The sequence below is a fragment of the Lagenorhynchus albirostris genome, chromosome 7, assembly GCF_949774975.1.
Source record: "Lagenorhynchus albirostris chromosome 7, mLagAlb1.1, whole genome shotgun sequence".
Lineage (NCBI taxonomy): Eukaryota > Metazoa > Chordata > Mammalia > Artiodactyla > Delphinidae > Lagenorhynchus > Lagenorhynchus albirostris.
The window spans coordinates 19,324,361-19,396,449 of record NC_083101.1 but is presented as its reverse complement, the minus strand read 5'-3'; the positions used below and the strand labels follow the sequence as shown (position 1 = coordinate 19,396,449).

General features: G+C 42.7%; 1 protein-coding gene and 1 long non-coding RNA gene across 2 annotated transcripts; both read right to left on the bottom strand.

The window, feature by feature from the left end:
* Nucleotides 1-2,194: 2,194 nt before the first annotated feature.
* LOC132522771 (uncharacterized) lies at nucleotides 2,195-6,015 on the bottom strand. The gene is made up of 3 exons (XR_009541326.1): nucleotides 5,538-6,015; nucleotides 2,586-2,759; nucleotides 2,195-2,339 (listed from the first exon to the last, which is right to left on the bottom strand). It is a non-coding gene; the product is annotated as an uncharacterized LOC132522771 (long non-coding RNA).
* Nucleotides 6,016-30,304: 24,289 nt separating this feature from the next.
* TNFSF8 (TNF superfamily member 8) lies at nucleotides 30,305-52,848 on the bottom strand. Its single transcript, XM_060153317.1, has 4 exons — nucleotides 52,654-52,848; nucleotides 42,887-42,929; nucleotides 32,169-32,240; nucleotides 30,305-30,699 (listed from the first exon to the last, which is right to left on the bottom strand). The coding sequence occupies exons 1-4, from the start codon at nucleotides 52,846-52,848 to the stop codon at nucleotides 30,305-30,307; spliced, it is 705 nt and encodes a 234-aa protein (XP_060009300.1).
* Between the last annotated feature and the right edge of the window lie 19,241 nt (nucleotides 52,849-72,089).

Below are 72,089 nucleotides of genomic sequence, written 5' to 3'. Positions count from 1 at the left end.
ATCTGGACAGGGGCCTAGCGTTCTGAATTTTTATTAGGTATACAAGGTGATTTTCTTTTTTTTTAATTAGATGCAAGTTTGGGAAATGTAACTCATCTCATTACCAATGGTTCCAACCCTGATGGTGCACACTGGGAAACTTAAAAAAAATACTACTGCTGAGGCCCTACCCACAGTGACCTAGTTAATAACAACAAAATGATAAAAATAAAGATAGACTAATAATAATTGGAATTAAATTAGGAGAGTTTTGGGGTCCATAATTATTCTTTCAGTGGCACCATATTTCCCATAATCCCAGAATCAGCTAGGAAAATCACATCTGGCTCCATTAACAGTGTTTTTCTAGTTTCAACAGGCCAAGAACACAGCACTGTGAACTAGGGGTGTGTTTATCGGTGGGGTGGAGGCAGGGGAGTTACATCACTTGCTTTGAAGAAAAATAAAAGAACATTTATGGTTGCTTTGGGCTGTCAGTGTCTGTTCAGGTCACAGCAGAAGTTAAAAGCATCCCACTGAGGCCACGTGGGAAATTATCCTCCCGGTTCCACTTAACTGGAACCTTTGGGAGGAAGCAGAGAAACAAATCACACCAGGGCTCTCATTGTTCCTGAGAACTTTCTGAGTAAATGCAAAGTGCGTGCCATCTGATCCCACAGGAAATCAATTTAGTTTTACTGAGAAAGTGTGTGTATATTTCCATTTATGAAATCATGGACTCCAAGTTCTGGGAGGTCACAGAGCCACAAAATATGCGAGAGGCCACTTGGCTCTACTGCTTACTCTCTCTCTCTCTGCTCTTCCTCATGCAGCTGGATTGGGTACCAGGAGACAGTGAACTTTGAGCTGCCTCTGGCACTGGCTTGCTCTGTGACCTTGAGCAAACCTCTTGCACCCTCTGGGCCTCAGCTTCCATATCTATTTGAAGAAAGGTGTGCTTTAATCTGTTGAGCCCTTCTAGCTGCATCTTTGGAAAAATATAAGCCTCAATTATGACATTTTTCTGGCTCCTTCCTAGAAAAAGGACACCCAGTTTATAGAGCCAAAGGGTTGAACTGCATCTAGAAAGAACTATGCTTGTAATGTGTCCCAGTGGAACAGGATCTGTGCAGGGACTTAGAAAAGAGTCTGAGTATTCAGGAAAGCATATCTGAAATTCTGAAGAAAGTAAGGTTCTGAAACTTGACCTTCTTGATTCATCTCCCTGGTGGGTTGTATGGTCTTGAGCTTGTGAATTATTCTCTATGGGATCCGTTTTCTTCATTTATAAAATAGGAATGATAACAATAATAACTTGTGTCATGAAGTTGTTCTGACAAGTAGATAAGATGTATCTACTTAGTATCTCAATAAAAACTAGCTGTCATTATTTTCCCTTTATAATTTGGTTGCAGTGGATGTTTTCTCCTTTCCTTGGTGTATCCCTTGGTACTGTTCTAGATTAGTTTTGTTAATGCATCTTTATTCTCTTTCTACTCTATAATTATTTTGGCCTGGTTCACCTAAGGAAAGAAGAAAGGAAATGTTTTTTATGAAGTCAAGTTTTAAAGAACAAAGAGTATACCTGGATGGTAAGATCAAAGAAGGTGAAAAATTACCTGTATTTAATGCTATGAAATGGAGACGGAAGTAGAGTCCAGAATTTTGGCAGGGGAACAGGTCTCTGGGTGAAGGATTGCCTCCTAGCACTGTGCTTTTATGACCTTCGTTTCCTGAGCAGGAACTTTCTGTGCAAACAACTGACATGAATCAAAGAACATCTGGGTTCTTGCAAAGGGCAGCTTCCAGAGCAGGGCAGCAGTCAGGACCTTCCTGCCGTCTTTCTCCACCTCTCACCTTCCCAGCCCCAGTCCCTTGGAATGGAGCAATGACAGCAGGGAGTCCACAGCTGCAGCACAGCTGCCACGTGCTGGGCCTTGATGTCCAGATTTGGGATTTAGTGCTGATTCTTCAGCTTCATCTTTTCTGTGGGTCCTTGAGTGAGTTGCTTGCCCCATCAGCCTCACTCAGAACCCGCACCTGTGAATGGGCAGGTTGGAATGGATGTGAGCTTCCATACATCAGGACTACCGAAGAATATTTTATTAAAACTACACAGTTTCAGACCTCACTCTCAGTGATCCTGGTTCAGAAAAGTCAGAGATGAGTTGAGAGCCACTGCTCCTGACCCCGTAAAATCCTAGATGTCCTCCATTCATGGTATGTGGCATGACTCACCCTCCTGATGGAAGTGAGAGAACTCAAGCAAGTTTCCTCTTGCACAGTGTCGCCATCCAGGCCGTGGTTCTGGAAGTGTGGTCTCCAGGTCTCCAGTGAGCCATGAGGGTTTATCTGAAGGTCTTAGAATCACATGTGAGTCTTATTTTACTTTTAGGAGGTTAGTGACATAAATTTCCATAGGTTGGGATCTTTTATGTAATTAAAGACTACCTGTTAATCTAATATCTGAGTTTGGGTTCCCCTGAAAGCAAACCTAAGGCAAAGTTTTTAGGTGAGAAGTTTATTTGGAAGGTGACCCCATGAAGTATTATAGAAAGGAGGGATGGGAGAAAAGCCAATAAAGACTATGTCACTGAATTACTCACTGTTGTGGGCAGCTGGGCTTAATGCCTTGGGGACCCTCTGTCAATCCGCGTAGTTCGTGATTCTCAACTGCGTGGTTTTTCTCGCAATGGAATTTGGCGGTGTATGGAGATAACTGGGAAGGGCTACTGGCGTCCAGGATGCTGCTAAACATGCTGCAATACCCAGGACAGACCCTGCAACAGAAAGAATTATTCAGCCCAAAATGTCAGTAGGGCTCATGTTGAGAAACCTGTCTCAGAATTCTCCCTCTTATGGAGATGTGCCTGGCATCTGTCCATTAACTCTCACTGCCCCACCCCCACCCCCACCCCCCACCGGATAAAGGTTGCCTCTGGGAGTGTAAATGTCCTCAGACCAGTAGGCTGCACTTGAATTAAGGCTGAGCAGCCTTCTGTGGTTTTGGAGAAATCCCTGAGGCAAAAAAGCAGAGAGATTACATGACACGTAGGTGGGACCCTGCCCGTGTGCATGCCATAGCCTGTTGTGTACTGAAATCAGGCCAAGGTCAAAGGGATGTGACTAAATGTGATTCTCCTAGCTGAGTAATGATTCAGGGTTGTGGAGAGTATGGTACAACTGAAAAAAAATTATAGACCCTGAAACTGCCTTAATTTAATTTGACCGTGAGAATGGCTGAAGTCTGGAAATCCAATATAGTACAGAGGTCCTGTATGGTGAAATGGTTAAAAATGTGGTGTCTGGGCCGAGACTAGCTGCCTTCAAATTCTGCCTCTAATAGTTTTTAGCTTTGTGACTGTGGATGAATTAATTAACTTCTCTGTCCCTTAGTTTTCTCACCTAGAAAATGGGGGTTAATAATGTTTCCCATCTCATAAAGTTATTGTGAGGATTAAACTTTATTTGTGTATGTGCATTTGTGTTTGTATGTATGTATATATATTGATGTAACATATATATTTAATGTAACGTGTATTTAATATTTAATGTAACATTTTAACAGTACCTGGCATTCGGTGAGCTGGAGTGACTGACTGGCTCTTATCATCATCCCAGGGCTTGGGTTCTGGGCTTGGGAAGTTGCAGCATTAATTTAGCTTGGCCTTTTTCCATTGGTAGTAGGCACAAGACCTTCACTTCAATTGAAAAACATTTATTGAGCTCTTATTATAGCCAGATACTGTGGTGTCTGTGGCTCTTGGCCAGGCTCTTGGTAATAAGAATAGGAATCTCTCTCTTTCCTCCTCAGCTCTTTGTTTATGTACCACCATTCCTTTCTTTGGTTTCATAAGGTGTGATGGAGAGTAAAGAGTATAGGACTTGGAGAAATGAATTTCTGTTCCAGGCTCAACTTCATCATTCACTGGCTGTGGATTTGGGAAATGACTTTGCTTTACAATTTTATAAGTGAATATAACCCACTTATGCCTCTCTGTGAGACTTAAATGACTTGCTATAAGGAAAAATACTGTAAGAATTTCTAAGTGAACCAACCGGTAGTTTATTGTTTCACTTGCATGTCCAGTGTTCTCAATTCTGTCTGGGACTGTGGAGCTTTAAAACAGATTTCTGGGTTCTAGCCCTATGGTTGTTGAGAGTGTCTTGAGGGGCACCAAGGGAGCCCATAATCAAAAATATTTTTTCTAGTCAATTCTGACAATCAGCCAGATTTGAGAACCACTAAACTACTGTGAGTGCCATGGAGCAGGGACGATGTCTTATTCAACTTTTGTGTTCCCACTGCCTAACAAAGTTCTAAATATACAGCGTGCTCAATACATGTTTTCTGAATGAATAAAAGGCTAAACCTCTCTATACTTAAGAAAATAGAGGAAAGGTACAACACTCTAGGAGTCACCCTATTCCCCGATCTGCATGTTTGTCTGACCCACCTTCCTTCCACTGAAGTAGTTTGTTGCTGAAGCACCTGAGCTAATTTACACCTGGGACTATAACACTTGAACAGCTTGCACTGTATGTTCAGATTCACCATGAGTGACAATATCTGTTCTTTCTGCTTTAAAGGTGGTTGGGAAGATTAAGGGGATAATAGGTAAGAAAGTGATTTTTCAGGCCGCAGTGTGCTATAAATATATAGGGAATTAATGTTATTAAGAAGACAAGGCTCAGTAGATACAGTGTAGAAGAGAGAAGATTCTTTAATCAGAGCCTGTAGGCCCACAGATTCACTACTGAGCTTACTAAAGTGATAACAGAGAACAGATTTAAAATAAAGTGACATGGAGAGGTGAAAGTATAAGACTGAGCAGAGGTATACAGGCCAAGGAAACCCCAAAGAATCCAGAGGGATCTCTATTAATGTCAGGAAATTGGAATACAAGGTGTTAAACAGGTCAAAAAGGAACCTTTTATAGCGATGGAGTGTGTGATCCATAATGGAATATACTGGCATGAATAGTTATGCACCAATGAACATGGCACTAAAATATAGAAAACAAAATCATCAGAAAATACAAACAACAAGAGCAAAACCCCTGACAGAATCAAATTTGTAGTGGGAACATTTGTTATACACCTTTGGAACTTCGGCAGATCCAGTAGATACAGAAGTAAAGATAAAGAGGCATAGGGAGTTGAGGAAGATGGTGGAAGAGTAAGACGCGGAGATCACCTTCCTCCCCACAGATACACCAGAAATACATCTACACGTGGAACAACTCCTACAGAATACCCACTGAACGCTGGCAGAAGACCTCATACCTCCCAAAAGGCAAGAAACTCCACACGTACCTGGGTGGGGCAAAAGAAAAAAGAAACAACAGAGACAAAAGAATAGGGACGGGACCTGCACCACTGGGAGGGAGCTGTGAAGGAGGAAAGGTTTACACACACTAGGAAGCCCCTTCGCGGGCGGAGACTGCGGTGCCGGAGGCGGGGAGCTTCGGGGCCGAGGAGGAGAGCACAGCAACAGGGGTGCGGAGGGCAAAGCGGAGAGATTCCCGCACAGAGGATCAGGGCCGACCAGAACTCACCAGTCTGAGAGGCTTGTCTGCTCACCCGCCGGGGCGGGCGGGACCTGGAGTTGAGGCTCGGGCTTCGGTGGGATCCCAGGGAGAGGACTGGGGTTGGCTGCGTGAACACAGCCTAAAGGGGTTAGGGCACCACGGCTAGCTGGGAGGGAGTCCGGGAAAATGTCTGGACCTGCCGAAGAGACAAAAGACTTTTTCTTGCCTCTTTGTCTCCTGGTGTGTGAGGAGAGGGATTAAGAGCGCTGCTTAAAGGAGCTCCAGAGACGGGCGTGAGCCGCGGCTAAAAGCGCGAACCCCAGAGACGGCCATGAGACGCTAAGGCTGCTGCTGCCACCACCAAGTGACCTGCAAGCACAGGTCACTATCCACACTGCCCCTCCCAGGAGCCTGTGAAGCACGCCACTGCCAGGGTCCCGTGATCCAGGGACAACTTTCCCGGGAGAACGCACAGCGGCACAGCGCGCCTCAGGCTGGTGCAACGTCCCGCTGGTCTCTGCCGCCGCTGGCTCGCCCGCTTCTGTACCCCTCCCTCCATCCGGCCTGAGTGAGCCAGAGCCCCCGAATCAGCAGCTCCTGTAACCACGTCCTGTCTGAGCCAAGAACAGGCGCCCTCCGGTGACCTACACGCAGAGGCAGGGCCAAATCCAAAGCTGAGCCCTGGGAGCTATATGAACAAAGAAGAGAAAGGGAAATCTCTACCAGCAGCTTCAGGAGCAGTGGATTAAATCTCCACAGTCAACTTGATGTACCCTGCATCTGTGGAATACCTGAATAGACAACGAATCATCCCAAATTGAGGAGGTGGACTTTGGGAGCAAGATATATTATTTTTTCCCCCTTTTCCTCTTTTTGTGAGTGTGTATGTGTATGCTTCTGTGTGAGATTTTGTCTGTATAGCTTTGCTTTCATAATTTGTCCTAGGGTTCTGTCCATCCATTTTTTTGTTTCTTTTTCTTTTTACTTTAAAAAAATTTTTTTCTTAATAATTATTTTTTATTTTAATAACTTTATTTTGTGTTATCTTTATTTTATCCTCTTTCTTTCTTTCTTTCTGTCTGTCTTTCTTTCTGTTTTTTCTCCCTTTTATTCTGAGGCGTGTGGATGAAAGGCGCTTGGTGCTCCAAACAGGAGTCAGTGCTGTGCCTCTGAGGTGGGAGAGTCAACTTCAAGACACTGGTCCATAAGAGACCTCCCAGCTCCACGTAATATCAAATGGCAAAAATCTCCCAGAGATGTCCATCTCAACACCAAGACCCAGCTTCACTCAATGACCAGCAAGCTACAGTGCTGGACACCCTATGTCAAACAACTAGCAAGACAGGACCACAACTCCACCCATTAGCAGAGAGGCTGCCTAAAATCATAGTAAGTCCACAGACACCCCAAAACACACCACCAGACGTGGACCTGCCCACCAGAAAGACAAGATCCAGCCTCATCCACCAGAACACAGGCACTAATCCCCTCCACCAGGAAGCCTATACAACCCACTGAACCAACTTTAGCCACTGGGCACAGACACCAAAAACAACGGGAACTACGAACCTGCAGCCTGCAAAAAGGAGACCCCAAACACAGTAAGATAAGCAAAATGAGAAGACAGAAAAACACACAGCAGATGAAGGAGAAAGGTAAAAACCCACTAGACCTAACAAATGAAGAGGAAATAGGCAGTCTACCTGAAAAAGAATTCAGAATAATGATAGTAAAGGTGATCCAAAATCTTGAAAATAGAATAGAGAAAATGCAAGAAACATTTAACAAGGACCTAGAAGAACTAAAGAAACAAGCAATGATGAACAACACAGTTAATGAAATTAAAAATACTCTAGATGGGATCAATAGCAGAATAACTGAGGCAGAAGAATGGATAAGTGACCTGGAAGATAAAATAGTGGAAATAACTACTGCAGAGCAGAATAAAGACAAAACAATGAAAAGAACTGAGGACAGTCTCAGGGACCTCTGAGACAACATTAAATGCACCAGCATTCGAATTATATGGGTCCCAGAAAAAGAGAAAAAGAAAGGGACTGAGAAAATATTTGAAGAGATTATAGTTGAAAACTTCCCTAATATGGGAAAGGAAATAGTTAATCAAGTCCAGGAAGCACAGAGAGTCCCATACAGGATAAATCCAAGGAGAAACACGCCAAGACACATACTAATCAAACTATCAAAAATTAAATACAAAGAAAACATATTAAAAGCAGCAAGGGAAAAACAACAAATAACACACAAGGGAATCCCCATAAGGTTAACAGCTGATCTTTCAGCAGAAACTCTGCAAGCCAGAAGGGACTGGCAGGACATACTTAAAGTGATGAAGGAAAAAAACGTACAACCAAGATTACTGTACCCAGCAAGGATCTCATTCAGATTTGATAGAGAAATTAAAACCTTTACAGACAAGCAAAAGCTGAGAGAGTTCAGCACCATGAAACCAGCTTTACAACAAATGTTAAAGGAACTTCTCTAGGCAAGAAACACAGGAGAAGGAAAAGACCTACAATAACAAACCCAAAACAATTACAAAAATGGGAATCAGAACATACATATCGGTAATTACCTTAAATGTAAATGGAGTAAATGCTCCCACCAAAAGACACAGACTGGCTGAATGGATACAAAAATAAGACCCATATATATGCTGTCTACAACAGACTCACTTCAGACCTAGGGACACATACAGACTGAAAGTGAGAGGATGGAAAAAGATATTCCATGCAAATAGAAACCACAAGAAAGCTGGAGTAGCAATTCTCATATCAGACAAAATAGACTTTAAAATAAAATCTATTACAAGAGACAAAGAAGGACACTACATAATGACCAAGGGATCAATCCAAGAAGAAGATATAACAATTGTAAATATTTATGCACTCAACATAGGAGCACCTCAATACATAAGGCAAATACTAACAGCCATATAAGGGGAAATCAACAGTAACACAATCATAGTAGGGGACTCTAACACCCCACTTTCACCGATGGACAGATCATCCAAAATGAAAATAAATAAGGAAACACAAGCTTCAAATGATACATTAAACAAGATGGACTCAATTGATATTTATAGGACATTCCATCCAAAATCAACAGAATACACATTTTTCTCAAGTGCTCATGGAACATTCTCCAGGATAGATCATATCTTGGGTCAAATATCAAGCCTTGGTAAATTTAAGAAAATTGAAATAGTATCAAGTATCTTTTCTGACCACAACGCTATGAGACTAGATATCAATTACAGGAAAAGGTCTGTAAAAAATACAAACACATGGAGGCTAAACAATACACTACTTAATAACGAAGTGATCACTGAAGAAATCAAAGAGGAAATCAAAAAATACCTAGAAACAAATGACAATGGAGACACGATGACACAAAACCTATGGGATACAGCAAAAGCAGTTCTAAGAGGGAAGTTTTTAGCAATACATACAGTCCTACCTCAAGAAACAAGAAACATCGCAAATAAACAACCTGACCTACACCTAAAGCAATTAGAGAAAGAAGAACAGAAAAAACCCTGAAGTTAGCAGAAGGAAAGAAATCATAAAGATCAGGTCAGAAATAAATGAAGGAAACGATAGTAAAGATCAATAATACCAAAAAGTGGTTCTTTGAGAAGATAAACAAAATTGATAAACTATTAGCCAGGCTCATCAAGGAAAAAAAGGGAGAAGACTCAAATCAATAGAATGCGAAATGAAAAAGGAGAAGTAACAACTGACGCTGCAGAAATACAAAGAATCATGAGAGATTACTACAAGCAACTGTATGCCAATAAAATGGACAACCTGGAAGAAATGGACAAATTTTTAGAAATGCACAACCTGCTGAGACTAAACCAGGAAGAAATAGAAAATATGAACAGACCAATCACAAGCACTGAAATTGAGACTGTGATTAAAAATCTTCCAACAAACAAAATTCCAGGACCAGATGGCTTCACAAGCGAATTCTATCAAACACTGAGAGAAGAGCTAGCACCTGTCCTTCTCAAACTCTTCCAAAATATAGCAGAGGGAGGAACACTCCTAAACTCATTCTACGAGGCCACCATCACCCTGATACCAAAACCAGAAAAAGATGTCACAAAGAAAGAAAACTATACGCCAATATTACTGATGAATATTGATGCAAAAATCCTCAACAAAATACTAGCAAACAGAATCCAACAGCAAAATACTAGCAAACAGGTCAAAAAGGAACCTTTTATAGCGATGGAGTGTGTGATCCATAATGGAATATACTGGCATGAATAGTTATGCACCAATGAACATGGCACTAAAATATAGAAAACAAAATCATCAACAACAAAATACTAGCAAACAGAATCCAACCCCATGATCAAGTGGGGTTTATTCCAGGAATGCAAGGATTCTTCAATATACTTAAATCAATCAACGTGATACACCATATTAACAAATTGAAGGAGAATAACCATATGATCATCTCAATAGATGCAGAGAAAGCTTTCGACAAAATTCAACACCCAGTTATGATAAAAACCATCCAGAAAGTAGGCATAGAGGCAACTTTCCTCAACATAATAAAGGCCATATATGACAAACCCACAGCCAACATCGTCCTCAATGGTGAAAAACTGAAAGCATCTCCACTGAGATCAGGAACAAGACAAGGTTGCCCACTCTCACCACTCTTATTCAACATAGTTTTGGAAGTTTTAGCCACAGCAATCAGAGAAGAAAAAGAAATAAAAGGAGTCCAAATCGGAAAAGAAGAAGTAAAGCTGTCACTATTTGCAGATGACATGATACTCTACATAGAGAATCCTAAAGATGCTACCAGAAAACTACTAGAGCTAATCAATGAATTTGGTAAAGTAGCAGGATACAAAATTAATGCACAGAAATCTCTGGCATTCCTACACACTAATGATGAAAAATCTGAAAGTGAAATTAAGAAAACACTCCCATTTACCATTGCAACAAAAAGAATAAAATATCTAGGAATAAATCTACCTAAGGAGACAAAAGACTTGTATGCAGAAAATTATAAGACGCCGATGAAGGAAATTAAAATCATTCAAATAGATGGAGAGATATACCATGTTCTTGGATTGGAAGAATCAACATTGTGAAAATGACTCTACTACCCAAAGCAATCTACAGATTCAATGCAATCCCTATCAAACTACCACTGACATTTTTCACAGGACTAGAACAAAAAATTTCACAATCTGTATGGAAACCTAAAAGACCCCGAATAGCCAAAGCAATCTTGAGAACAAAAAATGGAGCTGGAGGAGCCAGGCTCCCTGACTTAGGACTATACTACCAAGCTACAGTAATGAAGACAGCATGGTACTGGCACAGAAATATAGATCAATGGAACAGCATAGAAAGCCCAGAGATAAACCCACACACGTATGGTCATCTTATCTTTGATAAAGGAGGTAAGAATATACAGTGGAAAAAAGACAGCCTCTTCAGTAAGTGGTGCTGGGAAAACTGGACAGGTACATATAAAAGTATGAAATTAGAACACTCCCTAACACCGTACACAAAAATAAACTCATAATGGATTAAAGACCTAAGTGTAAGGCCAGATATTGTCAAACTCTTAGAGGAAAACATAGGCAGAACACTCTATGACAGAAATCACAGCAAGGTCCTGTTTGACCCACCTCCTAGAGAAATGGAAATAAAAACAAAAATAAACAAATGGGACCTAATGAAACTTCAAAGCTTTTGCACAGCAAAGGAATCCATAAACAAGATGAAAAGACAGCGCTCAGAATGGGAGAAAATATTTGTAAATGAAGCAACTGACAAAGGATTAATCTCCAAGATTTACAAGCAGCTCATGCAGCTCAATAACAAAAAAACAAACAACCCAATCCAAAAATGGGCAGAAGACCAAAATAGACATTTCTCCAAAGAAGATATACAGATTGCCAACAAACACATGAAAGGATGCTCAACATCATTAATCATTAGAGAAATGGAAATCAAAACTACAATGAGATATCATCTCACACCAGTCAGAATGGCCATTCATCAAAAAATCTAGAAATAGTAAATGCTGGAGACGGTGTGGAGAAAAGGGAACCCTCTTGCACTGTTGGTAGGAATGTAAATTGATACAGCCATTATGGAGAACAGTATGGAGGTTCCTTAAAAAACTAAAAATAGAATTACCATGCGACCCAGCAATCCCACTACTGGGCATATACCCTGAGAAAACCATAATTCAAAGAGTCATGTACCACAGTATTCATTGCAGCTCTATTTACAATAGCCAGGACAAGGAAGCAACCTAAGTGTCCATCATCGGATGAATGGATAAAGAAGATGTGGCACATATACAATGGAATATTACTCATCCATGAAAAGAAATGAAATTGAGATATTTGTAGTGAGGTGGATAGACCTAGAGTCTGTCATGCAGAGTGAAGTAAGGCAGAAAGAGAAAAACAAATAGCGTATGCTAACACATATATATGGAATCTAAGAAAAAAAGGTCATAAAGAACCCAGGGATAAGACGGGAATAAAGAGTCAGAGCTACTAGAGAATGGACTTGAGGATATGGGGAGGGGGAAGGGTAAGCTGGGACAAAGTGAGAGAGTGGCATGGACATATATACACTACCAAACGTAAAATAGATAGCTAGTGGGAAGCAGCGGCATAGCACAGGGATATCAGCTCAGTGCTTTGTGACCACCTCAAGGGGTGGGATAGGGAGGGTGGGAGGGAGGGAGACGCAAGAGGGAAGTGTTATAGGAGCATGTGTATATATATAACTGATTCACTTTGTTATAAAGCAGAAACTAACACACCATTGTAAAGCAATTATACTCTAATAAAGATGTTAAAAAAAAGAGGCATGAACATAATTTATAAGCTGTTTCTAATAGAAATACATTGATCCCTACAAACAAAGAATAAACCTTTTTTAAAGCACCTATGGGACAGAATTTTACCATACTTTTAGCCTAAAACTACTCTAATAATTTCTTTAAAGAACAAAGAGTATTGACCTGAGTTTTCTAATATGATAACCACAGTTCACATCTGGCCATTGAACACTTGAAATGTGGCTAGTTTTAATTGAGGTGGGATGTAAGTATGAAACACACACTAGAATTCATTCCAAATAAAAGGAATGTTAAATAGGTCATTAACATTTTTATAGTGACTAATGTTCAAATGATAATATTTTTTATATATTGGGTTAAATAAAAATATTAAAATTAATTTCACTTTTCTTTGTACCTTTTTTAATGTCACTACTAGAGTATTTAAAATTACATATGTGACTCCTATTTTTGGCTTGCATTATATTTCTATTGGATAACACTTGTATAGGCCATACTTATTTTCCACAGTGTGATAGAGGACAAAATCTAAAGCATAATAATAATTTTTTAAACCCAAACCACTTAGAAATTGAAAAAATAAAATTACAAATTATAAACTCCCATTTAAAAATCTTGTTGCCTTCAATAAAAAATTTTTCAGAAAACTAAAAATCTTTTTGTGTCAAAGAGGAAATCAAACTGACAATGTCAGAACATTTAAGGAAGTAAATTTGGAGGATAAAAATAATTTATTTCAAAAGGTATGTGATTTACCCAAAAGAAAAGGAAGAGCCCTAAATATTTTCAGTACTAAATAAGAAAAGGTGGAAATAAATGAAAAACAGTCAACAGTCAACTCAAGAAATTAGGAAAATGAAACTACATTTTTCCAGGGGTCTTATGGTCCAGAGAAAGAAGTCTGCCAGTGTACAATGGATGTCTGGTTGTTCTCAGTATTGAGTATCTCCTGTGAGTCAAGCAGCAGGGGCTCACCTACATTATCTCTAATCCTTTCAAACACACTACAAGATTGGCATAATTATACCCATTTTGCAGGTGATTAAACAGACTCAGCTAGGTTAAGTGACTTTTTCAAGAACTCAAGACAAAATAGTAGATGTGTGTGATTGGAATTCTGTCTCTAAGGCCCATGCTGTTTCCAGTTCATCACACTGATTTCATAAAATGTTCAGCTGCTTGTTTTAGAGTCCATGGGGTACTGGATAGGAATTCAGAAGTGAGAGAATTAAAAAGTCCAAAGCATTGATTCACCTTGATTTCGTTGGTATCCCTTAGTTTAGTTGTAGGAACTTCAGTCTCCTCCTTTATCAGACAAGGGAACAAAAATAGGTCATTGTTTAAGGCCTCTTTTGGAAGGTAGCAATGAAAGGTGCTTTGGGCAGGTCAGTTTTCATGTGTGTGATGGGTATAACTGGTATCTGCCAGAAAAGGCCCTTCCCCACCATCATGGTATAGCATGCCGTCACACATATGGGACACTCCTGACATGTGTCCTATTAAGAGTTCCCTGGAGTTTGGGTTGTCTGTCCAAGTACTGCTCTAATACTGACTTCACATTTGGACACATTGCAGCTGAAGTTTCATTACCTGAAAAGTAGACTTTCACCAGAATTTATTCTCTGTTTTGTTTTAAAAGAGAGGGAGGAATCACAAAAAATCTAGAACTAATCCATTTCTTGGAACATCCTGATCAGTTGAATTCATCTCAACATAGACTTTCCAGGCTCCTACTATGTGCCAGCACCGGGGACAGAGTTGCAAACGAGACAGAACACTAACTCTAGGACGAGACATATCGACTCTATTAGTGTGTTATTTTTCCAGTTGTAAGAACAGAGACCCTCCTGGGTCAGACCAGAAGACATTTGATATCAGAGAACTACTTGAATAAACAAACCAAATTCCAGGGAACCTAGGAGAGCCCTCAGCCTACTCTAAGGGTACATGTAGGAGTAAGAAGAATAGAATCCCAGTCACACAGCTATATTCCTAAAAGACTGGCTCATCAAGTGGTCACTGGAAGGCTTATGGCTTCCCCAGAACACTACTTGCCTGTTACCACAGTTTCAGCTACCACCAACAAATTTCTCTTTAATAATGATCATGGGCTTCCCTGGTGGTGCAGTGGTTGAAAGTCCATCTGCCGATGCAGGGGACACGGGTTCGTGCCCCGGTCCGGGAAGATCCCACATGCCGCGGAGCGGCTGGGCCCATGAGCCATGGCCGCTGAGCCTGCCCATCCGGAGCCTGTGCTCCCCAACGGGAGAGGCCACAGCAGTGAGAGGCCCGCGTACTGCAAAAAAAAATGAACACTGTTTCTCGATTGAGCCTTTTGTCACAATTCAAATAACCATGTACGTGTGGATCTATTGTTAGACCCTACTGTTTTCATTATCTTAACCTTGTAGTAAATTGAAATCTGATAGTTTGTCTTGCAAAATTCTCATTTTCTTTAAGGCTATCTTGTCCATTTTAGGTTCTTTTGCATTTCCAAAAAAATTTCACAGTCAGTTTGCCAATTTCCACACATAAAATACCTACAGAGATTTTAATGAGGATAAAATTTATTCTTATAGGTCAATTTGGGGAGAATTTACATCATAATATATTGAGTCTTCCAACTCATATACTTGAAATATCTCTCCATTTAAGTCTTTAATTTCTCTTAGCAATATTTTATAATTTTCTGTGTGGAGGTCTTGTACATCTTTCATTAGATTTAGTCCTAGATATTTGATATTTTGGGGTACTACTGTACATGGTATATTTTTCTGAATTTTGTTTTCCAATTGTTTGTTGATAGTATGTAGAAATATAATTGATTTTTATATGTTGACTTTGTAACCAGCAACTTTGCTAAGTTTGTTTATAAACTATTTTTGATTTTATAATTATAGTATTTGTATCATCTATTAATAGACTGTTTCACTTCTTTTCTGATCTTTGCACAGTGTATTTCTTTTTCTTCCCTTATTGCTCTGGCTAGGACTGCTGGTTCAGCATTGCACAAAAGTGGTGGTAATGGACATCTTGTCTTGTTGCCAACCAGTAGACAAATGTTCAGTATTTCACCACTGAGTATGATTTTAATTGTAGGCTTTTGTAAATATAATTCTTTTGTTTCTTAGTATGAAATATTTAAAATAATGATGAGTGTTAGTGAGGAACACTTCTCTTTTCCAGATGTTTCACATGAAGGAAGCTCAGTTAGTATAACATTATGTTTCTTTTTGTTCTTTGGTTCATTCTGCTGCAGGAATGGTGGAGTGGCCTTATCTGCTTGCTAAATCTGAGAAGAATACAGTGGGCATGTTCCTTCAACTGCTCTCTTGATCTTCCTCTTGGTGGTCCCATGTTCTTGTCCAGGATTCAGGAATGTTACAACAGGCAGTTCTCTCTAGATCAGGAATTTAGCTAGAAGGGCTGGCCTGTTTGGCTCTGAAGCCAAGCTACATCATCTGACTTGGCCTTTCACAATGACAAAGTTGATACTTTAATTTCCCATCTGTCTTAATTTTTGTTTTAATTTTCAGTTTCTTCCAGAGCCCTTCCTTTTTATACCTAGGCTCTGGAAGAAACTGAAAATTAAACAGGGGAAGCAAGGGATACTGTTACTTGTTGTATTATTTTTAAATAAAACAAGTTTGCCGCAAAGAATTAAAAAATCTGTAAGGACAGGATGTTTTCAAGGTATGACTTCATGAGCCATTTGAGCATCCTTTCTTATTCTGCTTATCCTGGCCCTCTTGCTGATACCCTTTCCTTCTCCACAATCTTCCTGCTGTGCCTTAGCCAAGTTTTACCCCCAGACAGGAAACTGCCCAGCACCCTTCCCTCCTTGAAGCCCTCGGCTTCTCCCTCAGCGCCACCGCATCTGCACAGCTGATTTGTCCTGTGGATCCCCTTCTTCCCCACTGGTCCTGCAAAGTCTGCAAAGTCAAATCCCACAAGTATCACAGAAGTTCCACCCCTTAGTTAGACATTCCCACCACAGGCCCTGAAGTAAATTTATCTCTCAGGGCCTCATTTCCATACCTTTAAATTGGAGATCATAATAGGACCAACCTCATAGGATACGTGTGAAGATTAAAGAGTTATTTGGATGTAAAGCACTTAGATTCATGTCTGGCTCAGTATGCTCTCATTACATGTTAGATATTATTACTAGCTGATACTATCACATTCACTGGGCTTTTTAATATATCATTTTATACTCTTCCATACTTTTATCTGGATGTTTTGTGTACATATAACTTATTTTCCAAATTAGTTTTTAAGCTCTATAAAAGCACATCTGAGTCTTGTACTTTTCTTGCATTTCCTTTGTGCTAGTCAAATTTGCTACCTGTAATAGAACAGCAAAATGATAATATTGGGATTTCAGTATTTTTTGTAACTGTATTTCTGCAATACCATTAGCCTGATCCTTTCTGAAGTGGCGATATTTCTGGGATATGTATGTGTCTCTATTATGTGGAGATTTTACTTCTTTAAGTATTCAGAGAAAGAGATGTAGAAAGCTTCTCTCAAATAGAATAAAAACTAATTTGGTTCCTGAAAATCTGGGTTAGAGTCCTGGTTTTTCCATTTAGTATTTATTAGCTAGGTGATTTTCATCTCTGATTCTCAGTAAAATAGGGACAATAGGCCTCCTTTTCAATGCAGCATTTAGCTTTCTTCTGTATTTTAATATTCAGATTAAAAATAGCAAAAAATCTTATTTGTTGAACAAAAATACTACTTAAAAATAGCTGGACTACCTGAATGCTATAAATCTGGACCACAGTCACTAGTACATGTACATCTGTGAGTATGAGATATACATGTATATGTATATTCATATATGTATTGGGTTGGCCAAAAAGTTCGTTTGGTTTTTCAGTAAGATGGCTCTAGTAGCGGTTAGTTGTCCTTTACTTCATCTGAAACAATTTTGTTAGATTGTATTGTGACAGCTGTCATATCAGCATGCATGTAAAAAAAAATCAAAATTGGTGAATTTTTGTGTAGCCATTTTAGTATTGAAGATGGAAGAAAAAAAGCAACATTTTCGGCATATTATGCTTTGTTATTTCAAGAAAGGTAAAAATGCAACTGAAACACAAAAAAAGATTTGTGCAGCGTACAAAGAAGGTGCTGTGACTGATCAAATGTATCAAAAGTGGTTTGCGAAGTTTTGCGCTGGAAATTTCTTGCTGGACGATGCTCCGTGGTCAGGTAGACCAGCTTAGGTTGATAGTGATCAAATCAAGACATTAACTGAAAACAATCAACGTTATACCATGCCGAAGATAGCGGACATACTCAAAATACCCAAGTCAATCACTGAAAATCATTTGTACCAGCTTGGTTATGTTAATCACTTTGATGTTCGGTTTCCACATAAGTTAAGCGAAAAAGACCTTCCTGAGCGTATTTCTGCATGCGATTCTCTACTTAAATATAACGAAAACGTTCTGTTTTTAAAAGCAAATTGTGACAGACGATGAAAAATGGATACTGTACAACCATGTGGAACGGAAGAGATTGTGGGGCAAGTGAAATGAGCCACCACCAACCACACTAAAGGCCAGTCTTCATCCAAAAAAGGTGATGTTGTTTATATGGTGGGATTGGAAGGGAGTCCTCTATTATGAGCTCCTTCCAGAAAACCAAACGATTAATTCCAACAAGTACTGCTCCCAGTTAGACGAACTGAAAGCAACACTCGTCGAAAAAAGTCCAGAACTAGTCAACAGAAAATGCATAATCTTACATCAGGATAACGCAAGACCACGTGCTTCTTTGATGACCAGGCAAAAACTGTTAACAGCTTGGCTGGGAAGTTCTGCTTCGTCCACCGTGTTCACCAGACATTGAACCTTCAAATTTCCATTTATTTCGGTCTTTACAAATTCTCTTAATGGAAAAAACGTCAATTCCTGGAAGACTGTAAAAGGCACCTGGAAGAGTTCTTTGCTCAAAAAGTTAAAAAGTTTTGGGAAGTGGAATTATGAAGTTGCCTGAAAAATGGCAGAAGGTAGTAGAACAAAACGGTGAAGAGTTTGTTCAATAAAGATCTTGATGAAAATGAAAAACGTGTCTTTTATTTTCACTTAAAAACCAAAGGAAATTTTTGACCAATTGTTATTGAGTTAACAATTCCAGAAAAAGGTATAGACCAGTGTTTACCAAAGAGAATTCTCTTGAGGTGCTAATAGACCTGACTCTCCCTGGGTCAGGCAGAGGGTTACAGTAGATGAAAAACTTGCAGAACTGTTCAGTATCCACAGAAAGATAATCAGTCGCATTGCATGGGGGCATAATTTGCATTTTTATGGACAAGAATTATTTGTATTACTATCATTTTTCTGCAGCTTTAAGGGTTGTAAAAATATCAGAGATAACAAAAGCTTGAAATAATTAGAATTTATGAGCTAGTCAGTAATTCCACTAAATTTCAGTCTTTCACAGTTTTTCCCTATACCACATGTTTTCTGAAATAGAATGCTACTCTTGGCAGTCCTTTAGTTAAAAGGAGCCTTGAGTTACTTATTTTAAAAATATAACAATATAGAGCTCATTTAATGAGTATTTACGTAGAATATCTTCAGTTTAAGAGAGACTGAACTAAAAGGAAAAAATTCAATATAGGAAGTTGTTTTTAAAGGTGATTTCAGCTTCTATTCAAATCAATAAATATTTCCTAAGTACCTACTATGTGATTCAAAGAGGAGTAATAATGATACCTTGTCTTTGTTGGGCACCAATAATGTTCCACTACTCACAGTGTTAGGTTTGGCCCCATGTTTGAGTAGGACCTTACGTCTGATAGTATGTTTCTGGGAGTCTGGATAATTGAGTCCAGAAAATAGCCATATATTGGTTTCCATAATTCACATAGAATTCACTTAAGTCTCCTTTACTAGTGTAAATGGAAGTTATGTTTTCCTACCCCTCCAGCCACCATCTTGTCTCTGTATCCAAACTCCGCTGGGTAGCTGATTGAAGAAAAACATCTAAGAGCAAACAATAATTTTCTTGGAGCAGTGCATTCTGAATCCCTATTTTAGAAAGAGACATCCATTTAAAACCTTTTCATCATTGTAAAGAACTTCAAATCTTCACATCTCAAGCCTCTTTTTTAGAACAAGATCTTTGCTTTGTTTTTGTGTAACTAAAAGGTCCATTAATGTTTTTTCCCAAAAGAAAAAACTCATTGTCCTCAAAGGTTAATTCAGGCTCTTGACTTAGAAAGCTCCTGGCAGTTTTTTCTCTAACTCAAGTCATCACGATTTAATAATAATAATAAATGAAAATAATACAAGAAATGTGTTTCAGTGTCAGCCATCATATTACTACAGGACTGAACTGGGTCGATTATAAGGGTATGTAGGGCTTTCACAAAACTGTGAGCTAAGGGGTCCAAGTTGTGATTTAAAATTATTCCGTTTTTTCATGGTTCTGTCTCCTCTTACTGGAAGTTATTCCTTCTCATTGTTTTTGGTGGACTTGCCTCTGAAGTCTTTTCTTTTAGTTCGTTACTCATATTTTTAGAATAGATACTGCCATGATAAGCCCATGCATGGGCCCATAGAACCTGTCACTCAGTGTTCACAGACATATTCTATACATGATTCCAACATACTTGATACTCCCTTCTCACAGCTAATAATATTGAGAAGTTCAGATAGAGGCAGTGGCCAAATGGTTCTGTTTGTGAGTGAATTTAGGATGTGTGTGTGTGGTATGTAAGTATGTATATCTGAACATATATGGAGTCACCAGCAGTATATAGCAGAGTTGGCAAACACTTTCTACAAAGGACCAAATAGTTAATACTTCAGGCTTAGCAGGCCATAGAGCTTCTCTTGCATCCTGGCTTAACTACTCAGTTTGTAGTCATTGTATCAATAGCAGAAAAGCAGTCATAGAGTGTATATAAATGTGTGGACACAGCTGTGTTCCAATAAAACTTTATTTACAAAACATGCAGCTGCCCCAAAGCTATTGTTTGCTGACCCCAGAATATAGTATAGGTTGGGCAAGAAATCAGAACACTAGGGGCTTCCAGCTCTGCCCCTACCAGCTCAGTGCATCATCTGTCACTTGAAAGAGTGGTTTTGTAAACTCTAAAGTACTGTACAGACATCTGAGATGGTTTTCAGCAAACCCTTCATTTATTCAACAAATATCTGTCAAATTCCCATTGTGCATCAAGAATGATCCTACACTATAACATGCATACAGTATGTGCATAAATCATCAGTGTACAGCTCAACAGAATTTTAAAGCGAATACACCCATGTATCCATCCCCTTCAGACTGAAATATATACATGTATATCACCTTCCCTGGTGCCTCATCTCCAAAAGGTTTAATAGCCTTTCAGATGCTCAAATTGTTCTAGCTTCAGTTCTTTCCGGTTGGCTCCCATGTCCAAGAAAAACTACCCCCAAAATGAAAAAAAAAAAAAAAAAAAGAACTATCCTAGAACAACAAGGTGGTAGCAGATAAAGATAAACTTTGGGAGGGGTACCAATATTGGACTGTTAGGTGATTGTCAGGTTGGGGTCGTAGGGTAAGATGACAACCTGGTAGGTGGGGAGGGGATTTTCCCTGAAGGGAATGGATGTTCACATAGTCATTCAATTTGGGAGGTGTTTAATTCTGGGCAGGAAATGAGTTGGCACTTTGGGTTGGGGGTGGTCACTCTTCTTTCTTTCTCTGGGGCCAGGAAGAGTTGGGTTAGGATTCTCAGTCATGAAAAGGCCTGGGTAATTACGATAGTGGGAAGTGAGATGTTGCCTGGCTGTGTGGAGTTAGGCCTAGAGTGATTGGTATCTTCAAGTTCATGGTTTTCCACTTAGCAATGACAGTGACCATGGGGAAGAACAGCCAGAATGAAGCGTAAAGGCTAAGTGATGTACGGTTACCAGCCTCAAGGTAGCAGTGTCCCTTCCAGAGTCCAGAGTACGGTGTGAATGGTGGGGTATCATACCAAAATAATTTAGAAGCAAGAATCACTTTATTTTGTAGACACTGGCAGGAGAAGTGTGAAGCACTGTTTAAGCACTGTTAAACTCTGTTTAAGCACTGTCTTATTAAGAAGTCTGCAGTCTAACAAGGGAAGCAAACACATAATCATACAACTGTAGTACAAGGTGATAAGTGTTTTAATGGAGGTGAGGATATCAAGGCCCAGGTGGAATGCCTAACTTAGCCTGGGAATGGTTCTTGAGAAATAATGTTTGAGTTGAGATTTTATGGATGAGGTCATTAACCAAGCTGACAAGGGAGGGCAAGGACCTTGTAGACAAAGGAATCACATGTGCAAAGTCAGGTGGCTTCACAGCGGAGCAGTGCAGTGTCCTTAGGGATGTGGCTCTCGAGTCAGACTTCGGGCATTTACATCCTGGCTCTTGAGCTGCTTAAACTTGGACTTGCTGGTGCGTTTCTTCAAGCCTCAGTTTCCTCATCTGTAACACAGGAATGGCAATCTCTCATAAGGTGCTATGAGAACGCAATAGCCTACAGTATTTGAAGGCTTCAGTATGATGCCTGGGAACCTGGTAAGGAAGCATTCAGTAAGTGTTATCAGTTATGTGTATTCATATAATATAAAGCTGTTTAAATAAACACACCATAGTTATTGAAGGAGGAGCATGGGAAGATCAGATCCAATTAAGACTATATATTCGAGTGTAAGAATGTAACTTTGTAGGAATCAAGCCTCCTTAAGCATTTTCTTGATTTTCCTCATCCTGATGTGTCAATTCCGTGACGGATGGCCTTTCTTCCCTTGTCTTCTTCTCTACCTGATGCTGTGTGCATGAGGCCAGCTGGTAAAATGAAACTAATTGTGAGAGCAGAAGGCAAAGTCAGAAGGTCATGGCAGTTACGTCATCTGTGCCCCTAGCAGAGGGGATGAAATGATGACGTACTTCAGCTGGTTTTCCCTTGGAGCCTTCCAGGAGTGGGAGGGATAAAACTTCTTTTCAGTATGTTCCTAACTAGCTGCACTGACATCCTCACCCATTAATTCTCTGTCTCGCTGTGAGTGAAATCTACTTTTTCCGAGTGCTGACTTTGTGCCGGACACTGATCTAAGTGCTGGGGTTTCAGAGGAAGAGTCTTGCCTTCTAGATGTTCTAAGTAGGAAAAAAGACATGCAAATACCAATAGTCCACTGCTGCCATGAGGGAGACACAGGGAGGGGACTGTCAACACTCTATCTCCCAAGTATTCCACGGGCTTATCCAGGACAGTATAAAAGCACGTCCGGGTGTTCGTCTCACGGACACCTTTGTTTGTCAAATGGCTAGTTTTTCTGGCCACAGAAGGGAGACATGGCTTCGGTGAACTTGAGGAACTTCATTCCTCTCAAACATTTCCCCCTGCTCCTTTTCCCACAGTCAAACTCCTTTGTGAATATGGAATATAATAAAATTACCTCACATCTGTGTACTTTTCAAGCTTATTGCATGTTTCTTCTCCCACAGCTTTGGGAAGGATTATGCGCCTCATTTCACAGCTGAGGAAATTTAAGTTTAAAGAGTGTTTGTGACGCATCAAAATCCTAATGTTAACAATTACCTGAGCTAGGATTCAAAGTCAGGTTTCCAAAGTGTTCTTTCCCACCTGCTGCCCCCAAACTTGTTTTCCCTGTTCCTTGGCCACAGGGAAAGTACATCCCCCTCTCTGTACTGTATCCAGAGCTTTCAACATATTGGCCAGAATTTTGTTCCAGCTCTTGCCTAAGATTCCCAGGGGAGAGAGCTGGACCAAAAGCAAATTTTAAAAACTCTGTGATGATAATTACAAATGAATACCATCATAGTGACTGAACTATGCCTTTGGCAGTGTCCAAACCCTCACATCTGCATATGCAGTAGAAGGGAATGGAAAATCCATTTTCCAAAATCAGCTTGAGGGAAACAGGGAAGCATAATGGATTCAGGGTAATCTCCACTTACCAGGGAAAGTCATGGAAACCAGTGTTGCTGAGACCATTCAGTGCCCATGAATCCCTTCTGGATCTTATTAAAACACACATTCTTTTTTAGTAGGTCTGGGTGAGTGTGAGAGTCTGCGTTTTGAATAAGCTATCTAGGGATGCTAAGGCTGCTGGTCCAGAGCACAGTATGGATAGTGTGGATTTAAACCGTTGACTTTTAAACTTAGCTTAAGTTTTGGGAGCTCAATCCTAATGCCTGGGTCCTAACTCTAGAGATTCTAACTTGATTGGTCTGAGATGTGGCCTGGGCATGAGGGTTTTAAGAAGTCCTTCAGTTGGTTCTAAGGTGTTAAATTTGATTTAAACTCTCTAGGGTGAGTATCCCCTCCTGCGAAATGATTCCAATAACATATAGCTGTCTTATAAGGATAGTAAGAGACAGATTATATAGCAAATATTATACCTGGCTTATAGAAAAGGTTCAATAAAGTAAGTGAGCGTTTGTCTTTTCCCCTTCCAAATTTCTGATGGCACAGGTGGATTTTGTTTTCTGAAAATTTCACCTCTGTTTAATCAACGTTCTTACTCTCCTGAGTGCTGAGAAACGTTCATAAGAGAAAAGGTGACTTTCAATTTACATTTCCATATTTAGTAAGGATTTTAAGTTTTTAAATTATTTTGGTGGCTTATTTGATATCTTTCCCCTGGAATGGGGCCCATGTTTAAAGAGTTTTTTTCAATTATTTATTTAAGAAATATAGCTATCGAGCTATCTATAGTTAAGAAATATAGCTATCTGTTATATCAGGAACTGTGCTGGACTATAGAGGACCCAGTGCTGAATAAGGTTCCTACTGTTGAGGACTTTGGATGTTGGAGAAGAGCTATAGAGAGAACCAGGGGTGGACAATGAAGTGTCATGCACGTAAGGATGGGGCAAGCGTGAGAGAAGACAGCAGGAAATTAGGTGAGACCAGAAGAGTCAGAAAGACTTTGTTGAGAAGCTCAGAACAATGTTAGGAGTTAACCAGGCAAAAGAGAGTGAAACGAGCATTCCAGGCAGAAGGAAGAACATGTGCAAACACCTGGCGGCAAGGCTGAACACAGAAGGTTTGAGGAATTGGGAGAAGTTCAATGTCATCTGAGCATAGAGCATGGGAGGTGGGAGGTGGGTATGAACACATGAAGCTGAAGAGAAAGGCAGGATCTAGATGGATATAGAGCTGGTTTGGAGAGCTTGGAATTTAGGAAGGCTGGATTCGAAGTGATTGGAACATGAATGTTGAAATGGGATGTTCACAAACCAGGGCTTGAATCCCAGCTCTGCTACCCCTGGCTGTGTGATGTTGACCGTGCCACTGTGTCTCAGAGTCTCAATGTCATTGTTGCCTGCAGTGTGGCGGTAATAATGCCTCCCTCATAGGGCTGATTTGAGGATTGAATGAGTGAGTACATGACAAATGCATAAGATGTAAAAGTTTGATAAATGATAATTATTACTATCATTCCAGGAACAAGGGAAAGTTGTTATTCTGTCTGGAGATGTGATTTGTAAGGAGTAAGTCAGGAGACAGGGATGTGAATTAGGAGGTGATGGGAATAGTGCACGTGAGATGATGGTGGCTAGGACCAGAGAACTGGCTAAACTGGACAGATGTTGATTGGATGGGAGACATGAAAGAAGGGTCATGAGAGTCTCAGGTAGTCTTTGAGATCTGGAACATGGGGTTAGTGACAAGTCTGGGGTGTGTATCATGAGGTCAGTTTTATACATATTGAGATTGTATCCATCAGGGATCAGTTGCAGGGAGCAGACTTCTCTCCAGCTTTTTAGCAGGAAGGCATGTATCCCAGGGTATTAAATGGCTTACAGAATTGTCAGAGGGCTGAGCAAACAGAATCCAGGTTGAGCTTTCAGGAGCAACCTCTAACGCTGCTCCTAGGCACTGAGCCACCATGGTCGCTGCTGTCTCTTCAACAGTCTTGCAGTCAGGAAGCTGTTCTACAGCCACAACACTGCTGTTTCAAACAGGAAACCACCCCAGTAAGGAAGCCACTGCTGCTGCCAGGTGTGGAACCAATGTGAATCTGCAACAGACCATGTCAGCAGAATGGATGCTTCTCTCCCTACACCCAGGCTCGCCATACCTACTAAGCTAGTATCTGAACACTGGAAGCTATGCAGATGCAGCTACAGAAAACCCACAGGCCTCCACAGCTGTGCTTGCTGGGTGAATGGACGAACATTCCTAAATCTTGTCCATCTCAGACAGAACTATTCTAAAGCCCAAAAGCTGCAAGAGAGTAAGGAAAGTATATCTTTAGCGTCCCCACCTCTGGAGCAGGGAAAGGCAAGCTTGAACAGTTGTGGGTTGTGACTCATTAGAGCATCATAAAATCAACTCAGGTGGTCATAACAAGGTTTTTTCCCTTAGTCATAAATAGTAAGGGTAAGCATTACTTAATGAAATGCTTGTCTTAGGTGTGTGTGTTGTTGTTGTTCGTGTGTGCACATGTACATGCAGTCATTTGCGAACTAAAGTGTTATCTTCTCTGGGTCATGGTAAAAAAAAAAAAAATTGAAAGCCACTGCACTAGACATTGACTCCAATCTTCCACTGCAAGGTCTCGGAGAGAACTAATGGGTAGAGTGCAATAGCTACTCAATGTATGGGGCTGGATTTTAGGAAAAGAACCAAACTGAAGGTAGAGATGATGCAGTCATTGGCAAGAAGATGTCATTTGAAAGCAAGGGGGTTGATTAAGTCACCCAGGGAGACAGTGTGGAGTCTGAAGAGCAAAGGGAACAGAGCCCAAGGAACATGGACGTTTGGTCTTGGGGGAGAAGTTTCCTTCTGGGGTTGTGCTCATTCATCTTTCAGTCTGGGATTTTTCATTTATCCTCCAGAAAGAGACCTGGACCCAGGGGAGCCTCAGAGTGCTTTGGAAAGGCGTGTTTTAAGCACACGCTAACTAGAGCTGATTTTTCAGCAGCCTGGAAGAGCCATGGCACACACCGTGCTGAAGCCCAGGGTCTGGTAGCACACTGGCACTTGGGACTTCACGTGGGATGGTTGTACAGAGCAGAGAGGTTCTTAGGAAAGATGGAAAGAGCTCTTTAGATTCCAAGGCTCCAGCCTATGTGCTGGGACCACAGAGGGGTCTAAACCCTCACTGGTCAAGGCTAACTCGGTAGCTTTAGGGTACTATTTCTAATTTTCAAAGAGGATTTCTGCTGTATTGAAAAATGGCTAAAAGGAGGGGGAGCTGTACAGGAAGATCCTTATTGCAGCAAAAGCGGGAGACAAACTACGTGCTTATCCATAGGAGGATGAGCACACTGTGGTGTATCCAAACAATGAAATAGTACAATAGCAGTTAAATGAATGACCTAGATCTACGTGGGTCAGCCTGGAAAAACCTCAGAAACTTAACGTTACATGAAAAATTTCAAGTCACAAATGTTATGTAAAGTATGATATTTATTGGAAATTTAAAAAACACACAAAATTGTACTGTATATTCTTATGGGACAAGAAATATGAGATTATGTAAATGAAGGGGACATGAAAACTCCCAGGTAGTTGTTACCTCTGGGGAGGGCATAGGGAAATGGTGGGAGGGGTGAGACTTCAGTTCTCTCTGTATTATTTTATTTTTTAAAAGAAGCAGAACCAAATATAGCAAAATATTGATAGTTATTAAATACACTGGTGAGGCATGGGAGAAATATTACTTTCTGCTCTTTTCATAATTAAAAATAAATACAAGAGTATATAAATTTTGCAATGCCCAGAGCAAGAATCAGGTTTCTTCCCGGGACCCCAGGTTAAGCAGATGACCTATACAACAATTATTAGGGGAAAGCATATACACACATGTACACATATGTGTATATATAATATACATATATGTACATGCATATACACATACCTACTTATCCACACATATATACATATATATACATACACACATAAATGCATAACCTCAAATTAAGACAAGCTTTTAATATTTTTATTGCAAAATATTGTCCTTATCATATATTTCTTCAGTTTCTGAGAGAGAGAACTTTGACATCGTGGGACCCTAGCATTTTTCTGTGATTTGACCATGTACAAAATCTACAGACCACCTGTGTCTCACATTAGAATGATGATCCCAGATTGTTTTGAGAGGTGCAGGGAGAAACAGAAGAATCCCTGAAGGTTGGGGCCTACTGCAGTGCAGAGCTGGAAAGCTGTGATCTGAGGAGTTACAGGAAGGCTACAGTGGGGACCAGTATGGCCTGGTGGGGAATAATGGCATGAGGAGTCTGGGCTCAAATCCCCACTCAGGTGCCAGCCACGTGCGAGGATTTTAGTCTCTGTCCCATATTGGGCTTCCGTTCAAACACTGACTCAGCTGATCTCTCAGGATCTTTCCAGAGATAACACTGACTGACTTCTGTATCCTCTTAACTTAAGGGCTTTGTCCCCCAGTGCCAGGACAATCCGTGGTATTCCAGGGATTCTGGAAGCCTCCCTTGTTTGGTGAATGCTGCCCAGTTTCCCTCAGCACTTCCTTGCTTTAGTGCCTGTTCATATCAACCCTCCTGGAGGTGCTGGGCCCTCCTCTGAGCCAACCTTTGTGTGATAGCGGGATTCTGAGAAGGAACTGGACAGGGAAGTCCCAGGAGACATTGGTGTGTGATGGAGAAACGGGGTGAAGAAAGTCACCAAGTATAGAGAAAGCCCTATGAATTTTCCCAAAGGCAGAAATACATTTACACTCATTATTTTTCATCAACTCACCCATCACCCTCTTGTCCAAGTTCTACGAGTAAACTCTGTGTGTGTGTGTGTGTGTGTGTGTGTGTGTGTGTGTGTGTGTGTGTGTGTGTGTGTGTGTGTGTGTGTGTGTGTGTGTGTGTGTGTGTGTGTGTGTGTGTGTGTGTGTGTGTGTGTTGGGGGTGGGAGAGGGCAGAATCAGTGAGCTCCAGATGAGTTTTTACCAAAGAGGCATATGTTTCAGGTAACCTAACCCAGTTAGAAAAATGATTTGTTTTACTTGTGTAGATGGTGTCATTTGCTCACAGCATTTCCAGGGGGTGCGTAACCCTTGGGGAGTGACAGAATTTCATTTTAAACTTCCTAGCCTGTGCTCTCCCTATGGGTTAGCCCTACCTTGGGCTATTAATGATTATTCTCTTATACTTTTTTGTCGTGCTGCTGGATTCCTTTAAATTCTGTGCCCCCTTGTGTCTTCAGATGTTGACTTTCAGGGCATTGCTTGACAGAGACTGAGATTAGGAACCCCTCACGAGGTGACAGTCAGGTACCTCTGCTCAGAGGAGGGTTGCTGAAAAACGAAAATGGAAACTTTCTCAAGTTAGAATATGAGACGGTAGAAAACTTGCTTAGGTTACACATGCTTAGGTTGCAGATATCTTTTCAAGAGCGCGTGAGTTGGTTTAAGCAGGATTCATTTGTCCTACAGAGTTAGGGTATAAATGCCAGGTGCCCCCTTATTCTGTGGCTTCGGGTCCTCAAAACCTGTCTGCTTTTACCACATACCACTTGGCTTGATGAATTCAACACTTCTTCCAGTGCCCACTCCTCCCAAAGAATCTACTCACAGTAAGTGTTAACGAGAAATGTAGACTTTACTGAATATTTCATAGTGGAGACCTAGGAAGGGGTCGACGTAACACCCTGCTCAGCAAATTGCTTAAATCTTTCCCTTAGCCGTTTTTGTTCTCCCAAGTCCCTCTCATCTGTACCACCACTGCTGGTTTTTTTTTTTTTTTCTTTAAATCATTTCTAGTCTTTCTCTGACAAACTTTCCTGAGTTCCTACTCGTTTTTCTCTCCTGCTAATTGAGAAAAATGTAAATTTTGCTCCATTCTTTTGCATAGCAGTTAAGGGTCCCTTTTCCTTCGGAAGCATAACCTCACGGGCTTATATTTCAAGTCAGTGGTCCTTCCCTCAAACAAACAAGGTGCTCCTTCGAAGACAGACAAATGTAAACGTGGGTTGAAATGTCGTGCCTTGTGGGTTGAAATGTCGTGCCTAACGTCAGGAGAGGAGGTGGCCGCTGCTCAGAAGTCCTTCTCACCATTTTCAGAGTCATCACTGTCTATCATCAATGCTGTGGGGCCTTAAAAGCCCTCCGAGAGTATCTGAAGCAGGGAAAGAGTTTATGTAGGCGATGGCAGCAGCTCTTCTCTGAGCAAATGACTGATCACCTTGACTGAGCGCTTTCCGAATTCACAGCACTTTCCTGACAGGAAACAAAAGCTGTCTGTTGGTGACTTCTTGTCAGTCTTAACTGCAATGGAGTCAAGCCTGGTCAGGTGGTTTTCCAAATACCCAGAAGGCATTAGATTCCGGATGGTCAGTTTTACACACTTTAGATCCTACTGTTCACACCATTTGTCAAGGTGCCCTGAACCTTGTCCCCACATCCTGACTCTGCTGGGGTGACACGCAGCCAGATACTGCTAGTACCATCGGTTTTCTGCCAGTGCGGGGAACTTGCCTTTGGTCGGGGGCTTCGAGAACATTGCCTGGAATCTTAGTTCACAGGTCTGTGATGAGGGAGCCTGATCTTCTGGGATGGAAGAGGCTTTGGAGAGATTCAAACTCAGCCCCTTGATTTTTCTGACGTGGAATCTGAGTTCCAGGGAGCGGAAAGGGCTAGCTCAGGTCATACAGTGAGTTAGTGATCGGGCTGGGCCTAAACCCATCCCTTCTGATGCCCGTGTGTGGCTTTGCCTACCACACCACATTGCGTCCCTGCCTTCTATCTGGAAGATACTTCACTCAAAACTCTCTTTTTAACCCAGAGTTGTATCTTCCCAGGAAACAGAAGGAGAAGTGTACTATTTAATTCCCTTTGTGGTTTCAGTCTTGGCCTAAAGTGTTCTTTTTTCCCCAAGTATCTGGAAGGATGAAGTGCTGTGTGGTGGAGAGTTGCTTTCTTCCTGAGGGCCAGGAGGGATGGTTCAGTCTGAACTACTGTATAAGAAGATGGACAACACATTCTCAAGAGGAAAGGTGTTTGTATCCACATACTGGAATTTATCCACCTTGACTGATATGGTGGCGTTGACCTGGAGGTGCTCCAACAAGAACTGAGAGAGGTTCTGGTATATGTTTTTGGTTTGCACTCCAGACTCACACACTGTCACCAGTGTCTGTTTTTTGACATCTCTGTTGATGAGAAGCTCCAGCTTCAGGTCGACAGAATGTTCTGGGCATTTCACAAGAAATTGCAGTTGGCAAATGATGAAGTACCAACCTGGGAACTGGATCACCAGATTCCCATCCTGATATCTGACTCCATGGGTAATGCCATCTTTGTTCCAAGACAACTTCGTTTTGTTTATATGCTTTGACACTGGAAAGAGAAGGACAAAAGAACCTCAGAATTATTAGGCAAATTTCAGATGCGGATTGGAAAATTTGAAGTCTTTATTCAAGGTTCCCCATTCAAGTCCTGTGTTTTCTATAATATTGACTGCTGGTTCAACCACCTGGAATATCTTCCATGTTACTCCTAGGCATTACTGAGTATTCAAGGTACAGGTACAAAACCACCCCCTGCCTTTTCTCTAATGCATAAAGCTGGAGGGTCAGAACACACACAGTATTAGACCTTTACCTCCTATGGAACTGTTTCCCATTTAATCATTGTATCATTCTGTTATTATTATAATTATTATTTTTCCCTTTTCAGACTATAAGCTCCTGGACTGTAGTCCCCATAAGTTCTGGACTATCATGGACATTTAATCAACCGATCAAGGAATCTTTGCTCAATGGGGAACTGCTATTTGGTAGGCATTGCACAAAGTATCAGAGAAAAAAACATTCAATTTTGTTCAATTAGTAAACAGTTTAGGCATCAAGAGGTCCAGGAGAATCTCAATTTGTTAACTTTCACATTAAGATACGTCCCTTAACATTGTCTGAATTTTTAAATGTCTTCCTCTCTTTAAAAGGCCAGACAGACATAATTTTGTAGACCCCTCAAGTGCACATTGAGGGCCTCTTCCCAGCTGGGTTTTATAGAAAAGCAAAGAATTAGCAGACCCTCTAAGCTGACAAGTTGGCATCGGAAGCCAAGTCTCTGAGTCTTAACAAGTGAAAATCGGCACTGATTTGTCAGGGTGTCTTTCAGAATTGGGAAGCTGGCATGTTCATTTTAATTGCTTCCCTTTAAACCTCGTTGCAATTCAGCTGAAGAATGAGAACTGAGCTGACTGCAAAATTGAATTTTTTTAAATGAGCAGAATGGCTATTTCAGAGAATCTCGGCCATCTCCTCTGTACCTCATCTCTTCCAGTGTAAGTGCCTCTTATTATTTCATCTATAAGGGGCCTCTCTCCCGAAGCATGCTGCAATATGCAAATAGACCCTGTGCCAACATGGCCATTAAGCTGTCAATCTGGGCACAGGGCAATTTTGTGGCTCCCTTATGAATAACTTGATAGAGGCAGAGATTAGGAGCCTGCTTCCCATGCCTGAGGAAAAGTACTGCACACTTGGCCTGCAGCCCCTAGATGGATGAGTAACGAGGGGTGGTGCGGTGAGGTACAAATGCCCTCACAGGCCAGGGACGCAAACTTCAGACAGTGAATGAGGCTGAGGAAGTGGGAACCTTGTAGCTTTCGAGAGTAATGCTCTCCCTTCGCCCCCTAAGGCATTTAAATTCAAATTATAAAAAATATCATGCAGGCTAAACAAAATCCACATGCAGGTCACATATGGCCGTGGGCTTCTACTTGTGACCTCTGGCTTAGAAATTTCAGAAAGGCCACAGGAAGTGGCCCTCATGTGGTTGGGTTCCTGGATGCGGTTACTGACCTTGGAGGTAGGCCCATGACTTCTTGAATGCAGCCCTTTCCAGGATACATGAGATGTCCTCTGAACAATTCCCTAAAAATAAGGAGATCCCGTGTTAAATGCCTCTCTCTGCCCCGGGAACTGGAGCCGCCAGATCTTTCTCCGTGACCCTTTGATGGAGACGATGACTATTCTGTTTCCATTTGGGGGACAAAAGGAAACCTGTTTATTTCTCATTTTGCTGTCAAGTACCTTAGAAGGTTTTTAAAAACGTGATTGCTCCCACTTGGGCTTTTACAAAAGACTGTGGAAGTTGGGGGGAGGAAACAGACAGGGCCTGAGTTCCTATATGTACCAGCTGCATTCTTGTTGCTTTATATACGCCACCTCACTTGATCTTTGCAACAACTCCATGAGAGAGGTATTATTATGTCCCTTTGAGAGGTGGAAAAAAGCGTGTGGACCAGACAGATGAAGTACATTGTCCTACGTCAGTCAGTCAGCCAGGCAGTGGTAGTCAGAACACTAAGGCTGGGAGTAATTATTGCCACCCTTCCTTTAAGAGTGCACTAGTTGAAATATACATATTTCAGCTAATCTGATTCTCAGAATAACCCTGAAAGGCTAATCCTGGACAGTGTTGAGAGCTGGCCACTGCTCCAAGGTCATGCAAGTTGGTGGAAACCCTTAGATCCACCCCCATGTCTATATGATTCCAGAGAATCAGGTTTCTTCCTCAGGGCCATGTTGCTAGACAAAGGAGATAAACACATCTTGGTGCTCAGTTTTAAGAGGATAGAGGATCAAAGAGATCTAAGCAGGGAGCCTGCTATTTGGAGCGTCCTTGGCAAGGAAAAGAGACAATGTTTATGCCATTGTGGAATTTAAGATATAAAAATATTTTAAATATATTCACTGGTGATGGCAAGTCAGCTTCTTATTATAGTAACTATTTCGTATGCAAAGAACCAAGTTATACATTTCCTTCAAAGACTCATGAATTCAACTTATTCTGGGCAAATCTTTTCTTCTCTTTGGGTCTTGGTTTCCCTAATCTGTAAAACTGGGAGATCTAAGACCTGACACTGACATCTTTTTGACGGTGTCACCAGAGATGATCGCTCATTCCATCCATCAGAGACCAGGCAGCCATTCAGTCGAAGTGGCCACACCCTAGCAGGCTCGTTCACTGGATCTTCTAGTAGAGCATATGTTGGGCTCACCATCCTCCCCATCGCCTTCTCTGTCCAGGCCTGAGAAGGTCCCTCTTCACTGATAAGCTATTCCTTGTGTAAAGCACAGCCTCTGGGAACCCTTCTTTGACCCCTCCGTCTGTTTGGTATTTACCTCCTCTGTTAGATGGTGAATCCTCAGGGCAGAGACTGCTGTTTAACTATCCCCACTGCCAGCTCAGAAGCTGCTCTGCAAATGTTGAATTGGATCATCTAGTGTGTCTCTCTTACTCCCCTCTGTGGGTGTGAGCTAAGCTCTCAAGGCTTGAGTGGGATGAATGCAGAGTCTTGGCCTGCTTTCCCTTCTGGGCTGGAATAGCACCTGGCCTCAGTCTACCATTGGTTCTGCAGGTTAGGTTAGATTAAACGGGAGGTTAAGATTCAAGCCCTTGGCGGAAGCCAGCACATCGCACCAGGAACAGGCTCTACCCCGTGGCTGAAGACCCCCTCACACCATGTCACTTGTGGTGGCAGCTGTCAGGTGAGCTTCTGTAAATGGGTGTCTGTAGAAGTACAAGCCTGGGGTTGGGTTGACTCTCACACATGCATGTTCTTGTTTTTTTATTTCCCCTTTGGTCTTTGCATGTTTGCTGGGTTGACCTCAGTTGTAATTCTGAGAAACCCAAGGATGGAAAAAAAAAAACACCTTATTTTGAAGCATTTGCATTTCCTGAAGTCAAATGCCATGGCGTATCTTAGTTTTTCTTTAAGAATCTTTTAGATGTTTCAAGAGAGAGGGAAAACAGAGGCAACTCCCTTGAAGAATGACATCGCTAGAGCCGGCTCAATGAAGGGGCTGGGAAACCAGGACACCGGAGGAGCTCTTGGTGGAATGGGGCCGCTGAACTTGGAGAGGAGCCCAGGGGAGGGCACACTGGTGGCCTTTCGCAGCTGCCCAGGCTGTTAGGAGGGCCAGAGCTGAGGGGGGCCGGCTCTCTGGGGCCCAAACACGAAGGCTCCGTGAACGTTTAAGGAGGTGATGCACTCAGCTAATGGTTAACACCACTCCTGTTCCCATTTCTCAGATGAGGCAGTGGGAAGACATTCATTAAGGACACACAACTCACACTGTAAGTCACAGTGCTGGCAGCTCAAATATTTGACCAGTTAGTGCTGTTCAAAGTTGTGTTGGACTGATGTGAGGGTCGGGAGGCTCTTGTCAAGACCTAGATGAATGTCTCAGGGGTCATTAGTCATGTGGCTTGAGGCTTCTCATCACCCTGTGAATCCATGCTCTGACTTTCTTTTTTGGTTATGAGACAGGAATCCTATAGTATTCCTGGAATTTTGAATTTGGGGAACATTGGGAGCAAAACACACCCGTTTCATTCACTTCCCAACCAGATTTGCTGTCTCGAGGGGTTTAGTTTGAAGAACTAAACACTAGGGTGGGGAAATGAGAACAATCTGCAAATCATGGCAGAGTAGATGGCCTGGGAGTTAGAATCTAGGAATTGTCCCTCTCTGGGCTGTCATGTCCCTAGCTAGATGAAGAGCAGTATGAATCTGATGATCTAGAAGGGCCCTTCTAGCTGATTGTAGCAGGCTGTGTAGACCCAGCTTTACACCACCAGGCTTGCTGTGGGGACCAAAAGTCAGTCCCAGCTCCAACTGTCTGTCTTTTGAGGCATGTTGCTCTACCCCAGCTAGGAATCGGTCTTCACACAGTAAGATTTCCAGGTAGCTGTATCAGTAGAACAGAGCATTTTAGGTCTGGGGACAATCGAAGTTATGAAGAGCCTTGTTCTGTTAGCGGTTTCCATGGCTCATAGAAATGGAAGTTCCCTGAGAACTCATCTGGTCCAGGCTTGGTAACTATGTAACACGTGTGTTCCTCAATGTTACCCCCCACCCAGCAGACTTGTCCTAGGTCACCCCATGAGTCAGTGACAGAGGCAGGGCCAAAACCCAGGACTCCGTGCTTCTGTGGGGCATTCCATCTTTTGGACAACCCAAGTACTCTGTGAATAATTCTGAGGACCAAGGCCTTCAGATGGGCAAGATTTGTAAGCGTTCTCCCAAGCTTTGCCCTCCTCTAGGGGGATCATGGAACTTTCTTGGGCTTTTTTTGGAAGCCTGGGGAGAAATATGTGCCAATGAAACCATCCTGGACAGGCGCACGTAAGACAGAGATAGGGAGAGAGATGTTGCCTAAGGTGATTGAAAGGGTCATGTTCTAGAGGTCAGAATAATGGCAACCTGAAGATGGGAACACACCTTGAGATCTCAAAACATTAGACCCAAGAGGACCATTAGATGCCAAGTTAACCAAGACCCTAGATTTATGAGTGGGGAGACTGAACCCAGAGAGACTGAAGGTCTGGCTCAAGACCCCACCGTAGGCTAGTGGCAGAGCTGGGTTCAGAGCACAGAGTTCCTGACTCCTAGTCCAGGGCTCAGTCCCATTTTTCAGTCTTTCCATGTAGCAGGAAGGGTTAAATGTAGGAAGAAGTGGGTTTGTGGCCACCATACACGCTGGACTGAAAACTGATGAGACAGCTGGTGGTGCTGGGAAAACAAGCACAAATGAGCCTTCTGGGCTCCCTCTTCCTGGGAGAATGGCAGCAGGTGACTTCAGGCGGGTGTGCTGAACACTGCCAAGTTGTAAGTCAGGGGCAATCAGAGCTCCATTAAGATACAGCAATGCCCAAGGGGGCAAAACAAACCACACTTATCATTCCAGCCAGAAAGTATGTGGTCTGAGTGCCAGGCACCTTCCAGGTTGATACCAGGGCAAAACAAACACAGTGCATCTCAAAGAGAGCACCTGGGTTCTGGTCAAGGCTTTTAACTTCAGACCTGTCACTTTCCCTTACTGACCCTCAATGACTGCATCTGTGAAGTGGGGATGGTAACAACCCAAATGTATATGGATGTTGCAAAGATGCAATGAGATTATGGATATCAAGTGGCCGGCACAGCACATGGTAGCCCCTTCCTCCCCCACTCCTCTTTCCCTAGTTGTTACAGTGGCACAGTTCAGCAGTGCTGCTTAGCTGATGAAGTGATCTGGCTGATGAAATGCTCATTAAACCAGAGCTCATGGCATTATCTGATGGATTGAAGTTTCTCAGTTATGTACATAAGTGTTTGAAGCCATCTGATGCTCCCAGGGAAGTGTGAATAATCCTCCTCCCATCTGCTGAAAATATTTTAATGCTTCCAAGAAAGAGAGGAATCATCCTCATGACTCTGCGTCTACCATGTCCTGGCTTCTTAGTTCCTCCCTTTGGCGGAATATCTAGGGGAGTCCCAACAGTGACATCTAGGGGAGAGTCCGCTATCAGTCGAATTCAGAATCAAAATGAATCCTTAACCTAAGGGTCATTTCAGCCGTTTTCTCAATGCCACCAGGCCAGCTAGTAACAGAGAAACTCCAGGATGCGCTATTTGTTAAACAAAGGACAACTAGGTGACCCTGGATTTACAAACAGCATTTGGGGAATAGCCATTACGGCATGCTCAGCGTTAAGCACATAGAAAGCCACCAGTAAGTACAAATTGGGATCAAGCTGAAATTCATTTGAATCCCTTGAAGGTTACTTAGGATTTTGCTTGATAAAACTATCAAGTCAGATAGTTTTACCTTACATACTGCAACAGGTCAGGATTGAAAAGACTCCAAGGGAATTCCCTGGCGGTCCAGTGGTTAGGATTCTGTGCTTTCACTGCTGTGGGCCCCGGTTCGATCCCTGGTCAGGGAACTAAGATGCTGCGTGCCTCACAGTGAGGCCAAAAAAAACCCCAAAAGACAGGTTAAGAGTGGGCTTTAAGTGAATGGGTTTAAAGTGAATGGAGAAGCCAATAAGCTCTTTGAGGCCTGTGACTATCTGAAAAGCAGTTACCCCATGAGCAGGGGTATCCCCACTTACTGTGGAAAAATAAACTACAACAACTTGTAGACTGGGCAATCTAGATCCAGATCAGTCCACCTGATGGAAGTGAGGTCTCTGCTGTTTTTCAGTCTTTCTAGGGGAGGAGGCTGCTGCTTCTCTACCTGCCTCTTCTGCTGCCAGTGCAGCATCCTGGTGCGGCTGCAGCCATCCAGATCCCAGGTGTGTGACACCAGGGCTAGCGGGGCATTGGTGAGTAGCTAGCTCCTTGGTTTAGTTTCACTGCCTTCGATGGGCAGCTTGTATCATTTCCCTGGGGGTGGGTTCACTAGTTACAACTAGAGAGCTAACTTACTTGATCTCTTTTAATGCCCACATTTTCTTTTTAGCGGGGAAACGGGGAGAAAGGTAGCTTGCCAAGCCATGCACAAATTACAAATTGTTAGAATGGTGACATGGTCAAAGAATCCTAAGATATTTGATTCCTGGAATGTTATATTCAGAGCAAAATCCATGCTAGGTCAGGACAGCTGGCTTGCCCACCTCATGCCTGATATTTTCAAAAACAGGAAACTCCAGTCCCTGGGAGTTCAAGTCATAGGACTGGAGTCTAGGTATTCCGAAGTTCAACCCAGTTCTCTGCCTTTTGTACCTCATCCCCAGCTGGAGACTGAATTCAGGCTGAGGGTGGGGAATGCAAGAAGGGGTGCAGGACCACTTCATGTGGTCTGTCCACTGTTCCCACTTCCTCAGGGCCTCCAGGGAACCTTGGGATATTAGGGGCCATGTGACATTCACAGGAAAGACAAACTCTTCTAACTGGCAGGCTGTGGGGAGGAAGGAATCATCCCAGGTCTCATGACTCCTGGGGCTTGAATTTGGCCTCTAGATCCCCTGCCGTGGGCCCTTCATGCCCCCTACCACCTCACCTCTTGTGCAAACCCACGTGTGTGGTTGTGCTAGTGGCCCTGTCTGTCTCAAAGCTCGACAGCAGAGAGCATACTTCAGTGCCAAGAAGAAAGACAGCTGCAGGAGCAGGTGCTCAGGAAGTGGCAGAGAGCCTTGGAAGGATTCCGAGCCTTGGAGGACTGGTAGGGGCACCGGAAGGAAGTACAGTTGTGTTGTACTCAGCATCTGACCATACAATCCTGGTTCGGCAAAAGGGCTCCAAGGTGGTCAGCCTGCCTTCTGAGGTCTCCCCACTCCGTGCTAGCTATGCAGTCTTAGGCAAGTCAAGTCGGTAAACCTCTCTGTGCTCTAGTTTCCCTACTTATAAATAATAAGGGGCTACTGATTATCCCCCGGACTTGTTGTGAGACTGTACGCGTGAATCACGAAGCACTCAGCTCAGTGCGTGGCACGGAGTGAGTGACCCATCAGTGTTTATTATTTTCACTTCACCAGATCCTCACACATACCTAGTAAGGGAATAAGAGAAAAACTGACTTACAGGTTGTCTACAGAATTCCTCCAGTACAGCTAAGAATTGATATTTTGTTGTTGGGAAGTTAGGAAGGCCTGGGGCTGAGACCAAGGTGACCAAAATTATTTTGCAGTAAAAGCAGTAGAATTTGAGTTTCTGCAGAGTTTGTGAGGGGAAGTGAAGGCGTGGTGAAAATGGGAAGAAGGAGAGCATGGCCACAGGGCTGAACCCCAGGGAGCAGTGCAGTCCCTCCAGAAGGCCCTGGTGGCTGGGGCGCAGAAGCCTCACGAGCACAGAGGGGTCTGCAACTCAAGTCTGCCTCATCCTCCATGATGGAAGGCACTGCCCTGCCGCCTTCTCCACGTACCCTAAATGCTACTGTCAGCTTTGCTACACACAGCTGCGGGTGCTTCTGGAACTCTGGGGACCTCAGGCATAGGGGGCTGTGTTCCAGGGTTTGGGGAAGTAAGGCACATACACGAGCATAGGTGAGAGTCAAAACGCTGTGGAGGCAGGAGACTGGAACAGGAAGTGACGAGAAGCAGTACAAGCCTCCCTCGCCCAGCCCGCCTGGACTCTGTGTCCAGAGGACTCATGCTCGACCATGTGGCAGACAAGGGTCGTATCTTCTGTCCCATTTCACCCTCGTAGTAGCTCTGTGCAGGAGTCCTTCATGGCTGCATTTGCCAGAGAAGAGGAGAAGCGTGTGGGAAAATGTTCTCCTCCCATTGCCCTTCCTACCCTTAGTCCCGGCTGGGCCCCCGCATGGGCCACTGAGTCCTAGGCACGATGGAGTGTGTGTGAGGTAGCAGTCTGCCAGTGACAAGTCTCCTGGTTGGGAGCGGGAAGCTTGTGTTGAGACTCAGACATCTTTTCATTACAAAAAAAGGCTTGGCTTTCGGTGGTTTCCCTGCAGCTAAGTGTCATCCTGTGTTACATTACTTTAGTGTACGGACATGGCCCTGTTTTCCAGCCTCTGGGCTGCTGCTGGCTTCCTGCTGATGGTGGGCAGTTTCCATCAGTTGGTGGCAGAGGTCTCCCTGGGAAGCGTCTGGCTTCTGCTCTTCTCCAGCCCCGTGACAAACCACATGCTGACCCCTGGGGCTTCCTCCCTGGAGTTTCTGGGGGACGATGCCTCTCTGCCTGGAATGTCTTGCAATGGCTTTTCAAAAGGGAGTTTGCTGTTTCTGCCTGTTTAAGAGGGGTTTGTTGGGGGAGAAGGCTGTGTATGCAGACTTCCTCAAGGCTATTAGGAATAATCTTTTTAGACTTTTCTATATTTCCATAATGAATGAAAGATTGGAGTATCATAAAGCATCAAAGTTGGAAGGGCCCTTCCAGTTCATTCAGTACATTGTTGTTATGTTATAGACGAGACCCAAAGAGGAGGAAAGACTTGCCCAGAGAAGCACAGCCTGCTGGTGTGAAGGTCAGTTCTGGAGCCCAGGCCTTGCTCCAAGGTAGTGTTCTTTCCACCTCACCCTGCTACTGTGTCTGTAGTTTGCCAAGTTAAGAGAAGTGGAAACTTGCATTAAAAGCAGGAGAAAGCTAGGGACCACGCACAGTAGGTCACTGACATTTTATGGCTCAAGCACATCATGTGGGGGCTAGAGAGGAGCCCTGGATTCTGATCCGTGCTCTGCCATCCACTCCCTAGATGACCTTGGGCAAGTCACCTTGATTCCCTGGGCCTCAGCTCATTATCTGCAAAATGGGACTATTAATCCCCGTGTTGTTTGCTTACAGGTTGGAGGCTAATATAAATCCAGGGGAGGTGTGGGAAGGTCTTTAACGAAAGCTTCATGGCCCTGGTGAGAATTATTAGCATTTTCTACCTGGTTGCAGAAACATTGAATTGTAAACTGCAGTCAGTTTTGGATTAGTTTGTGTTCTGATATCTACAGTGATGGCCCATTTAAGAAGCGATCTGGTAACTGATCTAGTCCACAGCTTCCAAAACTTTGAATTTTATGGACCAAAATAATTACTCCAAAATGTAAAGTCAGTTACCAGTATACAATGGGCAGCTTATTATTTTGCCTTGTGACCATTCAAACAAACAAACAAAATAACTCTGACTAAAAGCAAACCAACTTAATTCCCATCTATATCAGCTTCATGTTGTAAAAGAAAGGACATTTTAATACCAGAAAACTGTAGAGGACTTCCCTGGTGGCTCAGTGATTAAGAATCCGCCTGCCAGTGCAGGGGACACGGGTTCAAGCCCTGGTCCGGGAAGATCCCACATGCCGCGGAGCAACTAAGCCCATGCGCCACAACTACTGAGCCTGTGCTCTAGAGCCCGTGAGCCACAACTACTGAGCCCATGTGCCACAACTACTGAAGCCTGCATGCCTAGAGCCCATCCTCCTCAACAAGAGAAGCCACCGCAATGAGAAGCCTGCGCACCACAACGAAGAGTAGACCCTGCTCGCCGCAACTAGAGGAAGCCCACGTGCAGCAACGAAGACCCAACACAGCCAAAAATAAAAAAAAACTGTGGAAAAGGAGGTGCTCTCAGAGGAAAGCATAGTTGGCCATGGGAAAAGGGGGATCAGGTTAGAACCTCTGTAGTTGGTGACCTACGATGGAAGTGCAGAAACTGAGACCCAGAATGGCTGAGGTCGTGTTGCCTGATCAAAATTGTCCTTGTCGTTGGGGTCATGTTCTCCCTAAAGATCATCACCCCGTCTTGAAAAATGAAGTTCTCGTCAAAACTTGGAAAATCTGGATGGATGTGGAACAGTGGGACTGGGGAAGGGAAAATGACATTTACTCAGTGTGTTTGGTTTCTTGCAAGCTTCCGTGTTCTGAATCCAAAGCCGGTACTGTTTCCATGATGGGGGGCAGCACACCCTGGTCTGTGGGTGAGATCCGGACCACCGCCTCATTCTGCGCATGAAGTCTTGTGGGCCCGCAGCCATGCCTGCTCATTTGCTGCTTCTGCACCACGGCAGTGGAGCGGACTCGCCACAGGGACTCTTATGGCCTGCAAAGCCTAGAATGTTTACTCTCTGGCCCTTTACAGAAAAAATTTGCTTACCTCTGCATTACGCCATCTCCTTTTTACCTCAATGTGACTGTCTACAGAGGCATTGTGGGAACTGAGGTCACATGCTAAGTAATTCCAGCCAAAGTTAAGCTATTGTTGACAAAGCTGTATTTACTAGTCTGCCTTGAAAGATCCAGAATGCTGCTCCTTTTAGGGGATTTTGCCCTTACTTTCTAAGTCTCTGGATGACAAATAGCAGGAGAAGCATGACTACGGGTGTCCTGAAGGAAACTCCAAGTGTGGTGGATGCTGCTGTGAGAAGCTGTGTCCAGACACTTACGTCCTCTGGCCCCAAGCATGACCTGGTGTCTCTATCCAGGTGCCTATCATGACCCACTCTTTCTCTTTTACTTTTTTTTCTCTGAGCTGTCTGGTGATCCAGTTGCTAGCTAGGTTCTGAGGGTTACAGGACTGAGATGGGGCTAAAGATTTTGGGTTGAAAGAACACTGGATTAGAGATGAGGACATCTGGGTTCTAGGTTTGACTTCATATGACTCTGAACAAGACCCTTCACTTGGTCTTACTTTTCCTCTTCTGTGCAATGAAAACATTCATCAGATGATCCCAAAGTTTTTCATTTTCCATGTTAACCTAACTCTGCATATCACCAGTCTGGGGCTAGTAGAGACAATGCATTAATTAGTGACTTCAGTGATAGGAAATATGAGGGGTGGGGAGGTCTGTTTCACAAGCCCTCAGCTTCATTATGCATTTTGTCTGTTACCAGTTATTTAATGATTACTATGTGTTGGTCACCGTGGCAAGCAATATCTGGAAGAGATCTGACAGCTTCTCCAATACCTTCATGAGGTGGGTATGATTAGTCCTATTTCACAGATGAGGACCTGAGTTTCTCAGGTGGGGTGTAGAGCCTAGATTCATACCCACATTGCCTGACTCCAGATTTTAAGCTCTTAACACAACGCTGCCTTGTGTTCCTCTCTGTGTCCGTGTGACAGCCTATGCCAGAGGTACAGTTTTCACTAGTGGGAGAGTTGAGGGCTGGTGGGAGAACTTGTGGGGAGGTGAGTGCAGCTCAGAGGCTGCTCGGATGAATGGAGAAGCATCAGCTCTGCCCTGACGGCCCACCTCCGCCCACTCTCCTGTTGGACACTATCGTGATGTTTCTGGTTGTTAATCATCTGTGATGTGGTATGGATGCATCCCTGCACATTTATTCCTAATTCCAAAGTCTTACCTCCTTTAAGGTGGAATTTGCCCGGCGGGTTGGGAATGGAGTCCTGGAAGAGAAGAAAGAGGAAAAAAAAAAAAAGCAGCATGAGAATGTCATCAGATTGAAACAGCTATTCTTTTTCTTTTCCATTTTGGTTGTCCTCAAAGTATTATGCAATTTAGAATTCATGTTCCATCTGACTCTTAGATTTAAAAAAAATTCATTCAATGACTTAGTTTACAGTGGGCTTTCTCATCCATTTGCTTTACAACCTGCTTATCAGAAACACAACTGGAGGATTGCTGTCCTCATTTCACATGTGAGGAACGGGGGGCCCGAGAGGTAAAGTTTATGGCAGTTCAGGGACTAGAATCTGCAACTCAACTTTCAGTCCAGAGCTTTTTGTTTTCACTACCACATGTGTTATTTTTTCCTACTTTGATTAACGTAAGAGCAAACAAGTGTATTATATAAATATATGTGGGTTTTTTTTTTCTATGTTTGATTCAGCAAACAGTGAAAATATGTTGTAAACATACCTAGGAAGGTACATTTCTATTTTTCCTGTGGTTGGAAATACTGAATTAATAGAACGTTTACGTGCCAAGCATTGCGAAGATACCAAAAATAATTAAATTGGGTCCCTGCTCTCATGGATTTATTACAAGTTTATATTTGACTATAACATCTAAATACTTATAAATATATAACATAAAAAGCATAAATGTATATTATTTATTTTAATAGTCACATGTTTTATGTTATTCTATAATAAGCGTAAATATATGCATAAATATTTACATAGTTAAGTAAGAGGTTGACAGCAGATACTCTGATAGCGGATTGTCTTCTGAAGGAGGGCCTCCAGGCTGGGGAGTGGAGGGGATGAAAGGAGGTCTTACTCAGGTGCTCTGAGCAACAGAAGCAGGTGGGCATAGTTCTTCACCCCTAGTTCTTCAGAGACTAGCTTCCTCCCCGGTCTCCCCCCAATTTCTCCCCACCTCAGCCATTAGAGACACCCCTCTGTTGTCCTGCCAATAAGGAATGAAGTGTCTTATTTATCTTTTGACCTCTCCTGGTCAGGATCTCCTATAGTGCATTGGACTGAAATATTAATAAGGACCTAGAGGAATGTGAGCATTTACAAGGATGAAAACAACTTCCCAGCTTCTGACGGAGCAAGAAGTGTGCAGCTTCGCACACCTTATTTTCTTAGTGTCCTGTAGGGACACCTAGGACCATCTGGAGCCCTCTCTTTATTCTGCCGTCGCTCTAGGGGCTCTGTCCTTTGCCTTCCATTGCCAGCTCTCCTGATCAGTGACTCTCTTCTCCAGCCCAGATGTGTGGCAGTGGGTCCGAGGGAGGCTCCTGAGGCAGCGCCCCGGCAGAGCACTGATCTGGAGATGGAAGTCAGTATAGATTTGGGAGCTTCAGCTTATCAGGGAAAAGAAGTGAACTTGGCTTCAAGGTCCCTTCCTCCCTGCTCTAACAGCCTATGATTTTGTTGCTTTAGTTGAAAGCTCTTAACCTAATTAACAATGCTGTACATTTGTGGTCTCTCAGTTGCACATGTAGTTCAAAGGAGAACCTGATGTCACAAAATTCCCCTCCCGGTTGCCTCTGTGAGACAACAAACAGCATTTCATAATTTATAATAAACACCTAGTTTACTGCCAAGCATGTCCGTCGATTAGAGTGATGTGCAAATACGTGAAGAAGAACATCTACGTTTAAATGTGGTGCTAAGACCGTTGAATTCATTGGCTGCCCAGGAACATGTCCAGGGACAGTGAGAGACTGCCAGAGCGGCAGTCCCCGCGGAGCCATCGCAGCGGCCACTGGCAGTTGGGAAATACCAGAGAATCATACATTCAGCACATGTTGAATTGGGCACCTGGTATGTGCCAGGCTCTAAGTTAGTCATTGGAAGACATCCTGTGGATTTTATGGCTCGATCATTAAAGCAGTCATTTAAGATATACAAGTAAATATCTAATTAGAATTGCAAGTTGCGGCAAGAGCTGCCAGGAGAGAGGCAGAGTTTTTCAAAATAGAACGTCTTGAACTTTAGCATGTGTATGAATCACTTGGGGAGCTCATTAAAATGCAAGTGCTGATTCAGCACGTGTGGGTGGAGCCTGAGAGTCTATTTCTGACAAGCTCCCAGGTGACATCGGTGCTCCTGGCCCACAGGACACAATTTGAGTAGAAAGGTTGTAAGAGATAATATCTGGAAGGAGATCTAATTTACATGGGGGGTTGGGGGTACAGGGGGAGTCTCTGCCATTTGAGGGCTTTCTGGTTTTCTAGCTTCAGACAGGAGGATGTCAGAAACAAAGCTTCATAGTACAGGAAAGAATCCTTTTGCTTGAACCTTCACCCAGGACCCATGACATCCAAGACAGAAGTGTGACTATTCCTATCTTGAAGAGCTCCTGGGATGAGGACAGGTCTCCATAGCTTCCCTTGGCTACCCATGGTAGATGAGATCAGAGAATCGGGGCCAGTGGGGAACCAAGACATCCTTTAGTCCATCAAGCTAAGTTTCACAGGCAAGGAGACTGAGACACTCATGAGTCAGTGGAATCCCAGATCCCAGACTGAAATTCTCCAGTGCTCTTTCCCTGGCTCTATGCCCCAGGAGAGATGCTGTCTTCAGAAGCCAAGGATAGAAAAGCTCATTCTTCCCCGGCCCCCCGGCCCTTAGTAGTCCTTGTTTTTGGAGGTGCAGAAGTAGAGTATGAAGAGATGACGACTTAAATTTTGCTGAGGACCCTTTCTGTGCTATGCTCAGTGCTGTTCATCTATCTATTCCTCTTTAGTGAGGTACCTCCCAGTCTTAGAATTCTTTCTCATACCTAGCCTGGGGATCCGGGTCTTGGCTGGGGAAATGTGAACTACCTTGCTTAGCAACTTGGCTTTGTGGTAAACAGTACATAGGCTAGACATAGACACAAGCAAATGGACCCTCCCAAGTTGGCATTCTCAGCTCCATTGAGTAGCTCAGGAAACTTCATCTCCGAGGTTACCAACCAGGTACATTTCATTAAGTGTACTTCTCTCTCTCTCTTTTTTTCCCCAGAATCTGTGTGTCTAATGGGTATCCTCAACAATGTTTCTGTGTGTGGAGGGAGGAGCTGTCACATTTAACTTGTTTGTTTCCAGGTGGAATGGCCTGTTCCAATCATCTTCCCTGCCTAGGAGTCTGTTTTCCCATTTCCTTTCATCACTGTGATTACAGGGCTAATAATGCTTCCCTCCGCTGGGTTGTTGTGGACATAATAAGATATTATACATAGAGTGTTAGCAAGTACTTGAAAACTGTAGTTATTTTGGTTACTCCTAATGAGGTGCTTAATTTGCCTCAATACCTTGAAAGTCTTATTTCTTTTTTGCAGAGCAAAGTATCACAGGGCATTTCAATTCACCCCTATATTTTATCTGGGCTGAAAAGCAGGGGAGTCAGCTCTCAAATTTACTTTGAAAAAAGATACCCTCTCTGATGGAAAGTGGCCAAAAGGAACTAATATTTGGAATATGCCAGGTGGCCTCCCATCTTGTAAGGTGGGCCATGGAGACCTTTGCCAGGAATGCCTCTCTTATTTTCCAGTGAACGTGATTAAGCACTCAATGAGGGTGCTTAATCCTTGGGGGCTATATGCTTTACATGCATTATCTTATTTGATCTTTACCCCAAGAGTTAGTGATTGACTAAGACTTAGAGAAGTGACTTAATGATTATAGAAGGTCCCATAGATGGTGAATAGCAAGGAAAGTGTTCAAACTCTGGCGTGTTGACTTGGAAGGCAATGCTCTTCAATGCCAAGCCACGTTGCCTCTCTAGGGTAGGGCAGGATGAAGCTGGCGCAGGAAATTCTCCTGAGACTCCATGAGAAAGTGGTTGGAGGTCATAGAAAATTTTCCTTGACAGCCTTTGTTTTGGTAATGTTAGTGAAAGTGGTCATTGGAATACAGTGGCTTAAAGCAGTGCTTCTCCCCCTGGGGAATCTAGTTAAAATGCTAATTCTGATTCTGTAGGTGTGAGATGGGCCCTTAGGTTTTGCATTTCTAATGAGCTTCCAGATGATTCTTGTGCTGCTGGGCCAGGGTCCACACTTTGAAAAACAAGGGCTTAAAGACGTTACTCAACAGGCAATCAGGATACTGAGGCCTTCCTTCCCCGAGGAATGGGGAATGGCTTCTGGAGGCTGAGTGCGGAGCTGAGCTCATGCATGGGTTTAGGAAATCTTCCTAGTCTGTTGATAGGGTGGCTTCCTATCCTCTCATCTTCCTCTATCAATGCTTCTTGCCACCTAGCTCTAAGTCCTGCTGCTCCCCCGTGCAGTCTGGACTGACCTCTGTTCTGGCCCTGCAACTCCTGTCCTCACACTTGGGCTCGCCTTCTCCCAGGCTGTGCGTCTCCTCACTCTTGCCTCACCTGGAATGCCCGGCACCATCTCCACCTGCCACCATCCTTCCAATGGAGAGCTCTTCTCCATAGAAGAATGTCAGCTAATAAACGCACAAACAATGATAGAATGAGGCAATTATCATTCTTCAACCCTCAGTACATTAGCTGACTCAGATGAGGGTCATCATCAAAGAATGCCAAAAATGTGGAGTGAAGGATATTGGTATGTCTTCAAAGTATTACCCCATAGATGACTTATTAATAAGAAAGAACAAAGTGTTCTACTAAAGAGATAGCCAGTGGTCTCCGCCTGAATCAAGGGACTAAACATTATTGCCAATGATGGGGCAACCTGACATATATGCCTCTAGCTCTGCTGCAGTAAGAAGTATATAACATCGCCTGTGTACTGTTCTTGCCAAAAATGTTTCATCTGAATATAATCATGAGTAAACACTAAGACAGTTCCAAAACGTAAGCTATTCTACAACAGAACTGACCCTTTGAAAAAGTCAATGCCGTGAAAAGCAACAAAGAGCAGAGGAGATTGTTAGATCTGTGCTTCTCAAACTTAACGTGTGTATAGATCACCAGGGACCTTATTAAAAAGCAGGTCTAGAATGGGGCTTGGCATTTCTAACAAGCTCCCAGGACCACCTTTTAAATAGTAACATTCTAGATTGGAACAGATAACCTGAGAGTGGATTCTGGGTCAACAAACAAAACAAGGCACAACAGCTGTAGAAGACATTTTTGACCAAGTGGAGGAAATTAAAATATGGACTACATATTATAATAAGGTGATATTGCCAAATTAACATTAACTCTCTTGGCTATGATAATGGCACTGCAGTAAGTAGGAAATGGGTGCTGAAATACATGCAGGTGAAAGGTCACACTATCTGAAACTTACTTTCACATATATAGAAAGAGCAGAAATATGGCAAAATATTAACACAGTGAATTTAGGTGAAAGGTTATATGGGTGTTTACCATTCTATTTTTCTGTAGGTTTAAAGTTTTTCAAAATAAAACTTTGGGCATAAGACATGATCCTTTTAATTCTTGGAGGAGGCTCAGCTTCCCTTCTAAGCTCTTCTGCAAAGCCTTCCCTCATCCCAAGCAGAAATTGTCTTCCTCTCCTCTGGTATGGCATTCAGTGCCATTCTGCCCCAAATTCAGTCTCTTGAGTGTTTGGGCCTCATTTCTCCAACTTAGAGATTCTCGGAGAAAAGGGTCCTGCCTTACCCACTTGGGTCCTTCCCTCACAGCCCAGCATAGGGCTTTCCCTGGAGAAGATTTTCAGTGGCCTTTTTTGGATTGATAAATTGAATGCATTGGAGAGAGTAACATGGGTAGAGAGAAGAATCACAGGGCATTTCAATTCTCCCCTATATTTTATTGGGCTGAAAAGCAAACCAGAAAACCTTACCACCATGACCACCAGTCACTACCCCTATACTCCACTCTTGGTGGGGAAGTAGAGTGGTATTGTAAGGATAAATTTTTTTAAAAAGGAATTTTCTTTGCTGATAAAGGGAAAGAAGGCAGCTGCTTTCTCTTCTTTCTAGAGGACATAATGAGCCCTTGCTAACCGTGTGGACTGTAAATGGATCTCTCTAGGGGTTGGATAAGTCCAGGCTCCTGGTTTGTAACAGAGATGTCTCTAAGATTGAAGACCTCAGAGCCACTTGAACTGTAAACACTTTTGGTGTCAACCTTGTAGCCTATATAAATCTATATATAACCCTTTGTCTCTGGAGGAGATATGAGAAATTTTATTATTTTTCTTTTTTTGTTGTTTTTCATTCTTTGCTGTATGAATTGTGTGAAATTTCATCCTGACACATATGCAGGTACTCTGTTGTGCTTACTCAGTAAGAAATCCATTTTCTGTCTTTCTCATGAAGATCTGTCTCTTTGTTGGTAGGACTTTTACTTCCTCAAGAGTAGTATATTGGTACAATCTCTTTGGAAGCTGATTTACATAATTTATAGAAATGAAAAACACATTATATTACCACCACTAGGAATTTGTCCCACAGATATACTTGCAGATGTGCACAGTGGGCAAAACTTCTAGAGGAAAACCTGAGTGTCCTTCACTAGGCGCGGTGAAATATGAAGTACAATAAAATGCTATGTGACTCTTCAAAAGAATGAGATGGACTTCCATGTACTGGCATGGAAGGATCTCCAAGATATACTGTCAAGTCAATAAAGCAAGGTGCAAATTTATGAGTTTACTATAATGACCTGTGTATACTATATATTTGTAGAAGCAGAGATTTTTGGAAGGACATGGAAGAATCTGTTAATGGTCATAATCTCAGGGAAGAGGGATTGCTGGTTGGGTGGGGAGAGTGTGAGAGATTTCTATTTTTCTTTCTTTTCCCTTGTTTACTATTTACTTTTCTTAAACCACAAGAATAGAATATTTTAAATAAATATAATAGTTTAAAGGTAAATAAAATACAGCCACCACAGAGACTTAAGACATCAGTAGGCAATAAGTTCCATAAGTAACAGGAAAGCAGGGATTTTGTTGGCTTTGATCAAGGCTCTGTACCCATTACTTAGAACAATGTCCTGTACACAGCAGATGCTCAACAAGTATTTGAGGTTGAAACCTAATTCTTTCTTTGCCTCTGCCAAACAATTTGTCCTTGGAGTTATTTGGTCTTCAAGCCAAATCTCAAGGCGATCTTTGTTGATTTTCCTACATGCCTTTCACTTTTCTTCTCCATCACTTTTCTCACATTGTTCCACTGGCCAGGAAAGCTCTCTCCTCTAATCTCCCTTCACCCATTTGAAACTGTGCACATTTCTCAAGGCAAACTGAAATGTCAATCTCCAGTGAAGTTTTTCTTAGCTCTGCCTGGGAAAATGTTCTGTCTCCTTAACTTGTGGTCTCATGGTAGCCCTATGTGCCTACCTTCCATCGCTTATTATATATTATGAGTTAAGCGTGTTTTAAATTTTGTCTGTGCATGTGCCTTTTCATTTAGAGCTGTGACCTCTTAGGCCAACAGAACCATTCTCATGGTTCTCACCCCTGCCCCGATCCACCCTCACAGCAGAGTGCTATGTGGCCACCAATCCATTCCATTGTTAATAATTGGGATATGAGTTTAAGGTCCTTGGTTATCTCCCATTGACTTCTTTATCAGAAGTCCTGTTAGAGTCTCTTCATTTGTCTCTTCACTGTCATTTGTACCTGTCCTAAAGCCAGCCTGCATTCCCTCCTCCTGTAGGAAGCCTTTCCTGATAACTCAGGCTCAAGGGGATAACTCTCTCTTCTTAGCTCTTCTAACAGTTAATATCTGAACAAATTATCGGAAATGGTATGTATAAAACACTTCACTTTTAATGTCGCAGTTCTTTTACGCAAGTAACTGACATTTCTTGGGCTAAGAAATCACAGTACACCAAAGCCAACAATCAGACTTTGAAGTGAATCTTTTCATATCCCAACGTGAGGCTAAGTCAAGGAGATGGATGCCAAGAAGACAGCGCTCCCAAGAGAAGAGCAGGAACAGAGTTTCTTAGTGCTTCTGTGGCTGGCTGTATCATCAAAGGGAATGGTGTCCTGATTAAATAATCAAGCAGTCTTTACCACTTTCTCAGGACGACTTAGGTCAAGCCCTGTCCCCTTTCTGTTCCTCATTTTCCACATTTACAAAAATGAGGGAGAAAGATCCACTCTCGTTCCTTCATGGAAAGAATCAGTTCATACAAAGGTGGGATTTGAATAAGGACCATTCTGGAGCTCTCTCTAGCTTTATATGTTACCACCACACCTTATACCCCCATCATCTCTTTCTCTTTTCCTTCCTTCCTTCCTTCCTTCCTTCCTTCCTTTCTTCCTTCCTTCCTTCCTTCCTTCCTTCCTTCCTTCCTTCCTTCCTTCCTTCCTTCCTTCCTTCCTTCCTTCCTTTTCTCTCTCTCTGTCTCATAGCAGTTCTAGCTGCAACCTTTAACTACAGAACTTTTCAAAGACCACTTTAATTTCTTTGCTTTGGCTGTTGCTATAAAATGTTACACCTCTGGTTTACTTCAGATTAGAATTATAGAAATTATAGAGCCTCTACAGAAAAAAAAAAAAGTGTCCTAGAATGTTTTCAAGAGTATTATTCCTAGTAGATGTAGATGAGCCCATTAAATGATGACCTTCATAAATTCTACAATCTAAATCTCAAATGCTAGCAATTCTGTTTTCTTTCACTTTTGTGGAGATATGAGCCTCAAAGTTTCATTTAAATTTCCAAGCTTGATGACACTTGAGAAACAGATGCCAAAGCCTGTTAAAGCCCTGTTCTTTTTAGCAATCAATAAGTTAAAGAGCGTTCAGCCTAAGACAACTGAAGGAAACCAGAACAAATTCTGCAGGATTATAATACCATACAAAATGGGAGCTTTGAAGGAATAATAGAAATGTACTTACTCTGGCAGGTTGGTGGGGGGTACAGTTCATAAACTATCAAAATTATTTCATTAAAAAAATTCATGAGCAATATATCCTATCAGTACAGTATTTTCTATAAAATACATGCTGGTGGATTCTCTGTAAACACCAATTTCCTAAAATATAAAGAAGCTTCCTCCTTCATCTCTTCTGGTTTCACAATAAATCTCACCATTTACTTCAAAAAAAGGTGAATTTCCTGAGACCCTTTGGCCTCACAGTGTGTACCCGTAATTGCTTGTAGTTTTAGAATTCTGAGCAGTCTCAAGGGAACAGATGTGAAAAACATCTCTAGGTTCTGCCTCTGTGCTTTATGTTTTTGTGGAAGAGCTAAGCTCTTCAAAGCAGTGGCTCAGGAGGAAGCTTTCAGTCTGTCTTGTGAGCTTTAACGCTGAAATGCCCAAGCTCTAAGAAGCCCTGGTCTTCTCTCTTGCCTCTTTCCCTTATAGACTTTGGCCTCTGAAACTTAGCTCCAGGTTAAAAAAAGCTCTTAGCATTGGATGAGGCCTCCGAAGTCTCAGGAACATTTAGACAGAGAATAGAGAACCTTGGAATCTGGTCTGAAGGCATTGAAGACATGACACCAAGTTGTACAAATGTGTTACCAAGTTTCCTTATCACTTCCTTCCTTGATAGGAATGTTGCGCTGGCTCAGCAACATTTAACTATTAATTTCTCAAGGCTAAGAGCTCCTCTCCCTTCTTTTGGCTCCTGGGAGCCTGGAAAGTTTGGAGATGATGGCTCAACAAAATTTTCTCTCCAAAAGCCAAACTATTTGAGAGAGTTAAGTTCCCATTTCTTTGCTCCGTTTCTCTGCGTGATACAGGTTCTTTTTTAAGTTTATTTCCAAGTCTCTCTCTGGAGAAAACTGAACATAAATCAGAAAGGAAAGGCAAAGAAGAGAAGTCCACTTACCGTCTTCTGAACTACCAGCACCATAATGGTTGCCACAGCAAAGACGAGACACAGAGCCAGTGAGGCCGTGGTGAAATAGAAATAACTGCGGCTAGTGGTTCCCAAGTGGCTGGTGACGGAGCCTGCGGGCACATGCATGGCTGTGTCTTGAGAAGGGGCCAGTGGGTTGAGTGCTCGCTGCAGCCCTGCGTCCATTCTTATATAGTCTTCCCCACATCACACCTTATCTCTCCTCATCTGATTTGGTTCTGGGCCCGTCTCTGTTCCAAGAAGGATTCTCCCCCTGCATCCCGGATCATGTGACTTGGAAAAAAACCTTCACCGTCTGCCTCATGAAGAAATGCTTCTCTGGGGGCGGGAGGCGAAAGGCAGCAGCGCGGGTGGGGGAGAGGTTCATTTTTCATCGCCAGGGATTAATGTGAGTGAAGAGAAACTGTAGCTACAGAGAAGGTGGCTGATATCAGAGGGTGAGTAGGAAAATGACGGTTTCCCTACTCTGATGTGTACGTGTGTGTGTGTGTGCGTGTGTGTGTGTGTGTGTGCGTGCGCGCGCACAAAGCAACTTCTGTTTCAATCACACTCAGCCACAAAACGCCTTCCGGCCTGAGAAGCTGCGCGTTCTCTTTAGCAAGGCCTGTGGCTCAGAAGTCCTCATCAGAAAAATGTCTCTTTGCTGGGCCTTGGGGAGGCTGGATCCCTTGGACTGTGGTAGAATGACTCAAAAGGTTGATAATATTGGCTCCTGCTAAAAACTGGAAATGCTACCAGATATCTGGGAAGGAAGAGCCCACAAATGTGGAGATTGAGTCAAAGGGAGACAAGCTCATGGCAGTATGAAATTTGGTGACAGGTCCAAAGATACTGTTTGAGAGCAGGAATCTGGAGACACTGATCTTCTGAACAAAAATTCCTGCAGAGTGTATTGGGATCTGTTAAATTTGCATATAAACTTGGGCCTGCCATAAAACTCAGAAAAAGGGGAAGGAATTGGCGGTGAGGGTGGGTGTCGGGAAGTGGTATGGTGCGGAATGCAGGGGGTGTGTGTGTTCTGTATGGTGTGTGCGCGTGTTGCCTGTGGGTGGTGGGTGTGTGATACGTGTATGCTGTGCATGTGTGGTGTGCCTTTATGACGTGTGGTGCATATTGTGTGGTGCATGATGTGTGCATACGTGTGTGTTGTGTGTGCTGTGTGTGTATGTGACCACTACAGTTGAACCTCTTCTGTCTCAGGCACAGTGCTAGGAGATTTACACAATCCCTCACTTCATCCTCACCTCTGCCCTCTGAGGCAGCTAATATTTCTTTTTTACAGATGGGAAAATTGAGGATCAGAGAGGATGAACACTGCCTCAGTCAAAGTTGCAAGATAACTTGGGTGCATAGCTATACCTGTCTGGCCCCTGAACCCATGCTAAATCATTCAACTCTCATTGCACTTGAAGGCTGAAAACCTGAGGTCTTGTCTCAGCCCAACCCCATAATGGTCTTGGGACCTTGTACAAATCCTTATGCCCCTCTCTTTTCCCCATCTGCATTGACAGCCACCGTGAAGATAAATGAGATGGTGATGTAAGAGTACTTCATGAACGGGAATAGACTTGGCCGATGGTATTGGACCATTCTGGTTCAACGTTCCAGATAGTCTGGAATTTAGACAGATAGAGAAGATAGATTCTCTGGGGGGCAGAGCTGCGTCACATCTGTGGTTACTAATGATCTCCACTTCAAAATACCATTTAAAAAATGAATCACTGCATAATTGGCGCCTCCGGATGTAGCTCTTCGAAAACTTCATTTGGAAGTACCCAGGTCTTTGTAGCACCCCTCCCCTTTCTGCTCACTGTTTGGCTGCCATATATCTCTGAGAGCAAGCAGAAATCACAGATCCCCCCAAGGAAAGGTCCCGTGTCCAAAGCCAAGCTTGGATTATTACCACTGCCACCTTTGCAGAGATCCCACTGCTGACCGTAACCTAAGTTGGGTCACTCTAGGAATTGGTCTGGATATTCCTTCCGAGTGAATCCATAAGATCATAGATTCTGGAGATGAAAGAGCCATCAAGAGGTAACTCTGGGGGGGGCTAAATAGAGTGGTGTAAAATGTACCCATTTTATAGTCAGGGAAGCTGAGGTCCCCTTGATCCCACATCGGACTTGGTTTTGGAAGAAGTAGGTGCACACCTTCATTTGATCTGTGGCTGAGGTGGGAATGAAGCAAGCCAGTGTTCTGTGGGGTATGCGCCCGGCTGATTCGGGGAGAAGACTGTGTCCTCTGGTGGGCATAAGCAGTGAGTGGGTAGCAGGGGGCTCTGTAACCTTCCCAGAGCTGCTGAGAACAGACTGCTCCCTCGACCTTTCTCTGCAGTCTCTTTGATGAAAGTGGAAAACTTCTGATTGTTGAATGGAAGCTGTGGGTGTTGAAAAATAAAAAGGCTTTGCTTGAAGTGCAGGTCTTCCTGAAGGCCCGTGGGACTCAGAAGGGCAGTGGAAAAAAATGTTTGTCTTACAGTTACACGTTTTGCATACAGTACAATGTCCTGGGAGGGAAGGCTGACAAGGGGGAAAAATCACCCTTTTGTTTTTTTTTACTCAGAGCCTTCTGAGCAGTTGAGATTTTGCTTCCCTGGCTGCTTGTGGGTGCAATTCCACTCCTCTCCCTGTGCTACTCCTCCACCCATGAACCATCAATGGTTTCCTAATTCTAACCTCCATTGGCCTGAACTCCTCTCTGCTGTCAAGCTGTGCCGGAAGCTAGCCCGGCCCACCTAGTGGTCCCATCCCTTGTGCTGACTGGCTGCTTTCTCCTCTCTCTCCAGCCACCCCGTGTACAAATGGAAAGAGCTTTCACAGAGTTTCTTGCTCAGTGATTTTCAAATCCTTTCTGGAAGTGAAACTGTACAATGAGTGTAACAGTGCAGGAAAGTGGAGTTCTCTGGCTGAAGCAGAAGCAGGATGACAAGGGCTGAGCACAGACTGCTCATTTACCATTTAATAACCTGGGATCTCTCTAAGATGGAACAAAATTTGGAAACTTGTGATTTAGCTCAAAGCCCTCAATCCTCAAATCAGGAAACAGAGACAAAGGAATGGAAATGACTCGGGGGAGTTTCCTTGGGGAGGGGTAGAGACATACTTAGAAGTCCCTGTGCTCATTCTTTTCCCCTCTCTGCTGGTATTCTAGGCACACTCTGGCTGCTTGCCGTGTTCTCCTCACTCTTCCACCGCTTCAGATCCTTCCTGTCCCTCGAGGCCCCTGCCAGCCTGGCTCAATGCTCTAGGAAAGGCTGCCTAGACCTCTCAAGTCCACCAGCATCCTCTCTCCAGAGCCCTCTATCTTCACACCACATAACATTGCATCTCAACATCTACTTGTCTCGACACCTGTCGTGAATTTTGCCTTCCGCGTAAGATTGAGAGCTCCTGAGGGCAGTCTGCACTTTTCCAGTCTTTTGAGTCCTTGCAGCCCACCCTGCATTACTCGGTGCTGGGCCTACATATGGTCAATCTGCAGTCAGTGATTGTGTTGATTTTGTGTTTATGGAAAGAGAAAGTTCTAGAAGGTTGGCTTATACAAAGGAATTGTGTGATTGCATATCTGTCACTTCTCAATGGTCCCCCCTTTCCCTGTCCTTCTCCGGATGGCTCACCCATTGGCTTTGACGTTCCACCATGGCTCCATGAGAGTCACCACCAGCCTCCTTTCAGCCTGTAATTAGTTGCTGAGGTGTGGCTGTGGCACCAGAGACTCAGCGGGCAAACAGAACTAATCTCTCATCCCTTCAAGAAGGAACCCCATTCTGAAAAACTGAAGGGGAACCAGCTGTAGGACCCTCCTCCCCTGCCATTGCTTCCCCATAAGGGGGACTGTGAGATCTCTATCATGTAGACAGACTAGTTGTTCCCAAAGCATGGTCCCTGAACCAGCGATAGCAGAACTTGGCGGCACTGCAAATTCTTGGGCTCCACCCTAGACCTACTGAATCCGAAACTCAGGCTGGGGTTTAGTAATCTGTGTTTTAACCAGCACCCAAGGGAATTCTGATTCCTGAAACCATTTGGAAATCATTGGTTTAGGAAAATAACCTGTCCAGCTTCCAGAAAGAACCTACAAGGGATCATTTGGTCCAGATTCTGGCCTTTGTGCAGGTGAAATTCTGCCCCCTGTTGTGCAGATGAGAATACTAAGGCTCATGAAGAGGTGAGTGTTGGCATGAAGACTTTTTTTTTTAATCCCTTGATTGAGACCTCTTTCTAGCCTCAAATATGGCTATAGGCTGCAAAAATGTTACTGCTTATGCAGATGGAGATATATTTGTCGTATTTACCTAAAGTTCTCTTGTGGTGATCACTGTATGTAGTAGCAAGAAATCTTTTATAAAACTATTGGTGTATGTGAGAGGACAGACTCCCCCAGGGTATCTTCAAGCAATAAACCTTGCAATGAAACTGCTTACTGAGGAGGGAGGGCCCTGTCCCATTAACTGAGGAGGGCTTTGCTTTGCTGAGGCTAAAGAACTTGGAGAGACTGGACACTGGAGTTGGCCAGAGTGACACTTCCTGAGAGCGTCCAGTGATGACAGGTACAGTAGGGGAAAGGTTAGGGCAGGGTCAGCAAACTGTGGTCACCGGCCAAATCCAACCCACCACCTATTTTAATAAATACAGTTTTATCAAAACACAGTCATGCACATTTGCTTATGCACATCTGTGACTCTGTTTGCATTCTAATGGCAGAGTTAAGTAGTTGCAACAGACACCTCATGACCCATGGTCTAAAAATTACTCTCTACTCCTTTACTGGAAAGTTTGCTGATCCCTGGTTTAGTGTATTAAACTCAAAACAGAATAACCAAAGAAGGGATCTGGAGAAAGGAACAGAAATGGGTTTCCTAAGACTCTTCTATAAAATCTTCACTTATGTTTACATTATTAAGTCATGCTTTCATGAGACCTGAGAGTGAGGTATGGCAGAAAACATCTGGGAACCGTGTAGATAGGTGTGCTTTTAGTATTGGATATATGTGTGTGTTTATAAATAATATGTAGTAAACATATATATATATATATATGAATATATACATGAATACACACATGTTACTCCTGCCTACTTTAAAAAGGTTTTGAGGCAACTTAAAATAAATGCACAGATGTATAATAACTGAAGCCATTAAAACAAGGCAAAAGGTAGGAGCCAAGTTATAAAGGTAGAGTGTCAAGTGAATGGCTTAGGAGCCCTGGCTGATGAGCACAATACCCCTGAGTTTCCTGGTAACGAGGGCAAGGAAGAAAGAAAACACACTGGGTTGCATAACTCTTTGATGGTAAAAAGAAGATGAGTTCAAACAGAGAAACGGACCCTTTGTTGCTTGTATAGGTGCTTTGAAATATACAGTCTCTGACTTAGGATAGCTTAACTTACAATTTTTCGACTTGACGATGCTGTGAAAGTAATATGAATTTAGGAGAAAGCTTACATCGAGTTTTGAATGTTGATCTTTTCCTTGGCCGGCAATATGGGTGTGACCCTCTCTCCTGATGCTGGGCAGCAGCAGCCGCAGCCCCCAGTCAGCCACGAGACCACGAGGGGAAACAACCATTCTGTACCCGTACAACAGTCTGTTTTTCACTTACAGTGTAGTTTTCAATAAATACATGAGATGTTCAGCATTTATTATAAAATAGGCTTTGTGTTAGATGATTTAGCCCAGATTTAGGCTAATGTAAGAGTTCTGAGCACATTTAAGGTAAGCTAGGCTAATCTGTGATGTTCTGGAGGTTAGGTATTTTAAATACCTTTTCAACTTTTAAATTATAAAAAGTACTTTCAATTTACAGTGGGTTTATCAGAACATAATTCCATCCTAGGTTGAGGAAGATCTGTATAACATGTTCTCAAATGACAAATGAATGTAATCTATGAATTTAAATTATGACATTGCAATGACTTAGGATAAAAACCATTTTAACAAATGAGAATACTGGAATATTTAAAAAGAAATGTTTTATGATTTTCAATGAAGCAGAACTAATGATAAATAAATACTAAGGAAGTGAGAGATTCAAGAAAAAAAAAAAGTATCACTTTCCTAGTCTCTAGGGTCTTACAGTAGAGTTGAAGGACTAGAAAAAAAATTTTTTTTTTTTTTTGCGGTACACGGGCCTCTCACCGTCGTGGCCTCTCCCGTTGCGGAGCACAGGCTCCAGACGCGCAGGCTCAGCGGCCATGGCTCATGGGCCCAGCCGCTCCGCGGCATGGGGGATCTTCCTGGACCGGGGCACGAACCCGCGTCCCCTGCATCAGCAGGCGGACTCTCAACCACTGCGCCACCAGGGAAGCCCCAGACTAGAAAATTCTTAAGTTAGATGGTCCTTAAGAACTCAATTGTCATTCAAAAGAGAGAGGTGAGTTTGCACTTTTTGCAAAGCTGAGGAGAGGTCCTTCCATATCAATAAAAAAAGATATGGGAACATACAGGATGATGTGTTCTACATCACCCATTGGGTGTTTGGGAGCTTACTATGTGCCGGGCCCTGTCAATATAACAATGAACACGGCAGATGTCATCCCTGCCTTCATGAAGCTTGTAATCGGGTGAGTGAGATGGGCAATTAAATAAGTTATTATAACATGATTGCTATTAACAACAGATGATTCAGGGTGTTATATGTGCACAGTGGGAAGATTCGAGGTCTCCTATCACTCTCTAGGGGACTTCTTTGAGGTGACCTCTTTGACGTCTACATTAGTTTAATGAGTAAACATCCACCTAGACTCTACTAGGTCATTTGACTCTCTTTCTTTTCCACTGTCAAATCTTTCAGCGTCTCTCCTTGCCTGTGGAACCCTGGTTGCGTTTCCTTGCAAGACTTCCCTGACCTTTCCTCAGCCTTCGTTTTCAGCCTCTGATCCCACTTAACCCTTCCCCCCACTCCAGGGGCGGTTTATGTCGATCCTCTGACCTGCTAACCCTTCCCCTGAATCCGTTTCTGTGCAGGCAGCATCCTCACTGCAACATCAAATGCCCTACCTTGCTCCAGCAGTTCTCCTGCTCCGGCAGGTTTTTTTTGTTTTTTTTTAAGCTGCTGTTCAAATGTTGTCTCTTCTCTGAGCTTCCACCCTCAGCGTCCAGTAAGAAATATATCCCTCTTTTCTCTGCAGCATTTCATAGCATACTTATACCCCCAGTCAGTAGTGATGAGAGTAATAATAATTATTTTGTGATTACAACCGCCACCTACATTTAATGAGCACATATTGTACACCATTCACATTACATTAATAATCTCACTTAATTTTTACTGTTATCCCATAAATGCTGTTATTCCCATTTGGCAGATAAGAAACTTAGGCTTGGATCTGGCATTCTGGCAGGTCTGCCTAATGGCAGAGCAAATTGCTGTAACCACTAAGGGGTTATATTACCTGTACTCTAGGTATCTACCTGGGCTGTGTCCCCCCAGATATACTGTAATCACCTTGAGAACAGAGTATGTCCCTGGAGGAAATGACTTACAAGTGTCCACACCTAGAAGGCACCTAGAAGTACCACACCTAGAAGGCATTATAGTTTAATGTTTAAACTATAATCTACCTAACAAATCCATTTAAAATACATCATATTGGGGAAAACACCATTTAAAAATTTTTTCTTAAATGAGGTCTAAACATGAGCCTGTCCCAGAAAAGAGATCCCAGGCCTGGTCCCTTCCCCGACCCCTTCCCTCTTGCTGCCTTCCATCCTCCAAATTCGTGTCTCTCTCCCTACGCCAGTCCTTGCCTCTAAGTATATGTGTACACACATGTCTATAAATAGAAGCAGAGAGAAACTGACATGTAGAGATGTGTAAGGACATTAGGGTCTTCTTGGAACATACTTGGTGAACAAAGAATTGGAAGAACAGATGTTATTTGGAGAAAAGGAGAAAGAGAAAATGTGGAGAGGGAGAGGCAGAAATCTGGAAACTTTTCAGAGTTCAGGATCTGTTCTTTCGAAAGGAAGAACGGCTCATTTCTGAGATACTCAAACTTTTTTCATGTAAAGTCCAGCCTCTATTCTCTGATTGTGTTAGATTTTCGGATTTCACTGGAGGTGAGGTTGACACTGAAACATGTCCTAAAGTGTTGTTTCCTGATGTTAGCAAAATCAGGAAGTGACCTTTTCTTTTCTCTTGAAAGTGGGCTAACTTTTCTTTTTCTCTATTTCTACGAAATCTGAAGCTTGATGGGTCTTGGTTTTGAAGTAAAAATCTATTTATCCCTGGAGTAAACAATTCCAATTGAACAGGTGCTTTAGCTGTGCGATGCTGCATATTTTCAGTTGCAAAGGGCCAAGCAAAGGAGGAAACATGTGAACCACAACAGAATGCACCAGTTCATTTTTCATGGCTGTTATTTTTACTGGGAAGAACAAAGGAGTCCCAACCTAAACTTGCCTTCTTAACATCAGATTTTCAGCTGTGCAAAGAAAGGGGGTATTGGCAGATGGAAAAATGCCAAAATGTGAGTGCTTGCACAGGACATAATCAACAGAGGGAGACACTAACGCTGTGAAAAGTGGAAAAACAGGTAGTGGAGCACTTTTCTGGGAAATGCATCCCCAGTGAAGTTATGGAGTGTAGGTGTTTGGAGGAGGTTCAGAGAAGTGTCCTGGAAACACAGACCCAACTTCAAATCCCCTTTCCCTTCCTTCTACTCAAAACAAACATTTGTTGAGCACTTGCAGTAAAATGCTTGTAACCTTTGAGAGGCGGGTCTACTTAGTCACCCCAAGTCTCAGTTGTTTTTATTGGTAATGTGACAACAATCATTGTCACTTTTAGGGTGGTTAAAAGATTGATATTGTGTTTAAAACACCTTAGAGCGACTTCCCTCGTGGCACAGAGGTTAAGAAGCCGCCTGTCAGTGCAGGGGACACGGGTTCGATCCCTCGTCTGGGAAGATCCCACATGCCGCGGAGCAACTAAGCCTGTGCACTACAACTACTGAGCCTGCGCTTCTGCCACAAGAGAAGCCCCCGCTCGCCACAACTAGAGAAAGCCTGCGTGCAGCAACGAAGACCCAACACAGCCAAAACTAAATTAAAGAAAAAATAAAATAAAATAAAACACCTTAGAACACCTCCTGGTACATAGCGGGCAATTGGTTTACATTTGTTGAAAAGATGTGCACTATTCTTCTGCTGACTTGAAGTGTTAGACACCAGTGTAGCTAAATACACCACTGGGTGCGTATCCAGGCAACAGAATTCTTCCTCCATTGTCCCTGGTCAAATCACAAAAGATGTCTATTCTCCCTTTCCTTTCTTCCTCTTTCTCTCCTCCCAAGCTCTTTCCCTTTCTTTCCTCATTTGTTCTTGTGCCCTCCTTGGTTTAACTTCTGAGCCGCAATTTTACCAAGTATATTTTTCTCTTTTATTTTCATGTTGTATGTTTTTTTGTTTGTCTCAAATTGTTTATAATGAATATATATTGCTTTTTGTATAGAAGATACTAGAAGCAACCCATAATCCATATCCATAGGGGAGACGGCAAGTAATACTTGGGATCATGCTGAACATATATTATACAGTTGTTTTCTTTCTAAATATATGTAGTTTCCTATAGGTCATAGGAAATCTGTTATTTCCTTGTCTGTATATCATGTACTATCTTTCACTACCTCTTTCCAGGGAATGTGGAATATATAAGAAATAAAATTAAGTTTCTCCCTCTGAAACCAGCACACAGAGTGGTTGACACAGGCTGTGTGCCCTTTTTCCTTGGTCTTAAAGTTTCTTTCTGGGGTATCCCATTCTGTCCTCAGGTCGGAAAATATAGGCGTAGCTGACATATAGCCGGACAGCCTGAAAATTTTCTACGGGAACTGAGAAAGCATAAGGTATCAGTATAAAGGGCTCATCTGCCAGTTTGGCAAAACCTGAGAAGATGATTCCCACCCCGCTCCCCCACCTTAGAGGACTGGAACCCAGGCGTGGCTTGCAAGATGCTCTTGGTGGCGAGCTCCTCTCGTGAGGTCCTGCCTTTGGTTTCCCTGTGAATGCCCCTTGGAGCATCCAGGTTGAAAAACTTGCCCAGCTCTCCTGGACTTCATGGGACCAGGGGAAACGCCACCCCTGAAACCATATGGCTTTGCCTTTCTTTGCGCTTTTTCTTGCTTTGATGTGATAGACCTTGATAAGTATTTTTGGGAGAGGAAATAAAGCTCAAATGTTAATACATTAAAAACACTGTAGAAGTTGTAGCCCCTGCTGCATTGGGATTAAGAGCTAATTGATTAATTGTAGGTTAACATAAGAGGACCTCATCGCTCTTGTAGAGTTCTCTGGAGAACATCATATTGTTGTGATTAAAGAATTACAAGTAAAAAGTAGAAACAAGGGGAAAATATGCATGGATATTGATTTGATCTGGAAATGAGAGCTTCTTTAGAGTGGCAGAAGTTGGCTGGTTTCCACAGTTATGACCATTCTATGTGATGACCGGTTCTGGTCCTGGGTTCATCGAACTTTAATTATGCATAGGAATTGCCTGAAGATCTTGTTAAAATGTCAATTCTAATTCAGTAGGTCTGGGCTGGTGCTGACTGCATTTCTAAAAAGTTCTGGATAATGCTGGTACTGTCTCTCCAAGGGCCATACTTTGATAGCAAGGATGCATAACCAAACCTACACAGCCACAGAGATCTGCCTCACCTAGAGCACAGCAGAGGAAATACAGCAGACCCAGAGGCGGCGCCAAGTGTGTCTCTTCATGGCAGTCCGAGAGCTGTTTCCTCCCTGCCCCCGGCAACACAGGTGTTATCCTTGTAATGAGACTACGCACTTGGGCACAGGGGCCACTCTGGTTTAAAAGCCCCAAGCGCCACTGGAACCAATATCTCTTTTCATAGCTTCTAGGTCCCACATGGTGAGAAGCCCAAATCTATGGCTTTCTACCAGGTATTCATAGCTCATTCATGGTTTCCCAGTCTAAAGGCAGTTTATCAATTAAAGATCATTTTCCCCATTCACAGTGTCATTCCACCGTTGTCAGGGAATAGTGCTTTGAGGTTAATGCATGGTCACTTTCCTGTGGAGAAAGCAAAGGCATTTTGTTAAACCTCTATTCGTACTCCCCAAATTGCTTTTGTTTCTCAAGATCACCATGAAGTCTACAACTATCTGTTTCCCTTGCAGTAAGGGTGGAGTTTGAAGCTTGGCTAGTTTGAAGCAATGATGAGAAGGTACGAGTTGGCATATTTCCCTGAGCTCCCTCTTAGCTACTGAGCTAAGGAGGTACAAGTTGGCATATTTCCCTGAGCTCCTTCTTAGCTACTGAGCTAAGGAGGTACAAGTTGGCATATTTCCCTGAGCTCCTTCTTAGCTACTGAGCTGGGGACAGAGGATCCAGTAAAGGACTCCAGGGAACATGTTGGGGGGGATGGTGGAGTCTCAAGGTGAATGGAGAATAGAAGTATGAACTGAAAGATGTCTGGTAAGAGTTGCTATATGTCGTGTGTGATATAACCAGCTTATTCTGTAATGTATTGTTTAAACCAGGATGCCTAAGAGGCAAAGGGGGCTCTTCTATTAGTAATGACACTGCATTACACTGGGACAGTAGGTCTAAATGGGCACTGTCCTAGCCAAACCCTAACACATATGGTCACTCTAGATATAATCCATTTTGTTATCACCCAACAAATTCTTCAGTAAAACAATGTGGTTTACCATTGCTTTTGGAGCTGTGTAATATGTGTGGGGGAGAGGAATGTAATGAAGTATGAGTTCAGCTTCCAGGTAATATGCAAAATCAAGAGCCATCCACGGTGATCTGTTCATGTTTGAGTAACACGGATGAGAAAATTCAGAGCCAGACAGGTGAATTTCCAATGTCACCTCATAAGCTGATGACAGAGTTGGGCTTCAAACTCTTGTTTTCTTCATTTCATTTCCCAGTGTTCCACTCTGCCTCTTTGTATTAGTCAGGTTACTACTAGGATATGCAGCAGTAACGAGTTAGTCCTGAACTATCAGGAACTTAATAAAATCAAAGTTTCTCACTTATGAAGTCTTGTGAGCGACAGATAGCCCTTGTGGCCTCCAAGTGTTGGAGGACTGCACATAGGATACCTATGGGTCAGGCCTGGGAATGGCTTATGTCATTGCTGCCTGCAATTCTACTGGCCAGAACGCAGTCATCGGACCCCAGTCTAAGTAGGACCCCAGGGGAGGCTGAGAGATGTAGCCTTTCCGTGTGTCCAGGAAATAGTGTGGTGAACATAAAGTATTTTCTCCACGCACTGTCTCAGAACTATGCTTTAACAGTTGGTGTTAACAATTGCATACAAAACGATATAAATAAGACTGAAGGCCTCATGGGTATAGCAGAGTATCCCCCACCTCCACTCCTGCCCGCCATAGGAGACTGTATTAGTCTGCTCCAGCTGCTGTAACAAAACACCATAGACTAAGTGGCTTAAACAACAGACATTTATTTCTTACATCTATGGAGGCTGGGAAGTCCAAGATCAGGGTTCCACCAAGGTTGGGTTCTGATGAGAGTTCCCTTCCTGTATTGCAGATGACTGCCTTCTCGATGTGCCTCACATGGCAGAGCTAAAGAGAGCAAGCTCTCTGTTCTCTTCTTAGAAGAGCACTAATCCCATCATAAGGACCCCACCCTCAGGATCTCATCTAAATCTCATTACCTCCAAAGTCCCCATCTCCAAATAGCATCACACAGAGGGTTAGGACTTCAAACTATGAATTTTGGGAGGACACAAACATTCAGTCCATAACAGAGACCTTCTGCCATTTTCTGCCGAGACCCAGGATACTGCATGGTTGGAAATAGGGATACTTGTGTTCTGGCCCACTTGTGACTCTGGGAACTGGAGTCTCTGGTCATGTGGCTTCTCGATGCATCAGTTTCCTCAAATATTTACCTTCAGAGTTCTTGAAGTAGTGAACATGAAAAAAAAAAGGTGTGGAAAGAGGTGGTGCTTACTGTGCCACAGAGGAGGTGAGGTGGTCTGTTCATCTTTTCATTTAACATGTATTTTGAGCACTAAGTGTGAAACAGTTTCCAAGAAACTAGGAATACAATGGTGATCAACAACAAATTCACTTGCTGCTCAAATCCTTACTTTTTTTTTTTCTTTTGCCTATTTAAGGACACATACATTATTTTATGATGACAGTTGACCCTTGAACAACCAGCTTTGAACTGCATGGTCCACTTACATGCAGATTTTTAAAGATACTACAGTACTACATGGTCTGCGGCTGGTTGAATCCGAGGATTCAGAAGTGCAAATGTGGAGGAACTGTGGATACTGGAGTGTGGACTACAAGCTGTACTTGGATTTTCAACTGCACAGAGGATTGGCACCTCTAACCCCCCGCACTGTTCAAGGGTTAATGGTATTTGAATCATAGGGGTTGTAGATAGTGCTGTGAAGGAAAGTTACCCAGACACATGAATACCATGATTGGGGTACTCAGTCTCATTTGGGGGAACATAGAATCTTCCTGGAGCAAGCGATATTGATTACAGATCTGAAGGGTAATTTGGAAGTAATCATTAATAATGATGAAAACACTTATTGAGCTCTTACTGTGTGTCAGTTGCTGTTTTACATGCCTTATATGTATGATCTCAATTATCTTACTACCTTGATTCTTCCTCACAACAACTTTATGATCTAGGCATTAATATTAGCCCATTTTCACAGAACAAATTGTAGAAAAGAGGGATGCATCTTCCAGTAGAAGGGAGCCCCAAATACAAGAGTCCTGTGGTTGGAGAGAACAAGGCAAATGAGTCATCTGAGGAGCTGAAAGAAAGATGAAGTGTTTGGAATCATATTGTGTTACATGCTATCAGGAAAAAGATTTCGCCTCTTCTCATCAAAGCGCAAATGTGTTGGGGGACAGAGGAGAGAAGCAACTGTGAAAGTCTGTGTTTGGGTATCAGATTCAGCTATCAATAAAGTGCACTTACCAGGTAATATGTAGAACTAGACTTAAAAGTGTTGTCTGTATTCTTTATAATGGGACCACAAGAGCTCAGAGAAATCGGGGCTTTTGGAAGATGCAGAAAACCCCAAGACCAGGAGGAGGGAATTTAGGGCTTGCTAGCACTTTTCTTCTTTTGAAGCTGTAAAGTTAGTGGTGGGAGCTACCAAGGTTTTATCAAGAAGAAAGAGTTCGGGGAGGAATTCTTCCACTTGACCTTATTTCAATCTGTTTGTGGATTGGGGACGATAACAATTTTGTGTTACACGGTGGTAACTTATCTAGTCTGGCTCAGCCTGTTTTCACAGCAAGTTAATAGGAAGGACATTTTTTCTTCTCTTCTTAGAAAATGATCAGCTCTTTTTGAAGTTAGAGTGATTTTCTATGCTAGGCAGCATTTTGTTTTCATCGAATTGACTTTGATGTGAAATTTCCTGGCATTTCTTAATTCTGTAGAGGAGGTTTCTCCCTTTGAAATTGAAATGTGTACGTGCATAATTATATGTGCTATTATGTCTCTGACTGATGCATGTGTTCACACATTAACTAGCAAGTATTTATTCAGCACCTACCATATGTTAGATCCAGAGTGCTGCAGTGAACACGTGGGGTTTACATGTCCACGGAATTGACCATCTGAAAGTGCTTATAGACATTCAGCAAAAAGATATGAAAGTAAATATTTTATTGAATACTAAGAAGAAAACAGATTGCTATGAGACAGAATAACAGGAGGGTCTACCTGAGAATGGATGGTGGGCTGGGTAGCTTCTGCTCACCCCTGTCATCCTTTATTCTACCCTTCTCCATCTTTCCTGGGAGGCTGGCCTGCAGGGACTGCCTTAAAAGGCTCCTCTGCTCCCAATTGGGGATTGGCCGTTTGGATGGTGGGAGAAGAATGAAGCTGGGGTATTTACTTCCTTTGTTCCTTTCTCTACAGATCCCGCTGCTTAGTTGTGACCCTCTACTGGTGGCCACCAATACTTTAAGGTAGCCTTCTTTTACACTACTCTCTCCAGGTTCTGGTACATGTTCCCTCCCCTCCTGCTTCAGGCCTGAGGGAGGTAATGGAGCCCTACTGTTGCTAGCCATGGGGTGCTGTGTTATCTCCTGTTGGTGTCCCTAAACCCTGTCCATACCTTTGTATAGAGCCCCTTTATCATCATTTTAGCCCACTTGACATATGACACCTGTTTCCTGCCAGGGCCCTGACTGATAGATAACCTAGAGGGTCTTTTTGAGGATGTGGCTTTTAAGTTGAAAACTGGAATGTCAGAAATTGTGGACCAGAAAATTAATGGGAGGAAGTGGGTTTTACAAAGAGGGAAGAGCATGTGTGAAAGCCCTGAGGCCAGACAGAATTTTATGTGTTCAAGGGACATATAGGGGAGAGACACACATGTAAGGAAAAGGAGACGTAGCCCCAAATGAGGCTGGAGAAGTGAACAGGGACAATCAAACAAGGCTTTATAGCTGCTATTAGGGAGTTGGGGTGTAATTTGAGTGCAGTGGAAGCCATCAAAGCAGTTTAGGCAGGAGGGTGTAAATATCAGATTTGATTTATTTATCTATCAGTTTGCTTAAGGCCGTTAGTTGACACTTACTCTATGCCAGGAGCTGTGCAGAGTATGGGGGAGAGGGAGGCAGATGTAGAGGCATGAAGACATAGCCCTTCCATCAAATAGCAGCCTACTGGAAGAGTCAGGATGTGGGTATACAGAATGCTAATACAAGACGTGAGTTAAGTAGTATAAGAGGGAGCACCAATGACAGATTGTTTTCAGTGGAGATGAATAGAGAAGACTTTCTGGAGGTGGTAGCATTTGAGTGGGGATTTAAAGCATAGACAGGTGTTAGATATTGATGATGGAAAGGCATTCCAGGGAAAGAGAACTGTATTGGCAGCACTATTCAAAGTAGCTAGTCTGTGTACCAATGACATAAGAAACTTGCGTCCGCATGTAAAGCAATATATTGCTTCCTTCATCAAGAGAGTTTTGCAGTGGGCCATCTGGCATTTACAGGTAGAGGTGGAGGGGCAGAGAGAGAAAGAAGAGTTTGGTAAAGTGGGCTGTAGCCAGATCACAGAAGGATGCAAATAGCAGGGTAAAGGGTTGGGATTTCAGGCTGTGGGCAGTGGTAGGACAGACACTGGACATTTTTGAGAAGAAGGGTAAGTTTAGAGCTGTGTTTAGAAACATAATCCAGCAGGACAAGGCTGGATAGCTCCAAGGGGGAAAGTGTGAGGCAGTGATTAGAAAATCACTGTGGAGATTCAGTTCTCTCTCGTGTGGTTTTGTTAATTTATTTTTTTCTTTTAATTGAAGTATAGTTGATTTATAATGTTGTGTTAATTTCTGCTGTACAGCAGAGTGACTCAGTTATACATTCTTTTTATATTCTTTTTCATTACGGTTTATCTCAGGACATCGAATATGGTTCCCTGTGCTATATAGTAAGACCTTGTTGTTTATCCATCCTATATATAATAGTTTGCACCTACTAACCCCAAACTCCCAGTCCATCCCTTCCCCACCCCGCTCCCTGCTTCGCAACCACAAGTCTATTCCCTACGTCCATGAGTCTGTTTCTGCTTTTTAGATAGGTTCATTTTTGTCATATTTTAGATTCCACATTTAAGTGATATCATATGGTATTTGTCTTTCTCTGACTTACTTCACTTAGTATGATAATCTCTAGTTGCATCCATGTTGCTGCAAATGGCATTATTTCGTTCTTTTTTATGGTTGAGTAATATTCCATTGTATATATGTGCCACATCTTCTTTATCCATTTATCCGTCAATGGACATTTAGGTTGCTTCCATGTCTTGGCTATTGTGAATAGTGCTGCTATGAACAGAGGGGCGCGTGTATCTTTTTGAATTATAGTTTTGTCTGGATATATGCCCAGGAGTGGGATTGCTGGATCATATGGTAATTCTATTTTTTGTCTTCAGAGGAACCTCCACACTGTTTTCCACTGTGGCTGCACCAACTTACATTCCCACCAACAGTGTAGAAGGGTTCCCTTTTCTCCACACCTTCTCTAGCATTTGTTATTTGTAGAGTTTTTAACGGTGGCCATTCTGACTGGTGTGATATGGTACCTCATTGTAGTTTTGATTTACATTTCTCTAATAAATAGCAATGTTGAGCATCTGTTCATGTGCCTATTGGCCATCTGTATGTCTTCTTTGGAGAAATGTCTGTTTGGGTCTTCTGCCCATTTTTTGATTGGGTTGTTTTTGTTGTTGTTGTTAAGTTGTATGAGCTGTTCGTATATTTTGGAAATTAACACATTGTCAGTTGCATCATTTGCAAATATTTTATCCCATTCCATAGGTTGTCTTTGAGTTTTGTTTATGGCTTCCTTTGCTGTTCAAAAGCTTGTAAGTTTGATTAGGTCCCATTTGTTTATTTTTGTTTTTATTTCTATTGCCTTGGGAGACTGACCTAAGAAAACATTGGTGTGATATTTGTCAGAGAATGTTTTGCCTATGTTTTCTTCTAGGAGTTTTATGGTGCCATGTCTTATATTTAAGTCTTTAAGCCATTTTCAGTTTATTTTTGTGCATGATGTGAGGGTGTGTTCTAACTTCCTTGATTTACATGCAGCTGTCCAACTTCCCCAGCACCACTTGCTGAAGAGACGTTTTTCCATTTTATATTCTTGCCTCCTTTGTCAAAGATTAATTGACCATAGGTGTGTGGATTTATTTCTGGGTCCTCTATTCTTTTCCATTGATCCATATGTCTGTTTTTGTGCCAATACCAAGCTGTTTTGATTATTGTAGCTTTGTAGTATTATCTGAAGTCTGGGAGGGTTATGCCTCCTGCTTTATTCTTTTTTCTCAGGATTGCTTTGGCAATTCTGGGTCTTTTATGGTTTCATATAAAGTTTAGGATTATTTGTTCCAGCTCTGTGAAAAATGTCATGGGTAATTTAATAGGGATCACATTAAATCTGTATATCGTTTTGGGTAGTATGACCATTTTAACAATATTAATTCTTCCAATCCAAGAGCATGGGATATCTTTCCATTTCTTTGGATCATCTTTAATTTCCTTTATTAATGTTTTATAGTTCTCAGCATATCTGTCTTTCACCTCCTTGGTCAGGTTTATTCCTATTTTATTTTATTTTTTTGGTGCGATTTTCAAAGGAATTTCTTTTTTACATTCTCTTTCTGATATTTCATTGTTAGTGTAAAGAAATGCAACCAATATCTGTATGTTAATCTTCTATACTGCTACCTTGCTGAATTCATTTATCAGGTTTTATTAACTTAATAATAGTTGTTTTATCTTTGAAATGTTGGCCGTGGTCTAAAATATAGTGTTATTTACTTCGTCCCTTTCCATGCTAATTTTTGATATTCTGGAACAAAGTGAGGTGTCCTCACTGAAATAAAACAAGAGTTTTGAGGGCAAAAGTGAATTGCAGTCTGCTAATTTTTGTGTTGTTGATTTGGTGGAGAAGAGGAGGGTATAGCTCTCTATTCTGTAACCTGTGTGAACTTAGGCACACTGCAGATTTGTCCTAGGACCCATCATTTCCTGGGCAATGTCAAAGAATTATGCAGAGCAACTTGGTGAATTACCAGCACACTGTTTATTTGTAGATAAAAGAGATCAATCATTTTAATTAACAAAGGTCTCAAATAGGATTTATAGAAGAGAAGAAGAGAGGGCAGACAAAAAACTGCAGGTAGTCTAGGAAAAGTGAACTCAGGGGCACATTTTCTGGGTAAACTGATAAGCGAGCGTCAAGCAAATAGTTCAGTGTGGAGTGTATCCTTGAAGAGACTGGGTAGGGGTGACAAAGAAAACCATTGCTGTTACTTATGGATTCTCTGGAAGATCTGGAGAGTTTAGCTATGGAACATACATGACAGACTGGGTGACTGTGAATTTGGAGTGGTTCAGAGTGCTTCTGAGCAGAGGGAGTAGCATTTAGGAAAGCCCTAAGGCTGGGAGAAACCTGGCATAATTGAGAATCTGAAAGACAGCTCTTGTGGCTGGAATAGAGCGAGGGGAGGGAAGCTGTAGCTTCTGCATGGAAGCCCCTCTGTGGGTCCTGGAATCAGCTGGTTGTGCCAACATCAGGGTGTTGCTGCCTCATCATTACTATGGTCCACATCATCACAACTGCCATTTGGGGGGCTCTTACTATGTCAGGCCCAGTGGTAGGTACTTTCCATACATTATCCTATATGAACTTCCCTCAAACCCCAGGAGACTGGCATTGTTCTCCCCATTTCACCAGTGAAGATACTGAGGTTCACAGAATCCTATGACTTGCCCAGGTCATACAGTTAGTAAGTGGCGGAAAGGGATTAGAAACCAATACCATCTTAATGCACAACCTCAGTCCTTATACTGAATGCATTGTTTCTTGCCACGGTCCTCTCTTCCCCCTCGACTCCAGCACTCAGCAA

Coding starts and splice junctions, on each gene's coding strand:
- TNFSF8 (XM_060153317.1), bottom strand. CDS start 52,848: ATGGACGCAGGGCTGCAGCGAGCACTCAACCCACTGGCCCCTTCTCAA. Junction 32,241..42,886: donor CAAATTCCACCTTAAAGGAG/GTAAGACTTTGG, acceptor CCTTATTTTTAG/GGAATTGTTCAGAGGACATC. Junction 30,700..32,168: donor GTCATGGGCCTACCTCCAAG/GTCAGTAACCGC, acceptor TTCTCTTTCCAG/TGTCAAAGCATATAAACAAA.